The following is a 72,089-nucleotide window of genomic DNA, read 5'->3' on the forward strand; positions in this document are numbered from 1 at the left end:
TGTCCAATTCTCCTTTCATTAAATTGAGAACCAATTAGTCGCTCAAAACACCTTTTTAAGTTCTCAAGTTCAAATTGGCTGAAAACGTTTTAGTATTATTCCATACCTTTTTTAAAACATATGTAAGATGATTTAGGGTATGGTTTTAAAATATGAATGATCTAATACTCCATTCATTCTAATTCAAGCTATGGAAGATGGAAGACTACTCTTACATTGCTAGAGTTTTTGAGTTCTAGACTTTTATCTTAGACTCTAGTGTTCAATTTTTGTGCTCTTCTCTTATCAGTTATTTTTCTTAGCAATAACTCTTCAATGTCTTCAAGAGTTGGGTCTAGACTTGGCAACTTTTTTTTTTTTTAAATTTGTCTTGAAATTTTTCCATAGACCAGGTATATTTGTGTTGGAAGGCCTATGTATAACACACTAATAACACTATTAGTAGCACACTTTTAATCTACCAATTTTGTTAAATAATGGAAACCAACATAATTTTACTCGATCTAACAATGTCCCCTTTTTTATGAGGATAAAATCCCTAGCTTGAAATCTATAGAAATAAAAAATATGTTAATAATTTTGGAAGTGTAATAGTGTTACCAATCTATCTTATCTCTATCCATGTTCCAAAAACCATCAACCTCATGAAATAAAGTCTTAAAGTTCTAGCTTTACTACCCAAGGACCTAACTCGCCCTAAATGTCTTCCCCCTAAATGAAAGCTCTCTACTTTCTCCCCATTTTTGTTCTCATTAAAAAGAGTTTAGCCATTGAACAAGAGACTTGTCATATTTCTTTCGGATCTTTAACATGTATTTCTATAGGAAACTTTCCTAGCTTAAAATCTTCCCATAAATTAACTCTCTCCTTAATGTTATGTTTTCTCTTCAAAATTTCCTTCATCTCCCCCTCTACATCATTTATTTTAAAAAGGAATATTTTAATGGGACAAAATCTATGTGAAATTAATGTTATGGATGAGTTGATTCCAAGCAACTCATATTCATAATTTCAGTTGTTGCACAATAATGATACCTATCTTTCCCCATAAAACATGGGGATAAGTATTGAGAATTCTATGCAAAAATGAAGATAAGAGCATTTATTTCCCAATGACTCAAGTGAGAGGAGATTTTTTACTTCATCTTGCATAGATGTGGAGGTGATCTGAGCATGCACAAGGCAATTCAACATACCATTCTATGAACTCTCTAGGTCCTAAGGCTACATTTTCTAGAGCTTGGATTTTTTGAATCTTAAAGGTTCATCCTTTCAAAATTCAACTAAACATTGTCAATTGTTTGTGAGACCACATTATGGCATGTTTGGGTCATAAAAGATTGGTTTCAAGTGGGAAGCAAAACTAATCTTGTTGTGCGCAACGGCCTTGGTGTCCACATTTATGACATACATTAGTACGCAAGAACAATTTTGTGAATTTTGTGACACAAGTTCTACGAGCTCCAAGATATTCTTTCCATCTTTTTCTCATGTTTTTCAACTCCAAGCTCTTCATTTAATTTTATTATTTTGTAATTTGATTTTTCAATGGGGATGTTTTTCCTCGAGTTAATGTATCTTATGCATAAGACCAATCGGAGACTTACCAATCGACAAACCATTTGTGGGATTTTAATTTTTTATTTTCTTCTTTCAAGTTTAAAAATCCATACACAAAGACTATCATTTTCATTGGATAACTCTTTAATAGTTGTAGAACAATATTCAAGTGTATGTTAAGAGAATGCAAAGTAAAAGAGCAAAAAAAGCACACAACCACAAAGAGATCAAGAATTTTTGTTCTTGATGGTCCCCTAGTGGTAATTACCACTCAAGGACTCTAGGTCAGAAAAAAAAATGTACTAATTTCACTCTAGTGAAATTACAAAAGAACTCACAACTCCTTTTGTCCCAATTGGTGCAATCCCTAATGCACATCCAAAATCTCTTCCCAAGAGATTTTCTTCGAAAAAGCTTTTTATCTCTAGCAAGCAATCCCTCTAGACTATGGGTCTCACTCTAGATTCACAACTCTAGAAAGCCCAAGCTTTAGATTCTAGGTTCAAGAAACTTTTACAATGAACATCCAAAAGAAAAAGAAAAATACAACTTACAACTATGAAGAGAGCCAAACCATAGTTTGTGATGAATCCAACACTTTCAAATATTTAAGCACTAGTTCTAGTATGAATGAGAGGTTCAATCTAGAATGGGAATGATGAAAAACTAATGGAGAAGTTGAAATTATTTGAGAAAATGAGCTCAAAACTTCTCTCTTTCAAGGGTTAACTTAAAAAGTTTTGATTTCATGAATACAAAAGATTTTTAAGTGAGCTCATGCTTGGGGACATGCCTAAGACCCCCTATTTATAAGTTAGAAAGAAAAAATACATTTTAGATTTTTAGAGAAAAGTTATAAAAAACTACTCCACTACCATGATTGATTATTCAATTTCCAAAGCTCGATCATTGGCCTCCAACGACTCTATTTGTATGAATCCTGAAGGTCTAATGATCGATTAATCACCAATTTGTTAGGAATTAGATGCCCTAATTCAATATAGCAGAAGAAGAAATAATCAAGCATGAAAAATAAAAGATTTATACATGTTTGCCTCAAGGTGAGATTACGTCCTATCTTCCGCTGGTGCAATAATTCACTATGATGTTGAAGTAGTTTACAAGAGAAATCACACACTTCTCTCTACAACAACTGATCAGCCTCGATGATAAACCTAATAGCGGAACCCCCAAATATAAAGAGAAAACTAGGGCAACAGCAATACAAGTGTGAAATCTGTGTGCCAACTCTGTGTAAGGCATTAATTCGACTCCAAAACTTAACAATCTCCCACCTGGAGACTAATCCATCATCAACAGCTCCTCTGCAGCGGTAAAAACTTCTCGATCCTCATAGAGAAGACCAATTAAAGTTGCACACAACTTCAGTTTCTCAATCGTAATAGTCTCCTTTGTCGGATTCTGACTCCCTTGAATATTCTCAAGTGCTAAGACTCCATCTTGCATAGTTGATCTAATGAAGTGATAACACACTTGTATGTGGTTTGTTCTGGCATGATAAACAAGGTTCTTTGCTAAATGAATAACACTATGACTATCACAATACAACACATTTTTTCCATGCTTGAGACCTAATTCTTCCAAGAAGGACTGCAATACCATCTCTTTGCTAGCTTCGGTCACGATGACATATTCTGCCTAATTAGTAGAAAGAGCAACTATCTTCTGCAACTTAGATTCCCAACAAACCGTTGTACCACCCAATGTGTATACATATCCAATAGTACTCTTCCTGCCATCAATGTCTCCAGCCATGTTAGCATTTACATAACTCGGTAATCCCAAGTCTGACTTTCTAAAACATAAGGTTGAGTCTACAGTGCCTTTCAAATACCTGAGAATCCACTTCATTGCTTTCCAATGTTGTTTACCTGGATTACTCATATATCTACTCACTACTCCCACTACATGAGCTATGTCTGGTCTAGTGCACACCCTATCAAACATAAGACTGCCAATTACAAAAGCATAAGGCACATTGGCCATGTAGGCTCGCTCCTGCTTTGTAGAAGGTGACTACTCCTTAGCCTAAAGTGACTTGCCAAAGGATTACTCATTGATTTTGCATCATTCATGTTGAACCTACTCAACACCTTCTTCACATATTCTTTTTGTGACAGTTTTAAGACATTAGTATCCCTAGTAATCCTCATCCCAATAATTTATTTTGTAGCACCCAAATCCTTCATTGCAAACTTCTTGGACAACTCCCTTTTCAACTTATCTATTTCCAGTTTGCAAGCACTTGCAATCAACATGTCATCAACATATAGTAGTAGAATGATGTAGGAGTCATCAAGGTTCTTCACTTTACAACAATGATCTGCCTGGCACCTCATGAAACCAATAGTACTCATGAAGATGTTAAACTTTTTATACCACTATCTTGGAGCTTGTTTAAGACCATACAAGCTATTCTGAAGTTTTCACACCATTTTCTCCTTTCTTTGTGCTTTGAAACTATGTGGCTGCAACATGTAAATTTCTTCCTCCAAATCACCATAAAAAAAAGTTATCTTTACATTCAACTACTCTAAGTGCAAGTCTTCATTTTCCACTAGTCTAAGCACTAATCTAATAGTAGCCAATTTCACTACTAGAGAGAAAATCTCAGTGTAGTCAATGCCTTCTTTTTGTTGAAGGCCCTTTATAACTAGTCTTGCCTTGTACCGCTTGCTGCCATCATGTCTATCTTTTATTTGGTAAACCCATTTATTTTACAAAGCTTTCTTCCCTTTTGGTAACTCAGTCAACTTCCATGTCTGATTGGATAAGAGTGAGTCCATCTCTTCCCTCATGGCCTACTCCCACTTGGTTGATTCATCAACTAGCACGACTTCCTCATAACTCTTTGGTTCACCTTCATCAATCAATAGAATATAATTTAATGTAGGGGAGTATCTTTGTGGTGGTCTACTAGTTTTGGTAGATCTCTCGAGTTCAATCACATGAATGTTTTGATTTACTTCTAGGGCTATGTTTTCCTGGTCTTCCTGAATAATATTCTCCATCTCAATAAATGACATATCTCTCAACTGAATCACTTCATACTTCTTAGCTTCATTACTTGTGCTCTCAGAATCTGTTCTTAGCCTAACTTTATAAAGGGCACCTTCATTAAAGATCACATCCTTTCTCCTGATAACCTTACAACTTTGGTCATCCCAGAATGATAACCAAACTCGGTACCACCATAGCCAATAAAGAAACATATCTTGGATTTAGCATCAAGTTTACTTTTAACAACATAATCAATGTAAATATAAGAAACACAACCAAACACTTTCAAGAAAGAAAGGTTTACCTCTTTGCCGCTCCAAACCTCTTTTGGTATTTTGCAATCCAATAGTGTTGAAGGACCTCTATTGATCAAATAGACATCGATGTTAATAGCCTCAGACCAGAACATCTTTGGCAATCCCGCATTTGATCTCATGCTCCTAGCACACTTGTTCAAAGTCATGTTCATCCTCTCAGCTATACCATTGTATTGAGGTTTTTCAGGAATGGTCTTCTTCATCTTGATTCCATTATCAGCACAATACCGTCGATGTAATCTCCCCCCATTACCTGACTGCAAGCACTTCACCTTCAAATCTATCCCCTTCTCAACTATTGCCCTCCATCTCTTGAATGTATCAAAAACATCAGATTTTTTTTCCAGGAAATAAACCCAAACCTTTCTGCTTGCATCATCAATAAATGTCACGTAGTAATTAGAACTACCAAGGGAGGTAATAGTTGGAGGTCCCCACACATCTGTATGAACCAACTCCAATTTAGTTGTCTTTCGCTCCTTTTCAGCCTTAGAAAAGCTAACCCTTTTCTGCTTTATGAAAATACAGCCTTCTCAAAAAATATTGTTTACAAATTTCTACCCAGGTAGCTACCCATGGGGTTGAAGCACTTTCATTCCCTTCTCATTCATGTGACCGAGCCTATAATGCCACAAATCAGAACTAGTAACAACATCAACAATTGTGACCGTGTCTCTGCAACTGTAAGTGATGTAAAAAGTTCCAGTTTTAATTCCTCGTGCAACAACCATGGTTCTCTTAGTAACTTTCCAGCCAACACCATTAAAAGTCACATTATGTCCTTCATCATCAAGTTACCCTACTGAGATCAGATTATGCATCAGTTTAGGCACATGTCTCACCTTATCATTTTTTCACACTGACCCGTTTGACATCCTCAAACTGACATCATTGATACCGATAATATTCAAAGGTTTTCCATCAACAAGATACACCTTCCAAAGATTTCTAGCAATAAAATTCTCCATGAACTCGCGGTGCGCAATGGTGTGAAAAGAATTTCCTGAATCTAACACCCAAGAGTCAATAGAGCTATCAACTGACAAGAGTAAAACATCTTGTACTTCTTCAGTCACTGCATTGGTAGCATTATTTTTCTTTTCATCCTTCTTCGGTGCTCTGTAATTCTTCTTTATATGACCAGACTTACTACAATTCCAGCATTCCACATTCCTTTCAAATTTGAATTTGCTTCTTCCATTCCTTGACTTCCATCTACTGTTGCCCTTATTGGAATTCCTCTTGAAGTTCATGCCCCTAGTATCAACATTTAGGGCAAAATTAGATGTCGATGATTCTCTAGTGTCCTTTCTACAATCTTCCTCAATAAGAATAATATTCACCATTAAAGTTCATCTTCCTATCGCTTTGTTGACCGCAACCCTCATAGGCTCCCAAAATTTTAATAGAGATGCCAAAAGAATTAAGGCATGAATCTCATCATCAAATTTAATTTGAATGAAGGTCAATTGATTAACAATTGTGCTAAAATCATTCAGATGCATTGCCACTGGTATATTTTTAGTCATCTTTTGTTGAAGAGTAAATATGGAAGAGTCTAACATGACTCTCACAATAAGAAGTCTTATAGAGCCAAAATTATTATGGAGGGAGGTCTCATAGAAGAGTTTCAGTTTAAAGGTGTTTTAGTCATATTAGTCTTCTATTTATGTTGAATTATATAATTATGCTAGGACTTATCTTTAAGTGTTAGAGTTTGGGTGTAACTGGGACAAGGGTAGTTTAATTATAATTGAACTCTACTGCTTTCCTCTATTATAAATAGGGGTTTATGTACTCTGATTACAACAAGTCAATGAAGTATTTATCTTTTTCATAAATTTAAATGGTATCAAAGCAGGTTTTGTGAGTTGACTTGGTCAACCCACAAAGATAATGTGTTCCTTTTTTATCTATTGTATGTTAGAATTTTAGGAAAGATATTCGAGTCTACTTTCCAACAAAAAATGAATTTTGGCAATCAGAGTTTTCTACAAAGAGAAATCAATATTTGAAACAACAAAGGTCATATTGAAAGAGAGGTTCGAGCAGCAGCAGAAAACTTCAACTTCTAAGCTACTTTATGTTATCAAGAATGAGACTTTATATGAAAAATTATATATGAATATATATATATATATATATATATATATATATATATATATATATATGTCTATTTTCTTATCTATTGAACTAATTCTCAATCTAATTTTTTAATATGGAGATATTGATCTTGGAAGAGCCAATAGTCATGCTGGCAAAAGGAGAAAGAGTACTTAGTTTAGCCAGATTAAAGAGACAGAAATCTATCAGATTATTTATCTCAAAAGAAGTATATTTTATGAAGAAAATTTATACTTGGATGAAAGGTATTTAATTCTTGTTTCATAAGGAGAAAATTTCTTATCAATCTGATCTATATTTAAGGATATATTCGCATTGGAAGAATCAAAGGTCATGCTGGTATCATGTGGCATTGAAAAATTCGAATTTAAGACGAATTTTTTGCGTCACTTTTTTGGTTGCGGTTATTGATCAACAATATCAGAAAAATATCTCACTTACCCTTTTTGTTGTTTAGCTTTCTCCTACCATCCTTTTTTTACTATCACATACCCCTTTGGCCCAACCTCTTGTGTGTTCATTCGATAGGTTTACCTTTTTATATATATGAGTTTTTAAGTCCATTGAAACTTTTTTATTGAGACTTTTATTGCCATATTGTGAATGACATGCATTACCCACTTTAGTGATTATTATCACTATATTTTTTTGAAATCCTTTGAGTTTGGTTTCGACTTGTGTTTTATCACCCATTTTTACCTCTTGAGAGTCTCTGTGCAGTTTCGTACTTATCCTTGGGACACCGTGATGGTGGAGATTATAACTATATCTATTTTATTTGTTTCAAGCTGGTATCACTGCCATTACCTCCCAGCTTGAAGGGGAGAAGTAGAAGAAGAAGTACAAGAAATAGGTATTTTATTCCATATATTTTGGTAATTTTTATGTGACCAAAATATTCAAGAAAGGGGAAGCACAAAAGACGAAGTTTTTGCATCTATGAAGAATTGTATTTGAGAAGATTTTTTTTAGCAAAAGAAAATTGAAGACCAAGAATCATTTTCATTGCAAGCTGAAGTTATAAACTCTAGCTTGAGGGAGAATGTTGAAGAGCAGATAAGGAAGAGTTTTACATGACTCTCACAATAAGAAATCTTAAAGAGACAAAAATAATATGGAAGGAGGTCTCACATAAGATTTTCGGTTTAAAGGTGTTTTAGTTATGTTAGTCTTCTATTCATGTTGAGTTATTTAATTATTCTAGGACGTATCTTTAAGTGTTAGAGTTTGGGTGTAATTGGGACATAGTTTAATTGTACTTGGACTCTAGTACTTTCCTTTATTATAAATAGGGGTTCATGAACTCTGATTACAATAAGTCAATGAAGTATTTCTCTTTTTCATAAATTCAACATCTTTAAATTGAACATTTTTTTCATGAGATGTACCTTATTATATGCGAAAGGCTTCACATACATATTAGACATAATCTTCATCATTTCAACTATGGTTTTCTCTGATGCCACGTTATGAGCGACGATCTTCAACAATGTCAACCGGATCACTCCCAACACCTATCTATCAAAGAGATTTCACTCATCATCTTTCATGCCTTCTGGTTTTATATCTAGAAGTGGTGAGTGCAACTTTTTACTGTACAAATAATCTTTGATCTACATCCTCTAGAACGCAAAATCCATACCATCAAACTTGTTGATTCCAAGTGTCGATCCTTCTCCACCAGCCATTGCTCTTAATCACGGACCAAGCGCTGATACCACTTGTTAGAAATTAGATGCCCTAATTCAATACTAATGAAAACAATAATAATTACAGAAGAAGAAATAATCAAGCACGAAAAACACAAGATTTATACAGGTTCACCTCTAGGTGAGACTACGTCCTATCTTCTACTACTGCAATAATTCACTATGATGATGAAGTAGTTTACAAGATAAATCACACACCTCTCTCTATAGCAACTGATGATCCTCGATGATAACCCTAATAGCGGCCCCCATATATAAAGAGAAAACTATGGCAACCGCAATACATGTGTAAAATCCCCAAACTACCCTTAATGAAACAACAATCAACATATCAATCCACGTGCTGACTCTGCGTAAGGCGTTAATTAGACTCCACAACTTAACACAATCATGCATTTTATAGAGACCAACAATTTTTTATGATCGATTATGCTTTATAGCTGTTGGAAGATTGGCCCAAGCCCACACGACCAAGGAAAACCCACATATCTAAGAGTATTATAAGATGGGTCACACGACCAAGGAAGGCCCACAAGATGGGCCCAAGAACATAAGAAATAGGACCCACCATGATTCCCACTAGCTGGCATCCTTATCACATAAGTTGGAAGATCAAGAAGGACTCACAAATGCATTTTTATCTTATGGTCACGTCATAGAAGAGTTCTAGTTTGAGTTATGTTTGACTGTTATCTATATTGAGTTATTTAATAGTGCTAGGACTTATCTTTAAGTGTTAGAGTTTGGGTGTAATTGGGACAAATGTAGTTATATTGTAATTGGACTCTACTACCTTCCTCTATTATAAATAGAGATTCATGTACTCTGATTATAATAAGTCAATGAAGTATTTATTTTTTTCATAAATTCAAAAATAGCCAATGATCAATCATGTTTTATAGTCAATGGTCTATCAGACTTTATAAACCTATCTTGCTGCAATTTAAATGATCAATTAATTTAAGTGATTGATCGATTTTTTTTCAAAGTATGATTGATCATTGTAAGCAGTTGAACAATCATTGTAACTAGGTTATTCATATCACTTTAAGTTTATCCCTTTTCATGATTCAAATTGATTTGAAAATTAGTGAATTTTTTTGGGATTGTTCATAAGACATTTAAAACGTTGTTATGATGATTTTGAAGATGTTTTTTTTTATAATATATAATACCATATACTCCTTTCTTGAAATTGATAATTGATTAGTGGCTCAAAACACCTTTCAAGTTTCAACTTCGTACTCAATGAAACATTTTTGGTATAACTCTTTTTTGAATATATATATATATATATATATATATATATATGGTGATTTTAAGTAAGGTTTTAAACTATGAATGACCTGATGTTCCATTCATGCTAATTCAAGCTTTGGAAGATGGAAGGCGACTCGTATACTGCTAAAATTCTTGGGTTCTAATTTTTTATCTTATACTCTATTCTTCAATTTTTGAGTTCCTCTTTTGTAAGTTCTTCTTAGCAACTACTCTTCAATGTCTTCAAGCATTGGGTCTTGACTTGGAAACTTGATTTTTTGACATTTGAGTTGAGCTTTTGTCATAGACAATGTATGTTTCTACGGGAAGGCCTATGTTTAAATACTCTAATATTACTATTACTATCATATTTTCAAGGTACTCATTTTTTTATTATAAAAATAATAATGGAGACCAACATGATTTTACTCATTAGTCTAGCATGTCTTTTCTTAGCATCTTTTATTCTAGAATCTTTGTTCTCATGCTTCAAACCCATGTTATTCTAGCATATTGACTTGTTGGAGCTTTCGAAAAGGAGCTATTGCATTACATTGAATATGTGGGGGTTGTTTTTCAAGTCTAAGGGGGGGTTAGTCCACAATGAAGTGGAATGAATTCCCCCCGCATTACTTAGTTCATTAAATAACGTCGTTAGTGTAAAATGAATTGAACTGAAGTTAAATTACATCACTTCATTCTCTCAAGCAAAAATCGGGGAATTTGGTTTCCCACCTATTTTTCAAATCAACCAATTGAATCGCGCATTACTCTACCCCGCCCCCCCCTCCCCCGACGATCCTTCGGCCAAATTATTTTTTTTCCCTTCTCCATCCCTCCCTCCCGTCGGCCTTCCTCCTTCTCGGCCTCCCTCTCTTTCCCTCTCGTCCTCCATCACAGAGTACAGGAGACCGGGCCTCTGTCACAGAGCTTCTCGGCCTCCCTCTCCCTCTCGACCTCCGTCGCAGAGCATGGGAGGCCGGCTTCTCTTCTCTCTCGGCCTCCCGGCTTCTCTTCTCTCTCGACCTCCCGACTTCTCTTCTCTCTCGGCCTCCCTCTCTTCTCACTCTCGACGTACCGTCATAGCGCCGCCTCCGTCGTTGTGGCCTGTCGCCGTCGCCGTTGCCCGTTGGCCTGCCGCTGAGGAAGACGACGCGCGCCGTGAGGAAGACGACGCGCGCCGTGAGGAAGACGATGGTTTAATTTTTTTCTAAGTTAAGGAAAAATTAAACCATCGTAATAAGAATAATAATTTAAACTTTTTATTTATAAAATAATTATTTTTATTTATGTAATATATTTATTTTATAATTACTATATTAAATTAGTTATTTAATAGTCATAATTAAAATATTTTTAAAATAAATATTTGATAAATTGTTTTGGTTTAATTTTCCCATTGCTATAATTAATTAAACCAATGGTTTTAAATTTTGTGACAATATATTATTACTTATTAATAGATAAAAATATATATTATGTTATTGATAAATTTATTTATTATATTTTTTATTACTATATTAAATTATTGATTTTTAATGTTAAAATATTTCTTATGTTATTTTAAAATAATTTATTTATTTATTATATGTGCTTCTGTTATTTTTATTTTTTATTAATTTTTAATAATTTATTCTAGTCATACATAATTATTGTATTAATTTATAATAAACTATAATCATTAATTAATATAATATAGTTTTTCGTTAATTATGATATTAACATATTTTAATACTACACGTTAAATCACTTATAAGTGTAGTAACCATGTTTATTTTGGTTAATTATCTGTTTAAGTATATGTTCTATTTAAGTATATTATAAAAGGTTACTCATTCTATTGTGTATATCATACTTTTCATTCGGGGGTACTAACACTGGAATATGTTTTCCATTGCACTTGAACTCATCTACACTAATACCCAAGGATGAGTTGAAGTTGAATCAATTCATTTAAGTTCAATTCAATTCTTCACTTCAATTCAAGTTCATTGTGGACTAACCCCCCCTAAGTATGATTAAGCTCACACTTCGATGTATTTTGATTGATCTTGGTCTAGCAAATCTTAACTATAAGATTCAAATTCTTGGCTAGTATACTTGTATTATAAATAATTTTGAGTCAAGCTACTTATGATTTCCCCCATATAAAAACCAATTTGATTTTAAATTTGAATTTATTCATTGAAATCTGGTTATCTAAGGACTTTTGAGCTACTATTACATTAATTAGGTACTTAACATTACTGTACTTGTCTTATTGTGCATGCATTGTGAAATTTTGTCTATTTAGAAGTTGTATATTGGGCTGAAGTTAAAGCAAGTAATCTTTGTAAATAGGTCAAGCCTTGCCAACTCAAAACGAAGCTCACCTCAATTTGATTGGGAGTAACACACGTGGATATGGAAAGTTGTTGTAAACTTCATTGTGGATCTAAGTTGCTGCTTACCTAGCTATTGTATTCCTAAACAAAAAAAAAAAGGTTTAGAAACCTATGAACTTTGTAGGCTAGTTACTGGTGCAAATTCCTATGTAGGTCTAAGTAGTGTTGTCTAATTATCTACTAAAATCCCTTTGTGACTCTAAGTTTGATAATCTATTTTTTAATTTATGTGAAGGTGAACTTATATAGGTTGGTTTTTATGGTCAATTGAGTGGTTCAGTCCCTATTTAGGTAGCATTGTATTGGCCCTTGAGGAAATTTATTGTAAGTGTTGGTTGACTACCCAAAAATAGTAGAACTCCAAGATGTAAAACACCTTGAGAGTGAACTAATAATCCAAGATAGAGTTGTAACCTACTATAAATTTTTGTGTTCTCTTTCTAGAATTGTATGTGTCTACATGTGCCATTGATTGTCAAATTAATTTTGCATACTCAATTGTCATTAAGCTTGTGAATACACAAGAAAATAAAGTTAAAATTGAAAAGGGGTTGATTTAAGTAGTAATAGCAAATAAACCTATTCTCTCCCTCTAGGTTTGTTCCTCATCGAACATATCATTTCCTACTATTTCTCAAATGGTAACATGTACAACAATATATAGGCAAGACAAAAATATGCCTTTACATAGAGTTTAAACTTAATTTAAACTAACACTCCTAATTTAACTACAAACAACTAAAACTCGTTTTAAAAAAGGAAGTCTACTCTTGATTTGAACAAAACTCTATGTCGCTCGTGAGGGTACTTCGTCCATGACTCTTTCAGACTTTATCCACAACTAAGGGTGATGAATTGTTACCCAACCCGGTAACCCAGTCCTAGCCTAACAAATTTATTTTACCCGAGTTACAAATGTGTCTGGTATGGGTTAATTCACTTGACCTAATTTGTAAAACAAGCTAGGTTTGGGTTTGATACAAGGACCTAATAAGTCCTAGTTTAATATATAATTGAATCACACACTTTGTTCTTTAGTTTTTACTTAAAAAACAACTTTGTACCAATATAATTTTTAAACATTTATATTTTTTGAATTTATGAAAAAGAGAAAAACTTTATTGATTTGTTGTAATCAGAGTACATTAACCTCTATTTATAATAGAAGAAAGTAGTAGAGTCCAATTACAATTAAACTACTTTTGTCCCAATTACACCCAAACTCTAACACTTAAATATAAATCCTAGCATAATTAAATAACCCAATATAAATAGAAGACTAACATGGCTAAAACACATTTAAACTGAAACTCTTCTATGAGACCTGCTTCCATAATAATTTTGGCCCTATAAGACTTCTTATTATGTAAGACTCATCATGCCACCTCACGTGATCTTGGTGGGTCCCACCAACTCATGTGATCATGGTGGGTCCACATCTTATGGTCTTGGGCCCATCTTCCAACACACTTGGATATGTGGGCCTTCCTTGGGCGTATGGGCTTAGGCCCATCTTCCAACAATATCCTTTTAATTTTAATGATTTACATACTTTTTTTGTTATTTTTTTATTTTTAATATTTAAATGGGTTAACCCGACCCAAACGGACAAGTATTGAAGTATATTTTACACCCCATTTAACTAGGTTTAAGTTGGTCAAACCTAGGGGTGGCATCGAGTTGAGCTGAGCTCGAACCTGCATATGTTTGAGCAAGGTTGATTTAAGTACTTTGAACTCGAGCTCGAGCCCAGCCTAGGCTCAAGCCTAAAATTGGAATCGAGCTTGAGCCCAATAATTTATACCGATTTTGAGCACCAACCTACATTTAAAACTTTGCATAAAATACATATCATATAAACTTTACTTAAAATTATGTATAAAATTTACTTAAAATCAGACATGACCTCTATAAATAAACCCTATATAAAATTGTCTAGACACTCTGCATAATTTTTTTCATAAACACCGCATACTAGTAGCATAAACTTTATTCAATAATCAAGCACAAAAAATTTAATGACATATCAATATCAAATTTACAATCACCCAAACAAAAACTATCAATCCAATATACATTTATAAACTCCCTCTCTTCTTTTTCATGCTACAAAACAATATGCTAAGTCTTCGTTTGCATGAGCAAAATATCCACCTACGACAAAAATAAAAGAATAAAACTTATTATTATCTGATAAAAAACTATTCGTCTAAACTTATTATGCCAATGGGACGGACTTAAAAACATGACTTTAATACACATCATCCCCCTTATTGAAATATGTTGTTTATTGGGCAGGTTTTCGCTAGTATATGGTCTAGATAGAGCCCAAGGAGGGAGAAAGGCTCAAAGAGGCCTCACCCTTTCCTCAATGGACTTATGGCTATGATTGAATTGGTACTTTGACAATTAATTTAACTTTCATAGAGTTTATTAGGAACTTGGACAAAAGGCATAAAATTTTGCCCGAACCAAATGTTAAGTTACATATTTTTCTAACATGGTAAACACTAGGTAGGACTACAAAACCAAAAGTATGACCCAGACATGGCGAACCTTATTTGGACATGACGTTTCTATAACATAACGCAAACCAATCCGTCAGATAACATGCAAAAAATGTAACACTAGTGCCAAGCTCAAATGCAGATACTAACCAATTTTTCTAAGATAGAACAGAAACAGTTCAACTTTCATAAACTTTTGCTCACGCAAATGATCCTTCCTTTACAAATTTCATAGAACTTTGACAACATTAGGCACCTATGGAAAGAGAAATGTTACAGTTCTACATGATGCTAAATAATATAGACACTCAAAAAAAATGAACAAAAATAAAATAAGTGAATATCAAGAACCATGAATATCATGCTCCTTTTTTTGGATTGTTACATCTTAATTCTCTTAATTTTCATAATAGGAAATAAAATGACTTCTCATTGTAAACATATCAAAGATAATAGAAACTTCTAGACTTAACCAACCTATGACACATACCTGATGCCCTGCCCTCTTATAAATGTCAAGCGCTCTTAACAACATCATGCTGCTGCATCTCAAAAAACTGCCAAAAGGTTAACAAGTAAATCATTAACAATATCAGTAGAGCAGATTGTATATGTAAGGCAAACTATGAATTTCAATTCCACTCAATTGAACATCATTGGGTGGACTATTTCCAACTCAACTGGATGTATGCTCAAAAGCTCATAGTTTGATATTTGGTTTTTTAACTAAAGCTTTCATTAAAGTGGAAACCCAAAATCCATTTTTGGGTTTTGAATTTGTAACTCAATTCAAGAGGTTACCATGCCAACCCATCCTAACCTAAGAAAGCTAACATAGTACATATTCCACTATCCAACTATCTGTACTCCATATCCAAAATATGATATTTCATATGTATTCTTATCCTTGCCAGTATTAGGTTGAATTTTTAGTTGGACATAACATAAAAAAAAATTTTGTTAGATTATCACTTTCTGACTGGCTGGATATTAAGATGTTGATTACCATTCAGCCCTATAAAGATATGTTACAAAATAAAGCTATTACCAGACCTCATTCTCTAACTAGAAAGTGGAGTGCTCTACCTTGCCAACCAAATTAAGAGTACCATCATTAATGGAATTGAAAAGTTTGACACTTTCACTAGAAAATTGCAGGAAGATAATAACATTTTGGAGGGTTAGACACCTGAAAAGTATGCTTGATAAATAGAATAATTGAGAAAGATGTGCTCACAATTGAGAGTGCATATTGGATCACATTATTAGGTACAATTACTCCATTTCGTTGCAAAAAGGTAAGAAGTCAGAACAAGATAATAATTGCAGTCAGATTAGACCAATAAAATAATGATTCATGGTATGTTGGTGCTGCTAAGAATTTGGACAGAGAACTCTCCACCTCTATTTTTTATGAAAGCTAAAGTAATAACTTACTACCTTGCAAGCGAGAAGACAAAAAAGCAGTTGTTGCAAAGCAGGTAGTGTTGAGTCCCTTAGTTCACTACCAAGAATAGCTCATTACAGGTATAAATTGGCTGAATACGTAACTACTTGCCCCCTAAGCAACTTGATGTAGATAAGAAGTCATTCAATATCATTCAACACCTCTACAACTAGCTTGACAAAATGTAATCTCAACCAGATATTTAACAAATACAGTAGGCTGGCACATTCTGTTTGCCAATTGGAATAACAATTAGGTACTTGCCAAGCATGGAATAGGTTCCTGTGGAGATTTTCTCATTGCCTCTACGGTCTTTGATGTCAAAGGCCATAAAATCTTCTTATAGGAGAGCCTAAACTTTGATTTAGAAGATCAGACAAGAAAGAACTCAGGTGGCATTGGACTTATTAATGTAGGATTGCAATCCTAATCTCAAAATTTAAATTCTCAACCTGTTGGCCTGTAGTGTACTATTAATTTAAATGTGCCTACTAAATTTCAAAACTCACAATCTCAACCACTATGTTCACATTCGCAGCCAAAAAGATAATGGTCAAGATATTGATAGTTTTTATTCTGAACCATCCAGGTCAAATCTTCTCTTTTTTTGCCAAGGTCGAAAAGCGATACAAGTAATAGTGGAATACATTAAATATCTCGCAAATCACATTGTATATTAGGGCTAAAATTTTAGAAGAACTCAGATTGGCAGAATAAGGTTGAATGGAATCAAACTGGGAAAGATCAACTGACTAGTGGTCTATTTTGTGACCTCCATTGGCAACGCCCAAGCTAGAGCGACGAAGAAATTGATGATACTAAAGATGATCATGGTAGAATAGGTTGAGGAACATTTGAAATAGGAAAATCCCAAAAAAATAGGCAATATTGCTTTGATTCTTTTGTTCTTGTTGAGATAAGATTGCATTTCAGAGGGCGAGAGGTGGGGTTGTTTTCTTGACGAAATGCCTCTCCATGATTCGAACTCGAACTCAAAGCTCTCCCTCTCGTCGTAAACCGAACCATGACTCACTCGAGTTCAACTCGATTACTTAAAACGAGCAAGAACCGCTGCTCAAACTCATTTTGAAATACTTTAAAATAGAGTCAGATCCGAGAGGAGCTCAAGTTATTGTGCTCGATTCGATACCACTCCTAGTCAAACCCAATCCTAAATAATTATCACAAACATGACTCAAGTTCCAGATTTTGTCCGCCTCTATAAGTTTTCATTATAGACGTTTGGTAATAATATACATTTTGATGCTCCGGTAACTAGTCTTTGAAAAACAAACAAAACAAAAGACAGAAAAAGGCTGCACGCGGAAGATGCTTATGGCAAGAAAGCCAGTCCAATATTAATGAAGAGAAGGGGCGGAAGCGAAGCCACTTGCATGTATTTTAATCCAGACGACGAGAGATTAGTCGGCGGTGGCCGGTGGTGGAAGGAGACAGAAACGAAAAATAGGAATAATGGCAGCCGTTCCCCGTCTGGCTTGCATAAAAAGGGGGACGGCAGTGTGATTTCCACCTACAAAAGCCTACATCAGCCTCCGTCATCTTTCACCTAAACCAATAATCACGATTAAAGTTGATTTAAACTGGGATTAGCGAACGTAAGCCTCAGAAAAAAATTGTTGCCATGTTTGGAGATTCACTAATCAACGCTGCTTTCGTACTAAAATAAAATAATAGTAATAGGAAGAAAAGCCGCACTTTTGACAAAGAGCACATTAGCCACTTAACCATGGTTAAAATGGAGGGAATCAGATAGGGTTATTCCCACAGATTCCTTGGCTGACTGGAAGATTCCAGAGATAATTAGAGGCACGACCGGGAAGGACAGATTGCAAGTGACGTGTAATTAATTTGGTACTTATTAAAAAGGTTTTTTTTAAGTTAGGTTTAATTTGGGCATAGCCACGATCCGATGTCGTAGATTCGAGCATATCGTCTCAGATCTAACTGGAATAGTACGCGTCACCGGCCCCACTATCATAATAAAGAATAAAAAAGAAAAAGGTCGGTCTTAGTCCACGTGTCTCACGAACTGTTCAACGAAGCTCATTCTTGCCGTGAGAGAACAGGATTCATGTGACTTTACATCAATCGCCACATGAGTTGGGTGGCCGAAGCTCATGTATGAGTATTGGTTCTGAAATCATATAAGACAAAAAGGTTAGTTAATTTATAATTTTTTTAATAAATAAATTTAAAATATCTGACGTGGAAAGAAAAAGAAAAAAAAAAAAAGGCTAAAATTTGTGAACCACTTGGGGATTGGTGTAAAAAGTTAGTTGAGGATGTTGACTTGGGAGACGAGAGACGGATGCGAACCGACAGAGTATGCCATCATCCACATGGATCCATGCATAAAATAATACATCTCCCCGCACCTGTTTTCTCTTTTGTTCGCATTATTGCTACCGTTAATTTATTAAGGCATCGGAAATACAATCGCCAGTTTTTCTTCTTTGGGCTAATGTGAAATGACGTTAAACATCGTCATCTCAAAAGTTCGACTCCTTTTTTTTTTTTTTCTTATTTAATGTGTGTGAAACTCCAATGCAGAATCATGTTTTTTTTCTGTAATCCTCACTTGTCTTTGCCAAAGTCATCAGAAAAAAGGAAAAACAAAAAGGTTGAAATCTGTGAGCTCAGTCATTGCAAATTCCCAGTGATCCCTCCTTTCCATTCAATTCAAACACATTTAACGGAATTTTTAGCTTCTCCGATGCCCAAGAAAGCTTTCGTCTCCTTCTGGTCAGAAACAAAGCATCGGTTCGACCCAGCTGATTAAACTGAAACAGAAAAAAAAAAAAAAAAAAATACTGCTAGATACAGGGGAAGAAGGAAACGAAAATTTCTTTTTACACAAGGGAAAACCAATTAGCATCCTAAACTAAAAAAGTAAACATCAAGAGATCAGTAGGAGCAAGCCATCCTTTGCAGACGATCCTGGAGAATTCCATTATACAAGGCCAGCCGATTCGCCGGGATCCTGCGGGCGTGATCGTTCCGTGAAACATGTATTGGTTCGTATTCTATAGCCGGACCATCGTCATCTTCCTCTTCACTCTCATCTTCGTAGACGATCAGGTCAACCGCTTCGACCAAATGATCCGCGAAATGCACCTTTTTCTTCTTCTTTCTCAACTTCCTTTCTCCTGCTGGATCCAAGGAAAATTAAAGCAGTGTTCGATTGAGAAACCGGAGGATGGAGTTAAGTGAGAGAAGAAGAGAGTAAATAGAATAAAGATTAAATTTGCATACCGGAAGCTATACAAGATCTTAAATTTCGAACAGGGGGAGGGGAATTAGGATCGACAGCGAAAGGAGCGTCGAATAAAGGTTTCTGTCGACAGAGAGCAAAGATAATTACGGTGCCGGAGACGGCCATGGCGGTGGCAAGGGCCATTCCCTGAGAACTTAAGAGGGAAGACATGGGCGGGAAAGAGAAAGAGAAACGGTTGCCCAAGGGGCGGGCGCCGGCAGTCGGCGGAATTGTTTCGTCAGACAGGAGGAAGAGAGCGGAGATAAATTAGATAAATATAGAGGCGAGAGTAGAAACAGAGAAAGGGGAAGATGAAAAATGAATATAATAAGGAATTGTTTTAAGGGGGGTGATTTTTATAATGGCGTAAGCATCTGGATTTCTCGTTGCTTTCTAAATTGGTCGGCTTTGGCAAGTGCACCGCACGGAAACGCGCTCCAGCCTCCATGAAAACGAAGGCAGCAGCAGCACAGCCCTTTTTTTTATTTCTCATTTTTTACCTTTCACTCCTCCTCAACCACCCTGTGACTTTTTACGACCCTTGCATGGGACCTAGGGGCGGGTGGACCTCTCAATATTGAATAAATTGTTTCATACACCAGTTATTTATCTCATTTTCTGAATGAATAATCAGATACATAAATAAAATAATAATAAAATCTATTTATATATATTTATAAAATCATAAAAATTATATGAAGAACACTGTCATTCTAATATATAAAAATAATACACAATCTTTACAAAAAGAGACACATGAATCGTATTTTATCTCAAACATATATCTACTCAAATCAAAAGTTAGTGAATTACTATTATATGTAATCGGGTAATAAGATAATTGGGTACGAAATAACTCTTATTTTTTTTTTTTGTATTTAATATATGATAAATCAATAATCGGTTAAAACTATCTAAATGCCTAATCATATGAAGTTTTTTATTCTATTTTAGTTCCATGTCATAAGTGGTAAACGAAAAATCGAGTGAACCCAGTAAAATTGACACCCCTACTTTGGCTCTGCATCCTGTGTCTCTTTCTCAAATTCACTAACCCTCATAAGTTAACATTTGGATTTTCAACATTTCCTTCCTAGCATGTGAAGTATGAGGTCTTATTGTAATTACCCTAAAATCTACAACTCTTTAATAATAAAAGCTTAAACACATTAAGATGGTTGCCATTTTGGCCATTTGCCCTTTTTCTATGGTTGTAGAGTGACATAATTCTCATGAATTCTTTTTATTTATTCCCTTTGACAAATAACAACATTCACTCAAAATTGAAAGAGGCACAATTTTTTTTTCTTGATCGTTTTGGGACTTAATATAAATCTCAAGAACAACTAGGAAAAAAATGGATCAAAATAATGAAGTTGTTTTGTTAAGAAGGATGCTTTCTTTTGTGAATTCAGTCCCTTTAATCATTGAACTTTCCTTCATCCAAGGTTAAGTATTTAGTTTACTTTGGCTTTGTCTAATAGTACTTTCAAAGTGTTTTGCAGCTTTTTGGTTCATAGCAAATTAGGGTTTTCATGGGAACAATGACCTCGAATGTGCCTCCTCAACACATTGAATCGATGTTAGGTTTAGTGAGGAACAAACCTAGAGAGAAGTGAATAGGTTTGTTGACTTTTCTTCTAATTTTTTACTTTTTTCTTTGACTTGTGTGTTTTCACGCTTTTTGAGACTTTCTATGTGTAATATTGATTTCAAAGTAACAAACCATGAATAAACAACAAATTAAAAAATGAACATACAAAGATATATAGTGGTTCATAATCCCCTCTATAGATTGTTAATCCACTCCCATTGTGTTTACATGTTAGAGTTAATTCACTATGTTCTGGTTGTCTAATGGCATTAAAATCAATTACAATGTTGACTTACACCTCTCAATTGACCATAATGGTCACTTTATAGTACACACCCTAACATAGATTTATACCAGCCAACCCGACTCTCTAGCTTAGACCCACGAAAAGATTTTCCAATAGCTCACTAAGCACTTTGCCTACATCTATAAAGAGATTTTCTACTAGTACATTAGTCATTCTTGCCTAAACCCACAAATGGCTTTTTTTTCCAACAGCCACCGAAGTAACACAACTTAGACCTACAATGGTATTAGGTCGGGTGAGTAACAATTCTAGAGGAGAGATGGATGAAAGGGATTACTTACTTTTGCTATTAACTCTTACTCTTTTTTGTTGAAACTATTTGTGTGTATGTTTATACTCTCAAATAATTTAATATGCACAAAAAATATTATAATTGAAACACAAGCACAATCAAAGTAAGCAGGAAAGCAATCAACCACCATACACATATAGGATTTATAGTGGTTCAAAATCATATTTTGGATTGCTATTCCACTCCAAAGGTGTTTTGCAACTTGGAGTTCTACTACTATGTTTTTAGACCAATTATAATGCTACTCACATTGCAGCTTGCGCCATCCAATTGACCAACAATCAACCTACATAAAATCACCCTCACATTGATTTATTGCAACAAATTAAAGTATCCAATTTAGACCTACAAAGAGATTTTTCAGATTACATGGGGGTTTGCAATACCTCATTAGGTACACCAGGCCTAGACTCATAATTAAAAAATTCACAATAGTTACAGCTCGAATGGGTCATTGTTTGACTAGTGACTTCTATTTCAGTAAAAAAAAACTGTTGAACACTAATTTCTACTTTATCGATTTAACAAATTACAGTTCGTCAACTTAGTATCTCATAGTCCACATTGAATTCTTAATGGAAGCAAAAGGTGTAGTTGTCTTCTTGTATCCTTGTCTTTAGGCAATTGATTCTAACTTCTTCTTTAAATCTGGAAATTCCTTTTTGCTCTCAATGTTGAAAAGATTCTCTTTTTTTTTTGTTTCCTAATCACAGACAAACTCTAGCATTACTTATATTATTGGTGTCATTCCACTCCTAAGACTTCCTTACCTTACCATTGACATTAATTTAGACAAGTTGCATGTATTTGGTTCTTATTTTTTTTACTACAAAGGTGTTTTTTTATTCTACTCCCTCATGCAAATAATTCTTGCCATTCTCTCTTATTGATGTCTTTTATCATAATAATAGAGCTACTTCCAACACTTCCTATTTTATACACATAGTTCTTGCTATCACTACCCCATCTAGTGGCCATCCTATAATGAGAGAAATGCCCACATCTTATTCTTGCTATGTTCGCTACATCTGATCGAAGGAAGGGGTGAAAAGGTAGGGATGGACTGTCCAATATCAACAAGGAAAAAAACGAAGAGGATCCTACTGTCAATTTTGATGCAAGCCTCAGTTTTTTGTGGTGTCATTCTCAATAGCTAGTTATTGGCGCATGTAATGGACTCTTGTTGTGCCTTTAGAATGGTAACCTTTGGTTATACTTTAACTTAGCAATTCCTTGATGAAAATGAGGCCCGAGATATGCAAGCTCTTGCTGCAATTTGTTTTCCAGCATAAGTGAAGTTAGTTGGCCAAACATATGGCATATTTGGCTACTTAACTTGATGGAGGACTTGTGTGTTGGATTTTTTCTTTCTTTATTGGGGGATATTGGTGTGTTTCTTTCTTTGTGCCGGTGTGCTAGTTTGAAGGAAGCTTATTACAAGATCTTGGTCAAGTTCCGGTGATTTATTCCCATTATATGTTAATGGTTCTTGTCTATCTCTTTGCCTCACCATAAATTTTCCTGTGTTTGCTAATATGTTCTATCTATCTCCCTCCCATGACATCTCATATTGTCAAGTTGACTTCCCTTTATTTGCTAAAATCAAACTCACTTTTTTTATGGAACTCCATATTTTTGTTTGATTGGTTCTATATTCATCTATGGTTTGAAATCTTGAAAAACCGTCTCATGTTTTGGAAGTTGAGTGTGTCAAATTGCTTTTGTTTTAGTTCCTTGAGTTGATCTTCTTCTCATTTTATATAGGTGACTTTATTATATCTTTAGTGATTTGTTTCCTACGCTTTGACATGGGTAAGCTTTTCTTATTTGAAAGGTGTCTAGGAGGCTTCACGTGGTGCCTTAGCTTATTCAAGTTATTTTCAGAGTCCAAGTGTTTGCTTCAATTTTATCTATTGACCATCCTTCTTTTTGGCCCTTTTTTTTGTTCTGCCTTATCGGTTGGATTTTTTGAGAATCATTGTCTTAACTCACTATCTAGTTTGAAGGTAGTTTATTATTTGGAGGAAGATGCATGTGTTTATTTCTTTAGTCAAAATTTGGGCTCTAAGTACTTTTTCTCCCCAGCTTGAAGGAGATAAGTAGAGGAATATAGTGGTTATTGGTAGAAAGTTCTTTTGATCTAAAGATGTTATTTTTACCAAAACTATTAATACTCCAAATAAGGGGGAGAATAAAATATGAAAATTTTGCATATATGAAGAGTTTTTCAACAAAAGATGATTGAAGGCCAAAAATATTTTTCTTCGAAAGCTAAAGTTACATACACCAGTTTGAGGGAGAAAATTGAAGAATAAAAATGAAAGATTCTTACAGGACTTTGATGGAAAGATGTCTCATGGGAAGAAGTTGTAGCCAATGAGGAATTTTAGTATGATTAAACTTCTATTTATGTTATAGTTGTTTAATAATTTAAGGACTCATCTTTTAAAGTTTTACTATGGGTGTAATTGGGATAAAGAAGGTTTACTTCAACTTAGATTTATGTATTCTCTTTATTACAAACAGAGACTCAGTGTACTCAAATTAATAACCATCAATAAATTATTTTTCTTCTCCTGAAATCAACACCCTTCAATACCTACACGCTTGGTTCTAGCTATTTGTTCTTTGAAGGAGCTACCGGTGATCCTTCCTCCTCTTTTCCTCTACCTCGATTACTTCTATCATAGCTTCTATTGTTGGTACCTCCTCCTCTTCCTTGAGTGTCCATGGCAGATGTTTCGGTAAGCATTGTTGTAGCTTTAGTATCTTTGGCAAGTATAAGGAACAATGTGGCACAAAATATGTGGGTAGCACAATATAGCTGAGAATACGTGTTTTAGCCACATCAAAATACAACTTTAAGTTGGTAAGACATATAGCAGCAACAAGTGCCTTTCTCTACTTCTTCTGAATAACAATGTTAGTAGAATATGGCTAAGCTAGCTACAATTTTTGCATTAGTCCTTTCAATCGAGAAAAACATTCATGCAAGTTTTTCCCCTGTTTGATAGTATACATATTTTGAAAAACATCATATAGATTTTGTAGATTGTTAAAACTTGAATATAATTTAGCACATGTCTCGGTTTATGTTAAAGTATATCTTATGTTATTAATAAATTAATAGCTTAATTTATTATGTTTGTTTTTATTATTTTTAACTTTATTTATTTATTTTTATAATTAATCATGTGCATAGTTAATTGGTTCACGTAATTACTGTATTATTGTACAATAAACTACAATCATTAAATAATATAATATCTAATTTAATTAATTAGTATATTATTATATTTTAATTATATATTAAATTACTTATTAGTGTAATAATCATGTCTTTTAACTAATTTTGGGTTTAGGTATATGTTTTAATTAAGTATATTATAACAAGTTACTCATTCTCTTATTTTTTATATTTTTCTCATTTTGGGGTATTAACACTAGAAACTGTTTTCCAGTGCACATGAACTCGTCCACACTAACACTAAATTTGAAGTAGAAGTTCATGTAGATGATTCAAATGAATTTGAAATTGAAGTTTGTGTGCCAAGTTAGTCTACCAACCAACCACATCCACACCCCCCCCCCCCCCCCCCCCCCCCCCCCCCCCCCCCCCCCCTAGAGTATATTTTCTCTAATAACAACTCAAGAAGGGGGTGAATAGGTTTATAAAAAATTTAAAGGTCAATTCAAATTTTAAACATCAATAGCATGCATTTCAATCAATAGGTAATACACTAAGCTCTTTATAATGGTTCACAATTTGATGGATTGATAATCCACTCCCAAGTTCTTTTTGCCTAAGAGTTTTAAGTACCTACTAAGTGAAAGAAAATGACATCTGTAAAAACAGACCCAAAGGTCCAAATTATAGCACAAACCCAACAGCTGAGACTTACGGTCAATAAGAACTAGGTACAAGTAGGGGTGGCATCGAACTGAGACAATTCGTGAGCGGATCGAGCTCAAATCAATTCCGGCTCAGGCTTGAGAGTCGGGACCAAGAGCGAGAGCGAGAATGAGGGCGAAAATTCTTCCTCCCCTCGTCACCATTGAGCCCCTCTCGTCCGCTGCCGTGGCCGCCTCTGTCGCCGTCGACAGCTGCTCGTCGGCCGCCTTCGCCGTTGCTCGGTTTGATTTCTTCCTCCCCTCATCTGCCTTGGCCTCTGTTTTCGTCGTAGCTATCATCCCCGATGATAGTTTTTCATCGGTGCCGCTAGACCCCCTTCCCTCCACGATAAACCAGAGACCTAAGTTAAAGGGAGAAATAATCACCTTCTCCCCCCCCCCCCGTCATAGTAAAAAAAAAAAAACTCTTTCTTGAACACCGGTTGTCCCTTCCTCGTGGTTCTTGAAGAAATTAAAAAGACATTTATGTAGAAATACGTTTCTATAGACTATTAGTGATTTTTTAGAGAAATGTTAAAAACATTTTTAGTAGAAATACGTTTCTAGGGACTATTAGTGCCTCATATTTTTTGGAAACATTCTTCTAATTGGAAATTCTTATTAAAAAATATATAATTTTTTTATTAAGATTTTCCTTCCAAGATGGGCTAGAAAATCGTATACACATTTTTTGAATAAGTATTTGACAGTTGATGTTGTAATACTTTTAGCATGAGGTAATTTTCATATCAATTTTGTGTTTGAAATTTTATGTGATTAAAATTTTATTGATAAGTATAGTAATATATTAGATTGATTAATAATTTTTATTTATTTCCCTAGAATAGGCAATACGAGGTCCATTTAACTTTCCTAAGAAAATTTTAAAATATTTCTTGTAATTTTTTAGTAAGTCACTAATAGTAATATGATTTTATTTAAAGGGTTTTTTAGAAATATGTATCCTAGTTTTTCCTAGAATATAAATTTTCAACCAGGGCAGTAAGGATGCCATAGTAAATTTATGGCTAGATTAAAAAGTTACAAAATAAGCTAGACAATATTTGGGGTAAAAAAGATTAATATTGGTGCGTTCTAATATATTATCGAGATTCAATCTCGAACCTTCCCTATCATTCTTTTTTTCATATGTATGCATAATTTATATATAATTTATTTGACATATATTTTATATAGAGTATTAAATGTAGGTTAAGCTCGAACTCGAGCTCGAACTCGGTTAAAATTATTAGGCTCGAGCTCGATTACAATTTTATGCTCGAGGTTAGGGTCAGCTCGAGCGCGAGTTCAAAATATTTAAATCAAGCTTGGCTCGAATATAGGAAGGTTCAGGTTCAACTCGAATTGATGCCACCCTTATGCCCGATTTTATGTAGAGGTCATGCCCAAATTTATGTAAAATGTATGCCTAATTTTATGTAAATTTTATGCATAATTTTATATACAATTTATTTGACATGTATTTTTTGAAAAGTTTTAAATGAATGTTGAAGGTCGAGCTCGGCTCGAACTCAGTTAAAATTATTGGGCTCAAGCTCGATAACAATTTTAGGCTCGAGCCTCGGCATGGCTCAAGCTCGAGTTCGAAATATTTAAATCAAGCTCGACTCGAACATAGGTAGGTTCGGGCTTGACTTGGTTTGATGCCACCACTAGGTACAAGCATCTAAACCATTAAAAGGGATTTTTTGCAACAATTACTAATCCATTTATCCTAGTTTGGATTGACTTACAAAACAACAAGGATTACTTGCTTTACAATTAAGTTCATTACCTCTAATTTAGGAAAATCTTAAAATAACAAAGCACAATAAAAGTACACACTATCCTAGGTGATACTACCAAAATTGTGAGTACCTCAATTCAAATCTCAATTGAATTATCTCAAAATACAAGCTCAATGAGACTTCTAAAACTAAAAAAAAATAGAGTTTTAAAAAGTTGTGCAATGCTCTAAATGCAAGGTCATTGAACTCAAAACTACTTGATTTTAAATAAGCTCAATAAGAGTCGTTCTCCCAAAAAAGGACACTTTGTAATTTTACAAAAGTTGGCCAAATTTATTTCCAAATCCTCAAAAAAAGACAAATGTAACTTCATGATTTGAGCTACTAAGCACAATGGTGGTCACTTTAAACTTACAATGATTTGTATTGGCTGAATTGAATCAATGAAGCATCGTGCCATTTGATTGATTGGGCTTCGGTTGATCAACCTTTATACGTTGCTTCTATCTTTTTTTTCAAGTAGTTCGATAGATGCACCTATCAAGCACAAACAAAGACTTTTCTCTCTTATCTTGTCTAGTCGAGGCTAATCCCATCAGTTGACCTTTTTTCCTTCTTGGCTTGTTTACATGGCTCATCTAGTGGGGGAGAGTTTACATGATTTCACTCATTTCTACTAAATTGATACGTGATAGACCTAAGGGATTTTTCTATTTGTTGTTGTTTCAGCAAATTTTAGCTCTGCCAGTAGCTTGGATTACCTTACTATTGCTTCTACTTCTGACCGGAGAGCGGGGCCGAGGGGCCTGGTGTTTATAGGATTGTAGCAATATCGGAAGTGGCTGGATTTGGAAATTGCGTGAGAGGAAGATTTTTCCAACCCCACGCTGCTTCTTCGGCTCCCGATTTGGATTCGATTCTACCACTAAAACTAGTTTCGCTTTCACTCTCTTTTGTCACAATTGGGCTTTGATTGGACAAAATAGTCTCCATGTATTCGGATTTCATATCTACCTCTAGTTTTCAACAATCAAATGTCGATGTGCTTAGGGTGGCGCGCTTCGTAGTTCGCAATCGCCGACGAGATTTTTCCCTGTTAATCTGTTCCCTCCGCCGTGTCAGTAAGGGAAAGCAGAGAACAGTGGTTGCTGCTACTGCTATTATTATTATTTTCTTTCCATCAACAGAGTCAAAATCAATCAAATTTGCATGGGTCCAAATCAATTAGTCTTTTACAGGTGTCCAAGGTATCGTAGCTGAGAGACATCTTCAGTGGAAGACAAGACTGGTTTTCCCAAACTCGTCGGATTTGTTCTTCATCCTGTGAATGAAATCTGCGAGTGAGCCTTGCAAATACGCCTGGTAGTCTTCACTCGCTAAGGATTCCTCAATCTTGCTGGCTGTGCCGGGCTCAGTACTACTTAGACGCCCAGAAGTATCACGGGACCTCACTGGTGCTGGTGGTGGTCTCCGTGCTTCTGTAGGCATGTCTCCTTCAAGCATCCTCAATACCTAGTGAAAGTTTGAAAGACACGTTTAAAAAAAAAACTATTATTAAGGAAGTGGTTTCATAAGTTGTAGTGGAAAGTTGTAGTTGCCCAGCAACATTTACAACCCCTCATCTTTTGATGGGAAATGAGGAGTTTAAAGTTACGGGATCTGGTTAGCAGAGCGACTGCGTTTTTCATCAACAAACCTCTGAATAGATGAGCCAATCTCCTATCTCTGAAAATTGATCGGCATGACTGGAGGTAAGTTTTTCCGTTTTTAGTTTTTGAATTTCATTGTGTTTAGAAATTCATAGGATTCATCATGAAAAACATGGAGAATAGAAGATAAGGTGGTGACAAGCTTGAGATAGAAACAAGATAGAAAGGGTAGGAGAAACCTTGGATATCCGAGGCCTGTCTTTTGGGTCCTGCGAGATGCAGAAGCTGGCAGCATGCATCATGCTCAGCGCTTCATTTCTGACGTAATTGCCTTCTAGTCTAGGATCCATGATCTTGTTAATCATCTTCCTCGATAGCAATGGGCGACCCTGCAAGACTTCTTCTTAATATATGTTCTTCTTATTTGCCGGATTTAAACTCTGAAGGGCGATTTTTTAATAAAATTCAACAGACCCATTCAGGAAGATACTGTTGGCCTTGGCTCCTAGACAAATCGATGGCCCGTCGACCACTCAGGAGTTCCATCAATAATACTCCAAAAGCGTACACATCAGCTTTCTCAGTGATCTGACCAGTTCGCGTATACTCAGGTGCGAGATACCTGCACAAATAATCTCAGGTGTGACTGTGATTGCCATGATTAATTTCCTTTAGGAATTTAACAGTTTTGGAAACTCAGACAAGATCATCGATGACGCCGACGACCGGAAGTTGAATGAACTGATGAATTGAACCTTGAACATCGTAATCGCCTTTCAAACAGGGGTATCAATCACATACTGGCTTGCTCTTCACGGCTGTTGGTGGACGATGATCAAGTAAAAGTGGAAATTTTAACTGATCTTCAAAGAAAAGGAAGGAAGTTTACCCGAAAGTGCCGATAACACGGGTCTCCTCGGCAGATTGACCGTCTACTTGCCACCTAGCCAGCCCGAAATCTCCCACCTGCATCAATTGCACCATTTACCCGTTCAAGGGAGATATTTCCATGTCAACCTTGATCAAGATCTAGACGCGAAAGAGAAGCAAAGAGGTCTTTTTCTTCATCTCTTGATCATGACAGTGTTGAAACTTTAAAGTCGACACAAGTTGAGTTAAAATTTTTTAATTCTAAAGTCTTAAGAATCTTGTCTTGAAGAGTCTGAGAGTTGAAATTTAACGAACGCGAAGAGGTTTAGGCTCATTGTTTGTAAAGCGACGGCGAAAAAGTTTGAATCACTGACCATGGCTTCAAAGTCATGCGTGAGGAGGATGTTGTTCGGCCTCAGATCTCTATGCACGATACAGCCCACGCGGCAGTCCTCGTGAAGATATCTCAACCCCCTTGCAGCTCCAGTAGCCACCTTCAATCTACTTTGCCATGACATTACTTCCTGCGATTTGTTTCCTGCAGAAGAAAAACACACGATGGGCTCAGAGGATTCCTAATCAATCGTAAGCTCATAAAGAAGAAAGGAATCGAAGTCCTGTACCATATAGATGTTTGTCAAGGGATCCATTGCAAGCAAACTCATAAACCAAAAGCCATTCTTTCTCCACGCAGTAGCCCACAAGCATCACCAAATTTCTATGCTGCGCGCAGCTCAACACTTCAACCTCGGAGCAGAACTCCGATGCTCCTTGTGTACTCACCGTCCTATGCTGCTTCACAGCCACCACTTGACCATCTGGCAGAATCCCCTTGTAGACAGGCCCATACCCTCCCTCCGCCAGGAAATTCGCAGGCGAAAACCCGTCCGTCGCGATTTTCATTTCTCGGTAGTTGAACTTCCTCGGCGGCTTCCCGAAGATTGGAGCTTTGTGTTTGCAAGCAGAGCACAGAGGGGGCGGAGTTGGCGGCTGTTTGTTTGACAGTGACATCGTTTTTCTGATACTCGACATCCTATCAATTGTTTCTGCATTCCATCGAGATGGATTGGAAGTCACAATGGCGTTGCTTTGCTGCTCCCTATCTTTGCTATATCTGAAGCTCCTGCTGCTGCCAGCATTTTGGAGCGCGTCCACTGATCGTCTTGCTTGAGTCGCCACAGCTTTTGGAGGTAATTTTCCCTGTAGCAAGCCTGTGAGCCATGTCATGAGAACACCAACCAACGACTCCTTATCCTCATTTTTCTCCTTGACATTACAATTCACGAAGCTACGTAGACCATCTCTAATGGGAAACTACTACTCTTACCTGACTGTCTTCTACATCTGTCAATAGTTAGCCCCTCCTTTTCATCGTAACTGAATACGGAATTCAGTCTCTGGGATCTCGTACGAGGTCGGGGCATTGGAAGTGAACCCTTCTTTTCTTCTTGTCCAAAAAGATTAGATTTCAGTTGTAATAAAGATTTGGAGGACGGGGAATTTTCACCGAAGGCCATAGCTGGATTATCAACTTCTCTATCTGCACTAGACAAGGACCACGAGACGTCTGTGTTTAAGCTGTGACTGTCTAAACCCAGACTACTAGTTGGAGTTGCATTGTTTGATTCCCTGCGATAAACAGGATATATGCCTGAGATGTCTGTTCTGGAATCGGGATTCAAAGCATGTTGACCTCCTTGCGATCGGGAATTCAGTAATCGTAAAACTTTTGAGATGGCTTGGTCGATGAGGACGACATTACTGATCAGCTGCTTCAGACAAGCGTCGCCTTCCTTCTTCAGGCGCCTATAGTAACCAACAGACGTTAGATTACTGTACAAACTCTTCACTACCATTCGAATTGCTTAAGAGTATATTAGGGAAACAGAATTTGATCATTAAAATAACTAAGAGGACTTGTTTTGTAGGCGACATGCCTGTCGAGGATGATCCATGATGCTCCAAATTCATGGGCTTTTGCAGCGACTGCACCGGTTTGCGCATCGGCAACAATCTCCACATGGGTTTCTATCTGCGCCATCATAGGCATATAAGCACCTCAATAGACAGAAAGATAATGTGAAATGCATAGGTTTCCCAATTATTCATTTTCAAATGACAAAACCTGTGCGAGTTGGTTTGCTGAACAGAATTGCTTCATCATGTGGACACAAACAGCATTTATTTTCTGCAACTCCTCACAGTCTCCATCCTCGCATGTCGCCTGATCGACACTCTCTTTCTCCTGAAGAAGTCCCCATTTCTTCATCAGGCCTGAATCAATAAAACCCAAAAACCACTTGTTGATTACGAAGAAAACGGCTCAAATAAGATTCAGAACTTGTTCAAAATTCTCTTACCTGCTAAGAACTGATACACACTGTGCCTACTGCCATTAGGGGAGGCCGCCCGGGGTATAATTGCTATGAGGATTAACGTATCGGCTGGTTTGATGACATTACGAACTGCCCATTCCAGCGCATAGTCTGTGATTTCCTTGCTCCCATCGACGGCTACTACGACAACATCTCCCCGCTCGCCTTTCCGACGTGCTCCCATTTGAATCCCCTCACAGAAGATGGATGTCTTGTGAATTTAGACGGCTGGAAGCTTTGCACAGTATAAATATGTGAAAATAAGTAACGAGGAAGGAGACGATCAAGTATTTGAATATAAGGAGAAGAGGATGGAGACGGCTTCAGGGAATGAAACAATAGAAAGTACAGCTCGCATAGAGGATGACGGAGTCTTGAGGAAGCGGAAAAAATGCCACTCGGCAGCTGGGAAGGGGAGAGACCTATAGAGAAATATATTCGTCGTCTGTTTGTCTTTGGAAGGAATGCTAGAGCAAAGAAACCTTCCTATTTGAGTATTCAAAACTTCTCGAGCATGTCTTTTGCACGGTCTTCTTCCCAGAAGACCAGATAATTTTTCATATCAAGCTTGTTTACAGTTACCAGGCTCCTTCAATTTTCTCCCGAGGAAAGGGAAGAGCCCTGCTCACTCATTTGGCTCCGCTAGTTGAATTTAGAGCGGATCAAATCACCTCACCGAATTAGTAAACGAGATATTTTGAACGATTCAAAGGTGGACGCCGTCATGGGATTCGGTTTGTTTGATTACTGATGATAACAGGGCTGGCCGCCTCCATTTTTTAGCTTTGTACACCCGAGTGATGGTGATGGTGAGCCACAATTTAAAGAGGCCAGCATTAATTTTTAGGTGGGAAAATCACAATCCAATCCGAGACCCAAGGCTTAAGCTAAAGCACGAGTTAAAAAAATCACCTATGTTACAATGTGGGACCTACCATAGTGCACGAGCTGGTGGGACCCACCATAAGGATGTGGGACACCAAGAAGAGTCCTCACCCAAGCTAGCACGAGTTAAGGAGTTAAAAGCACAAGTTGAAATGAATTATAAGACTTGAAGATCAAGTAGGACCCACAAAGATACCATGAGCTGGCAGCCTTATCAATATGAGCTAGAAGATCATGTGGGACCCACAAAGATAAGTCCACGAGCTGGTCTCCTCCCTTATATTCACGTGATTGAAGAAAAAGTTCTAATTCAACTCATATTAGTTTTCTAGTAGATTGTGTTGATAGACTTATTTTAGAGAGTTAGAGTTGGAATGTAATTAGGAGATTAGAAGGCTAATTGTATAAAGACTCTATCTTTCCTCTACTATAAATAGAGGTGTTGTAATTCGGAATTAATCAAGTTACACATCTCCTTCTTGAGTTAATCTCTCTCTCTCTTTGCTTAGCACACACCTCTTTTTTCTCTTTTCTTTTTCTTCTCTCTACCCGAGAGTTCTTCTTCCATTTTCTTTCTTCTTTCTCTTGCTCAGAATATTGGAAAAGGGATCCTAAATTCAATATGGTATCAGAACATTAAATTTAGGATTCCTCGTCAAAAGGAATGCTCTAAAGAAGTAATGATCAATACCACACAAAGAATGCTCTTGTGTGAAAAAAAATCACAAACGTGAGATAAGTGCTTAATTTTTTTTCTTCAAGTTACTAGTTTCTAAATTTAGAAGATGATTTAAAGATGAGTATGCGAATGCTTTCATCTTATTATATTATGGATATGAATGCCCCTCCATCTAGAAGAAGCTATCAAAACAGTTTTGTCGGTTTGGAAATTCTGTTAACTGAGACCAGTCCATGATCAGATTCTTGGAATTTTTTTTCGTGGGAACAAGAGTCATCTGATATAGAAGATTGCTATTGAGTCTCTTATGAGTGGTATTAGAGAAAAAAAATCAGAATAATAATTTAGCATCAATGCTAAAGTTCCCCATACATCGAGTTGTTTGAAGAATACTACTTCGTGTTATTATTAGAATTTTTTTTTTGAAGAAGGGCCTATCATGGCTGAAGAGAATATGAATATCAAAAGTGATAAATTGAAAATTACTACCATACCCTTGGGGTATCAAATTTTATGAGTTGGTCCACATTGGTTCGGAGGTTCCTTATAACAAAAGACCTATTTGCTCACCTCACCACTCGAGGACCACCTATTTATGAAGATGATATTTTTATAACAAATAGTTGAAAAATGATACCTTACTGATTAGTAGGATAATCAACAACATGGAAGAACATGTCTCCAACAATGTCATTCATCTTGACACTGCTAAACAAAATTGGGAGACATGTGCTAAACTGTACTCTTGCCTGGATACTCTACATATGTTATGGACTCAATAAGACTGAGTCATCTACTTTACTTTTATTATTTATGTTGCTTTTAATTTCTAATTTTATTGATTTGTAATAAGACTTAAAGGTAGGGGTAGAATTGGGTTTAATAACCCTAACCTATGTTGATGTTAATTACCCTATTTAAGGGGTAAGGATGGAGAAATAAAGCAAGTTCGGAATTAGCATAAACTAGGGTAATTTTGGTTCCTTCTAGGCTCTCTATTCTAGGGTTCTTGGTGTGAACTCTCTTGGGGGTTTGCTGCATCCATTGGGGAGTCTTTGAGGTGATCTTGGAAGGAAAAGGAGGAGGAATCGGCCTTCTCTTCCATGCTGCAATAGTCATCCATCTCTTCCACGAACCAGTAGTGAGGGAAGGAGGATTTGGTTGAGTCTTAGCATCAAGAAAGGGATTTTCGAGTTGCTGAATTGAAGGAGGTCTTCAAGAGGTATTTTTATCTATCTTTTCTGAGTTTAGAAGAGCTAGAGACTGCCCTCTTTACATTCAGCATTGGTAGTTGCATGAATTCAGAAACCCTACTCATTGATGTGAGGTATAAAGTGGGGTTTCATAATTGGATCCTTAAAACAGTCTCTTGCTTGAATTGGTGCATTCATAATTAAGAAAAGGAAACTCCTTTTCAAGGGGAATGAATTCAGTAAAGGGAAAGGGGTTGTTCTTGAGTAATTACAGCAAGTAAAACCCTCTTCACATGAATCATAAAAGAGGGGTTTCATATCTGAGTGCTTAAACAGTCCTTTAACTTGCTGGTTGCATCTATAATTGAGAAAAGGAAACTCCTTTTCAATTATAACGTGTGAGGGAAGAAAAAGATAGTTTCTTTTCACAAAAAAAACGTGTTAAGAAACCCTCTAACAGTGCTGGATTCATATTCAACTCGCCGAGTTACTAGATCCATGGCTAGGGACCATAACAACTTGGTATCAGAGCAGGGTAACCCGGTAGAGAGAAGCACCAATGAATACTTTGAATTGCTTGAAAGAAAATTTGATATTGTCCTAGAGAGGTTCTCAAAAATTGATATCGATATGGAGACCTTGAAGGGAAGGATGGATAGCATGGAGAATGGTCTAACTACTGGCAAGAAATTTGCTGCATTGGAGGAGAAGTTCACTCTCAGTTTGGAAACTTTGAAAGGAAGGATGGATAGCATGGAGACTAGTCTGAGCACTGGCAAGAACCCAATTCCGGGAGACCATTCGCAGATCAGAGGGGGAGATGAGTTTACTAGACACACGAGTTTCTCGGGTCAACAAGGACCCTTCATTCCGGGGGGACACCTCAACCATGGGGGAGGTACTGTACCCCTCATTCCAGATCAGAGAGGAGGGGACCATTCGTATAACAGAGGGGGAGATGAATTTCCGAGGCGCACGAGTTTTTCAGGACAGCAAGGACCCCTCATTCTGGGGGGACACTTCTACCAGGGGGGAGGCACTGTTCCGAGGTATACTAAAATGGAATTCCCTACTTATAATGGGTCAGAAGACCCTTTGATATGGTTGTATCGATGTGAAAAAATTTTTAGCCATCAGCGAGTCCCAACCTATGACCGAGTCAACGTAGCTGTTTTCCACTTACTAGGGGAAGCACAACTTTGGTACTAGCTAGTTGAGGTTGATAGCGAGGTGGTAGATTGGGATGAATTTAAGCGACTGTGTTCTCTCCGTTTTGGTCCTCCGGCTTACAGTAACCCTTTGGGAGATTTGGTTTTACTATGCCAAACTGGGGCCGTGGAGCAATATCAAAAATTATTCCAGGAAAAATTAGCACGAGCCAGCAGTATGGTACAAGTGGATCAGCAAGTTGAGCTATTTACAGCAGGACTGACAGAGGCCTTAAAGCTTGAGGTGGAGCTCTATGCACCTGTTGACTTATCCAGCTCTATGAATATAGCTCGTGCTTTAGAATTGCGACAACAGGCACAACACAGGCGACCTCCAGGGTCAGGGGAGCGCATTCCTCCGAGAAACAACCAGGGTATTACTTTGACAGGGGATCTGAGATCTAGTCATCCTACAACTCCTTATATAAAAAAATTGACAAGTGCTGAGATGGCAGAACGGCGGGCTAAGAATCTATGTTACAACTGCGATGAACCATATCGGGTTGGGCATCAGTGCAAAAGATTGTTTTTGATCGATAAGGTTGAAGATGAGGATATCGAGGTGACAGAGGATATGATTGAGGAAGAACCACTGGACATCTCCCTGCATGCCATTACTGGGCAGCAATCGGCCACAACTACGCAAAATGGGAGCGGCTCGACAACTTTCACCAGGTCTACCCAGCTTCCGAGCTTGAGGTCAAGCTCGATCTCCAAGGGGGGGCAGATGTTATGGACTCAATAAGACTGAGTCATCTACTTTACTTTTATTATTTATGTTGCTTTTAATTTCGAATTTTATTGATTTGTAATAAGACTTAAAGGTAGGGGTAGAATTGGGTTTAATAACCCTAACCTATGTTGATGTTAATTACCCTATTTAAGGGGTAAGGATGGAGAAATAAAGCAAGTTCGGAATTAGCATAAACTAGGGTAATTTTGGTTCCTTCTAGGCTCTCTATTCTAGGGTTCTTGGTGTGAACTCTCTTGGGGGTTTGCTGCATCCATTGGAGAGTCTTTGAGGAGATCTTGGAAGGAAAAGGAGGAGGAATCGGCCTTCGCTTCCATGCTGCAATAGTCATCCATCTCTTCCACGAACCAGTAGTGAGGGAAGGAGGATTTGGTTGAGTCTTAGCATCAAGAAAGGGATTTTCGAGTTGCTGAATTGAAGGAGGTCTTCAAGAGGTATTTTTATCTATCTTTTCTGAGTTTAGAAGAGCTAGAGACTGCCCTCTTTACATTCAGCATTGGTAGTTGCATGAATTCAGAAACCCTACTCATTGACGTGAGGTATAAAGTGGGGTTTCATAATTGGATCCTTAAAACAGTCTCTTGCTTGAATTGGTGCATTCATAATTAAGAAAAGGAAACTCCTTTTCAAGGGGAATGAATTCAGTAAAGGGAAAGGGGTTGTTCTTGAGTAATTACAGCAAGTAAAACCCTCTTCACATGAATCATAAAAGAGGGGTTTCATATCTGAGTGCTTAAACAGTCCTTTAACTTGCTGGTTGCATCTATAATTGAGAAAAGGAAACTCCTTTTCAATTATAACGTGTGAGGGAAGAAAAAGATAGTTTCTTTTCACAAAAAAAACGTGTTAAGAAACCCTCTAACAGTGCTGGATTCATATTCAACTCGCCGAGTTACTAGATCCATGGCTAGGGACCATAACAACATAGACCATATGACAATCTCCAAAGGATGTTGAATTCTAAACAAGGAGAAAGTATCCATGAGTGCTTGGTCCGCTTTAGAGGTTTTTTTTCAAGAATGGAAGTTAACTCAGCCTTCAACCACATATATTTTTATCCAAGACAAGTAGAAAGAAGTCTTAATTACTGCTATTTGCCTTGCAGATATTAAACCTCATCTTGAGATTGCCAAGAGTCAACTTCTGAGTGCTTCGGCTGTCCCCAAGTTTGATGATGTATGTGCAACACTACTTCGTATTCTAGAGACTTCTTCCTCCACTATTGAAGTATCATCTGCTATGTATTCCGATCATAGAGGATCATCATCTGACTGCGACCGAGGCTGAGGCAGAGGAAGATGTGGAAGGACTGGTGCTGGCTGAGCAGATGGGAAAGAATATACTCATTGTAAGAAATTTGGACACACTATAGATCAATGCTATTACAAGGATTACAAGGCATGCAATTACTGTGGATAATATGGTCATTATAAAGAAATATACTATAAAGCCAATGGACAATTAGAATTGACAAAGGCTAATCAAGCCTTTGTAAGTGATACAAAAGAAGAAGAGACCACAAAATCAGCAGCACATAAATTTTTTACTGATGAAGAGTATGAGCTATTTCAGAAAATGAAGACAATGTTGGGTTCTTCTCCTAGTTGCTCCGCAACTACTGTTGCCACTACTGCTTCAAGTATGCTATCTGCCTCATCTTCATCCTGGATAATTGACTCAAGAGCCTTCGAGCATCTTACAGGTAACAAAAATTTATTATATTTTCTATCTCTGAGTCTTTCACACAAGTTTGTTACCATAGCTGACGATTTTCAAACCAAAGTCTAAAGGAAAGGTTCTACTTCTGTCACACCATCACTTCTGCTCACTAATATTCTTTTCATTCCTACTTTTCCTTTGAATCTATTATCTGTTAGTCAGCTGACAAAATATTTTAATTGCTCTGTCACCTTCTCACCCACTTCATGCGTCTTTAAGTACTTGTAACGAAGCAGGTGATTGGTGGAGGTCATGAACAAGGGGTGTTTTACTACTTGGACGTGCCAAAAATGAATATGGTTGCCACTACAAAAAATGAGACATGGTTATGGCACAATCGGTTGGGACATCCATCTTCACAGTCTCTTCATTATATGTTTCCTTCTCTTAAAGTAAGGTCAGAATTTCATTGTAAGGTTTGTCAATTGAGTAAATATCAAAGAACTACATACTCTCCTCGTCCAGAAGTCAAAAGTGTTACTCCATTTTCTTTAATTCACACTGATGTTTGGGGGCCCTTGAGTGTCTCCAACATTTCTCAAGCAAAATATTTTATTATATTTATTGATGATTTCACTCGCACAAATTGGTTGTTTATATTTAAGGACCATGCTGAGATACCATTTATTTTTAAGTCATTTCATGCCTTGGTACTCACACAATTAGGTCAGAAAAGAAAAATTCTCCAATCTGATAATGCCAAAGAATATGTTTCCAAAGACCTTAACTCTTTTTGTCAAGAAAATGACATTATCCATTAAACATCATACGTCTACACTCCTCAACAAAATAGTGTAGCCGAACGGAAAAATCGTCATATTCCTGAGGAAGCTCAATGTTTATTATATTCCATGAAAGTTCCATACTTTTATTGGCCTCATGTACTCCTTACGGCTTGCTTTCTTATAAATCATCTACTATCTTCCGTTCTTGGTAATAAATCTCCTTACTCAAGATTATTACCAAATGATGATCCATTTTCACTACCTTTGAAAGTCTTCGGATGTCAATGTTTTGTTCATAATTCATTTCCTAGATACATTAAACTTGATCCTAAATCTATTAAGTTTATCTTCTTGGAATACTCTCGCACACAAAAGGGTTATGTTTGTTATAGTCCCACTCTTCAACGTTTATTTGTGTCCAGGGATGTAACATTTTTTGAAGACTCCTCATTTTATTTTGATAGTGCTCCTCCTCGTCTGTCTTCAGTACCAGGTTCCGCTCGGCCGGTTGTGCCCCGTGATATAGAGATTATTCAACCCCCAGAGCAAGTAGCCGACACCACACATGCCGAGTTAACAGATCCAACAGAGGTAAGTCCTTCATCACTAGTTATTTTTTGCCCTCAATATGATACTCATCTTATTACTATAAGGAAAAAACCTATATCATGCACTAGACCTTCTACTTCTCATCCCATTTCAAATTTTGTGTCTCATCATCGTCTCTCATGTTTATGTAGTCAGTTTCTTTCTTCTGTTTCTTCCATATCTGTTCCATAGTCCCATCAGGAGGCTCTACAACATCCAGGGTGGAAGGTAGCAATGGATGAAGAAATGAAGACACTTAATGACAATCAGACATGGTCACTGGTTCCTCTTCCAACAGATAAAAAACTCGTTGGTTGCAAGTGGGTTTATACTGTCAAATATAATTCGGATGGGTCAATTGCACAACTGAAGGCTCGACTGGTTGCCAAAGGTTATACTCAGTGTTATGGAATTGATTATGAAGAAACCTTCTCTCCAATGGAAAAAAATTAACTCGGTACGTATATTATTATCTTTGGCGGCCAATTCATCATGGCCGATATATCAACTTGATGTGAAAAATGCATTTCTAAATGGGGATATTAAAGAAGAAATTTATATACAGCAACGACTTGGGTATGTGGTTGGGGGGGAGTCAGTATACCGCTTAAAAAAATTCTTTGTATGATCTAAAGTAGTCCCCTCGGGTATGGTTTGAGAAATTTAGTCAAACCCTCATAAGTCCGGCTTTTATAGATGCTCTCGAGATCACTCAGTATTTATTGAAAATACATCGAGAGGTAAGGTAATTCTGGCTATATATTTTGATGATATCATTTTAACTGGTGGTGATTCCGAGACATCTAGAAAACTAAGGAAAAAATATGTGTTGAATTCAAGACGAAGGATCTTGAACTACTCAAATATTTTTTGGGTATTGAAGTATTACAATCCAGACATGGGATTGTGCTATCCCAAAGGAAGTAAGCCCTTGATCTACTAGAGGAGACAAGAATGATGGGATGCAAACCAGCATGCACTCCTATGGACTCAAATACAAAATTATGTGGAGGCACTGGAGAAGATGTAGATATTTGGAAATATCAAAGACTAATGGGAAAACTTATTTACTTGTGTGTAACAAGGCTGGATATATTATATGCAGTAAGTGTGGTAAGTCAATACATGCACAAGCCACAACTTAGTCATTGGCAAGCACTTGAAAGGATACTACGATATCTGAAAGGAGCTCCAGGAACGGGGCTTCTCTATAAAAACCATGGTCACTTCAACATCGAAGAATTCTCAGATGCAGACTGGGCCGGATCCCCGAATGCTAGAAAATTGTTACGGTCATGGATCTAACACAAGGATTCTTTGGGAGGATCTGGGGTCTACCATGGGTTACGGGTCTGCCAGGCATTACCGTAGGGATAGTAGGAAGACATGGGGGAGACGAAGATCGAATGATCAAGCTTAAGGGAAGCTTGATAACCCTAGAGCACGTTGAGGAGAACTCTAAGCCGCTTTATGCTAGATTTAACCCAATTCTTAATACTTCAATACTTGTATTTCTCATTACTCTTACCCCATAAATAGGGTTCACCCTGTTAGGGTTTACAATCAAATATTCTAAAAATACTCCTATAAATATAATATTCCAAAAATACCCCTATAAATAAAATATTCCAAAAATACCCCTATGACCTAAAACTGAAATAAAATAAAGTAAATTAAAGAAAACACTAAAATAATAATATTATTGCGTGCATAACATTACACCCCCTTGGAAGATGAGCTTGTCCTCAAGCTCAGAAGTAGTGTCTGTATGCCGACGTCTCCACCGGTGCCGAGGTAGTGATCAAGCCTAAGGGAAGCTTGATAACCCTAGAGCTCATTGAGGAGAACTCTAAGCCGCTTTAGATTTAACCTAATTCTTAATACTTCAATTATGTTCCCGAACGCAATAACATTATTATTTTAGTGTTTTCTTTAATTTACTTTATTTTATTTAAGTTTTAGGTCATAGGGGTATTTTTGGAATATTTTAGTTATAGGGGTATTTTTGGAATATTTTATTTATAGGGGTATTTTTGGAATATTGTATTTATAGGGGTATTTTTAGAATATTTTATTGTAAACCCTAACAGGGTGAACCCTATTTAATGGGTAAGAGTAATGAGAAATACAAACATTGAAGTATTAAGAATTAGGTTAAATCTAGCGTAAAGCGGCTTAGAGTTCTCCTCAACGAGCTCTAGGGTTATCAAGCTTCCCTTAGGCTTGATCATTCGATCTTCGTCTCCCCCATGTCTTCCTACTATCCCTACGGTAATGCCTGGAAGACCCATAACCGGTGGCAGACCCCAGATCGTCCCAAAGAATCCTTGTCAGATCCGAGACCTTAACAACTGGTATCAGAGCGGGAACACAATGGGTTATTCTCTATCCCAAAAAGAAATTATTATTCTTGACAAGGTACACGATTCAATGGAAAAAGCATGCAAAGAACTGGGAGAAATTCGAGCATGGTATGAATATTCTATTGAACGTTCGACAAGGGAGCCACGTGCTCTCGCAGAAAAGGTCATACGACCTGAAATATCCGATTACGGCACATGCGTAGAAGATGCAGCAGAAGCTATCTCGGACGAGCAGAAAGGCCAAGGGCCAGGAACTCCGGTGGCGACGACATCGGAATTTGGGGATTCTGAAATTCCAAAAACGACGGCACTGGAAATTCTGACGACACTCGAAATCTCCGAGCAAGCGCAAAACTCCCGACATGTCTCAAGGGGCTATGATTCACCTCCAAGGGGTGTGATTCACCATCGGAGTAGCAGGCGACTCAGTCGTGTCCCTCGGGTCCTTCGGCAAACTTTTCGAGAGCCCTCTGTCTCGAAAAAATTCCAAGCGGCGACGCCTCAGTGGACTTCTCTTCGTCACCGGAGAAACAGGTGATCCTGTCGGCGTCGTAGGCGAAATTTCCGCAAGGCGTCTCTGTTCCGAGGGGCTGAGAAACAGAGGTCCTCTGTCTCGGCAATGCTCCAAGCGACGAAACCCCAAGGGATCTTCTGTTTCTCAGCCCCTCGGAAGAGAGACGCCTTGTGGAAATTTTGCCTACGGTGCCGACGGGATCTTCTGTTTCTCCAGTGACGAAGAGAAGTCCGCTGAGGCGTCGCCGCTTGGAATTTTTCTGAGATTGAGGGCTCTCAGAAAGTTCGCCGACGGACCCAAGGGACGCGAGTGAGTCGCTTGCTACTCCGGTGGCGAATCGCACCCCTTGGAGGTGAATAGTAACCCTTGGAGACATTTCGGGAGTTTTGCGCTTGCTCGAAGATTTCGAGTTTCGTCGGAATTTCCAGTGCCGCCGTTTTTGGAATTTCGGAATCCCCAAATTCCGATGTCATCGCCATCGGAGTTCCTGGCCCTCATCCAAGACAGCTTCTGCTGCCTCTTCTATGCATGTGCCGTAATCGGAGATTTCAGGTCGTATGACCTTTAATGCGGGAGCACGTGGCTCCCTTGCCGAACGTTCAATGAGTATTCATACCATGCTCGAATTTCTCCCAGTTCTTTGCATGCTTTTTCCATTGAATCGCGTACCTTGTCCAGAATAATAATTTCTTTTTGGGTTAGAGAATTACCCGTTGTGTTCCCGCTCTGATACCAGTTGTTACGGTCCCGGATCTGACACAAGGATTCTGAACTCCTCCTCAGCCCAGATTCGGAACTCCTTCTCAGCCCAAAATTCGGAACTCCTCTGCCCAGAATTCGGAACTCCTCCTCAGCCCAGATTCGAAACTCCTCCTCTGCCCAAAATTCGGAACTCCTCTGCCCAGAATTCGGAAATCCTCGTCAGCCCAGATTTGGAACTCCTCCTCTGCCCCTTTCCTCTTGAAGGACCTCCAATACAACAGCCTCTTTCCATTCTTCTTGGCTGAGAAAAAGGTTCCACACCACCGTTCTTCTCCACCCTTTTCTCCCTGATTTCCGTGAACAAAACCAGTCCTTCCCTTCACCACGTAGGTTAGGGTTTAATTCTCCTTTTCTCCTCCTTTCTCAGCCCTCAAGACACTCACGAAAACACCAAGATAGCAGTGAAGGTTCACGCCAAAATCCTTAGAAGAGGGAGCTCGAGGAGAACCTAGATTAACCTAATTTACTCTAGTTTGTGCTAATTCCGAACTTGCTTTATTTCTCCATCCTTACCCCTTAAATAGGGTAATTAACATCAACATAGGTTAGGGTTATAAAACCCAATTCTACCCCTACCTTTAAGTCTTATTACAAATCAATAAAATTCGAAATTAAAAGCAACATAAATAATAAAAGTAAAGTAGATGACTCAGTGTTATTGAGTCCATAACATCTGCCCCTCCCCCCGGAGATCGAGCTTGTCCTCAAGCTCAGAAGTTGGGTAGACTTGGTGGAAGTTGTTGAGCCGCTCCCATTTTGCGTAGTTGTGGCTGATTGCTGCCCAGAAATGGCATGCAGGGAGATGTCCGGTGGTTTTTCCTCAATCATATCCTCTGTCACCTCGATATCCTCATCTTCAACCTTATCGATCAAAAATAATCTTTTGCACTGATGCCCAACCCGATATGGTTCATCACAGTTGTAACACAGATTCTTAGCCCGCCGTTCCGCCATCTCAGCACTTGTCAATTTTTTTATATAAGGAGGTGTAGGATAACTAGACCTCGGATCCCCTTTCAAAGTAATACCCAGGTTGTTTCTCGGAGGAATGTGCTCCCCTGACGATGGAGGTCGTCTGTGTTGTGCCTGCTATCGCAGTTCTAAAGCACGAGCTATATTGATAGCGCTGGATAAGTCAACAGGTGCATAGAGCTCCACCTCAAGCTTTAACGCCTCAATTAGTCCTGCTGTAGATAGCGCAACTTGCTGATCCACTTGTAACATACTGCTGGCTCGTGCTAATTTTTCCTGGAACAATTTTTGATATTGCTCCACGGCCCCAGTTTGGCGTAATAAAACCAAATCTCCCAAAGGGTTATTGTAAGTAGGGGTGGCATCGAGCCAAGCCGAGCCCGAACCTGCCTATGTTCGAGTCGAGCTTGATTTAAATATTTTGAGCCGAGCTTCGAGCCGAGCCTCGTCTCGAACCTAAAATTGTTACTGAGCTCGAGCCCAAAAATTTTAACCGAGCTCGAGCCGAGCTTCGAGCCGAACTCGAGCCTCAACATACATTTAAAAATTTTCAAAAAATATATATCAAATAAATTATATGTAAAATTATACATACATTTTACATAAAATTGGGCATGACCTCTACATAAAATTAAGCATAACCTATATATATAATACATATATAAGATTGGGCATAAAGTTTTCTTAAAATTGGGCATAATCTATGTACATAATACCAGTATAAAATTCGGCATAACCTCTACTTAAAATTGGGCATAATCAATATACATACAACCTGAATAATACCTGCATAAACACTCCATAAACACTCCATAAACACTCCATCAAATTATCTATACATTCCATAAACACTCCATCAAATTATTTATATACTCCATAAACTAGTCTAAACACTTCATACATTGCATAACATTATAAATAAGCTCCATACAATAATCAAACACAACAAAATGAAATGAAATATCACTATCAATTTACAATCACCCAAATAAAAACTATAAATCCATTATAAAATTACAAACTATAGTTGTTTCTCTTAATGCTAGAAATTAATATGCGTCCCTGCATGAGCAAAGTCTCCACCTATGACAAAAACAAAAAAATAAAATTAGTTATTGTCAGATAAAAAAAAAAATACTCTTCCACTACTAGTTACTTAATGTCGTTAAAAATATTAAAATTACCATGATGAGTGGAACATGAAAAATCATGTAGCTGGTAGCATTATCTCTACACTCTTCTTCTCAGGCTGTAATCATAAAACAAAATTTTAATAAATAAAACTAAAAAATAAACTAAAAAATTTTATAATAAATAATTAATCAAAGAAATTCACCTTTTGATTTTTCTGTACACCGTGAAGAACCCGAACCCAATCACTGCCACAAATCAAAGCTTGAACTGTATTTGGTGCCAAGGAAGAACGATATGAGTCTATTACTCTACCACCAGCACTAAATGTAGACTTTGAAGCTACTATGGATATGGGAATTACAAGGATGTCTGCTGCCATCTTAGATAATACCCAAAATTTTATATGATTCACTTTCCACCATTCTAAAACATCAAAATCATATTGTGAAGTTTCCTCACAACTATATATACCTTCTTCAAGATAAATTTCCAATTCTGACCTTGGTGAATTAACTATATCCTTTTGTTTCATATAACTCATTAACTTTGACCAACCTGAACTTGATGAAGGCCTACGACTTGTGGAAACACCCATAGAGCTAGTACTTGAAACAATCTCTTCATTTCTAATATCCACATTATAAAAGGATACATATTCATCGTAGATCTCATATAAGGTGCGTCAAACTAAATTTATATTCATTGTAGCTTCCTCCTTAGAATATATCACTGGAAAACACATTTCGATCAACTTTAATTTGACCCTTGGATCCAAAACTGAAGCAACAACCATCAATAAATTGCATTCACCCCAGTATTTCTCAAATTTCTCTTTCATTCTACTAACCATTGTCCTAATGAAAATATTTTCATTTGTAGAATGAAAATCCAGAACTTTTTTTACCCTATATACCTCACTAAGGTACAAATTAGAAGTAGGGTAGTCACTCCCAGAAATTATATTAGTAACTGCATTAAAAACTTCTAGGATCTCACACACCATGTCAACCTTTTCCCATTCATCAAAACTTGGCAAACAATCATAAGTTGGTTCTCTAACTTTAAATCTAGAAAATGCATCTTTGAATTTTAATGCAGAAGACAACATGTCATAAGTGGAGTTCCAACGAGTTGGACAATCAATAACCAACCTCTTTTCACCAAGTTCTAATTGTTGTACAATTTCAGAAAAAGTGCGAAGTCTAGCCTCAGACAGGTTTATGAATTTGACACTTTCACGTACATTATCAATGATATCCTTAATCTGAACAAGACCATCTTGGACTAATAAGTTCAAAATATAAGCACAACAACGCATATGAAACAACTTTCCACCACACACCAAATTTTTTTTCCTTGAAAAATCTTATTTCAAAACTCTAATACAATCATCATTATATGCAGCATTATCAACTGAAATACTAAAAACTTTATTTTCGATCTCCCACTCTTTCAAACACTTGTAAATAGCATCTGCTATATCAACATCACGACGAGGAGGAGGAACATGCACAAAACTCAAGACTCGTTTTTTTAGCTTCCAATTATTGTCAATAAAATGCCCAATAATAACCATGTATTCAATCTTTTGATTTTGGGACTTCCAAAGATCCGTGGTAAGACTAATCTTGTTAATCTCTTTTAACAAAATTTTCAATTTCTTTTTTTCTGCCTCATACACCTCCATACACTCCTTCTTAATGGTCTTACGGGATATTTTCTCATAATTCATATTTGCCATCTTCATTACAAAATTAAATCCCTCCTCTTTTACTATCATGAATGGATGCTCATGCATAAGAATCCAATGAGCAATGTGTACTCTCATTTTAGCTTGATCATATTTTCCTCCAAAATCCATAAAAGGAAGTCCAAATGGACTCTGATCAACATTAAACCCCGCTCCCACTGGTTGAAAGTTTAAGGTTTTTTGTTTTCTCATTGCCACTTTTCTACTAGTGCAACGTTTCAAATGTCGATTCATATGTGTGGTCACTCCACTACTAATAACACTTAAATTGATTTTACAATGAACACACTGAGCCTTTTTTGTACCATTAAGTGATGCTTCTTTGAATTCCAACCACACATGAGACTTTTTTTGTTTTTTTGAAGTATGGGTAAAGTCACCTTCATCCTCATTTATGGTAATTTCATCTGGATCCACTTCTATGACAGAGGGTAGTGACTCTGGTGGAGTTGAGTCACTTTTTATAGTCACACTAGAACTAGTGTTAATTATTGATGTCAATTGTGGAGGTGTTGACATTCTTACTTCTACAAAAAAATAAAATTAAAAATTAAAAAATAGAGAAAAGGAAGCTATCCAAACAACAAAGATCCTACACATAATTTAAGATACTTGTCTATTCTTAGAGGAAGGTACGTGACGATGTGACAATCGGGAACGACCCTTGTCTTTCAATGCAGCGGGGTCTCTTTCAGCCTATAGCCCTGCACCCAATAGTTTCCAGTTCAATATATCGATCCTTTTTTATATATAAATTGAAAAACTTCTAAGAGAAGGAAATAAGCATGCCAACATTCTCTTCTAATATTCTGATGAAATACAACCTCAATAACAAGAAATTAATGATAAAAATGAAAAAAAAATTCAAACCTTATAGAAACAGAAAGTGTGTTCGCCGTTCAGGGATATCTCCAAAAGCCTTTCCAAGAATGAAGGAGCACTGCTAAAATGAAACGAGAGTTAGAAATTTTGTAGGGTAAGGTCGGCGACGAAAAAAACAGAACATTAAATAAAAATCTTACCTCCCGTCGGACCGTCGCTTTCGTCTCGTCAACGAGGAAGAACTTTGGATGAAGAAATTGAAGAGGAAGGATAAAAAACGATTGCAAAAAAGAGAGATAATTTACATCGGTCTGTATCTAACGTATCAATTCAACGAAATATTGGGTTTAAAAATAAAAATTATGTACTATATTCTGAAATGTTCTGATCTAATATGTATGATGAATACATACTTACTAGACTTGTTACTAGTCTAACATAACATAATTGGGTTGAGTTCCATATGCATAAAAAAATGTTTTGTTTTGGTGAACAACAATTTAATTATTATGGTTGTTTTATGGACCACAATATTATATTTAGGAAGAGGAAGAGTTCCATAGGAATAAGAAAAAGACACATGAAGAAAGAACAAGCTCTGATCACACCAGATAGGGTTTTTTTTTAAAAAATTTTGCAGTTAGGACATGATTTTTGTTTACACAATTGATTCAAAGAGCATGTTATCATAATTTTAATTCTCTCAAGTTATTGAAAAAAAAAAAAAAAAACAGAACCAAGTCACAATAGAAGCTGCAAAAAAAAGGTAAAGACTAATCATTGCATTTTGGATAAAAAAAAGTCCACTACCAGATAAAATATAATTAATATGGACACAATCTATATGAACGGAGATCAATATAAGTAGTGAACTAGCAAAAGTAGATGTGCATGGTACATTGAAAATGTTGATAAACCACATATTGTGACTAGAAGAAGGGTTTTGAGACTTTGTCCACAGGAAAATCATATAGGATACCAAATGTAGGACAACATATGAATGACGACTGTACAGAATGCAATGCCGAGCAAAGGATGAATGATCCTTTTTAGCTTAAAGAGATTCTTATGAGAGAACAGAAGTTTTATGCATTTAAAACCAATACCGCTGATAGCAATATAGATGGAAATTGGAAGGTCAAAGTTTAGGCCTGTGAGTGATAAAATAATAACCAACTACATGGTCTGCTAAATTCTCTTCGTGCTTAAAAAAAACCACATGATAGAAAACGATACGAGATAAACTTATTGATTGAGGAAAAAAGGTAAAAAATAATTAAAATGATGTATTTAACTTTATCTGGAACATATACAACGAACCCCAGAGTCCTGTCAACCAAAGGCTAACTAGACTTACAGAAGATAAAAATGAAAAAAAAAATCAACACTGAAATCACAGAGGAAAAAAACGTACAAAAGATAAAAATGAAAAAAAAAATCAACACCGAAATTGCAGAGGAAGAAAACGTACAGAAGATAAAAATGAAAAACAAAAATCAACTCCGAAATCGTTGAGGAAGAAAACATACAGAAGATAAAAATGAAAAAAAAAAAATCAACACTTACAAAAATAGAGAGTGTTCACCATTCGGGGATATCTCCAAAACCTTTCAAAGAATGAAGAATCAATGCTTAAACGAAGTGAGATTTAGAGATTTTGTAGGGTTAGGTCGGCGACGCAAAAAAAAAAAAAAACATTAAATAAAAATCTTACCTCCCGTCGGACCATGGCTTTCGTTCGTCGGCGAGGAAGAACTTCGGATGAAGAAATCGAAGAGGAAGAAGATAGAAGAGGAAGAAATCGCAGAGGAAGACGAAAAAATTGAAGTCTTTGACAGAGATTGAGGAATCGGAGAGGGAGAGGGAGAATGAGGGATTTGAAGACCAAAATCCCTTGTTTCCCATGAATACCCGCCGACGGACAATGAATTTTGTGAGAAAATCATGTTGAAATGGCAGAGAAGTATGGGTTCCAGACGGGTAGGACGAAAGGGAAGAGACGGGACTCTCTGTCCCAAATTTTTTTTAGAACTCCCCCGATTCCTGAATCGCCGCTCGATAAAATGAGCTAGTTCGCGAGTCGACGATCCGAACCTGGCTCTGCTCGGGTTCGGCTCGTTAATCTAAACGAACCTATTTTTGAGCTCGATCTCGGCTCGAGCTCGATATAAAACTAATCGAACCGAGCCGGAATCGAGCTGAACTCGAGCGGCTAGCGAACCGGCTCGGTTCGAAGCCACCCCTAACTGTAAGCCAGAGGACCAAAATGGAGAGAGCACAGTCCCTTAAATTCATCCCAATCTACCACCTCGCTATCAACCTCAACTAGCTAGTACCAAAGTTGTGCTTCCCCTAGTAAGTGGAAAATAGCTACGTTGACCTGGTCATAGGTTGGGACTCGCTGATGGATAAATTTTTTTTCACATCGATATAACCATATCAAAGGGTCTTCTGACCCATTATAAGTAGGGAATTCCATTTTAGTATACCTCAGAACAGTGCCTCCCCCCTGGTAGAAGTGTCCCCCCGGAATGAAGGGTCCTTCCTGTCCCGAGAAACTCATGCGCCTCAGAAATTCATCTCCCCCTCTGTTATACGAATGGTCCCCTCCTCTCTGATATGAAATGAGAGGTACAGTGCCTCCCCCCTGGTTGAGGTGTCCCCCTGGAATGAAGGGTCCTTGCTGACCCGAGAAACTCGTGTGTCTAGTAAACTTATCTCCCCCTCTGATCTGCGAATGGTCTCCTGGAATTGGGTTCTTGCCAGTGCTCAGACCAGTCTCCATGCTATCCATCCTTCCTTTCAAGGTTTCCAAACTGAGAGAGAACTTCTCCTCCAATGTAGCAAATTTTTTTCCAGTAGTTAGACCATTCTCCATGGTATCCATCCTTCCCTTCAAGGTCTCCATATCGATATCAATTTTTGAGAAGCTCTCTAGGACAATATCAAATTTTCTTTCAAGCAATTCAAAGTATTCATTGGTGCTTCTCTCTGTCGGGTTACCCTGCTCTGATACCAAGTTGTTACGGTCCCGGATCTGACACAAGGATTATTTGGGAGGATCTGGGGTCTGCCACGGGTTACGGGTCTTCCAGGCATTACCGTAGGGATAGTAGGAAGACATGGGAGAGACGAAGATCGAATGATCAAGCCTAAGGGAAGCTTGATAACCCTAGAGCTCGTTGAGGAGAACTCTAAGCCGCTTTACGCTAGATTTAACCTAATTCTTAATACTTCAATGCTTGTATTTCTCATTACTCTTACCCCTTAAATAGGGCTCACCCTGTTAGGGTTTACAATAAAATATTCTAAAAATACCCCTATAAATACAATATTCCAAAAATAGCCCTATAAATAAAATATTCCAAAAATACCCCTATGACCTAAAACTGTAATAAAATAAAGTAAATTAAAGAAAACACTAAAATAATAATGTTATTACGTGCATAACAAAAATCTACTTGGGGATTTTGTATGATGGTTGGAGGGAATTTGGTTACATGGAAAAGCAATAAGCAAAATGTAGTAATACGGTCTAGTGCAAAAGGAGAATACAAAGCCATGACACACACTGTTAGTGAACTCCTATGGATAATAAATCTTCTCACTGAATTGAGATTCTACAAAGAAGCTCCGATAGATCTATATTGTGATAATCAAGCAGCAATACACATTACAATGAATCCAGTCTTCCATGAAAGAACAAAGCATATGGAAGTGGATTGCCATTTTATACGAGAAAAATCCCAAGCAGGCTTTTTATCTCTAAGACATATATCATCATAAAGTCAAGTTGCAGATATTCTCACCAAGCCAATCACTCACAAGATTATGTCTAGCAAATTGGACGTTTATGATGTTTTCACACCCCTAGATTGAGGGGGAGTGTTACAATGTGGGATCCACCATGGTACACGAGCTGGTGGGACCCACCATGAGGACGTGGGACACCAAGAAGAGTCCTCACTCAAGCTAGTGAAATAAGGAGTTAAGAATCACAAGCTGAAATGAGTTAGAAGACTTGAAAATCAAGTGGGACCCACAAAGATACCACGAGCTGGCAACCTTATCAATATGAGCTGGAAGATCATGTGGGACCAAGGCCACGAGCTAGCCTCCTCCCTTATATTCACGTGATTGAAGAAAGAGTTCTAGTTCAACTCATATTAGTCTTCTAGTAGATTGAGTTGATAGACTTATCTTAGAGTGTTAGAGATGGAATGTAATTAGGAGATTGAAAGGCTAATTGTATAAGGACTCTATCTCTTCCTCTACTATAAATAGAGGTATTGTAATTCGGAATTAATCAAGTTAAACATCTCCTTCTTGATTTAATCTCTCTCTCTCTCTCTCTTTGCTTGGCACACAACTCTTTTTTCTCTTTTCTTTTTCTTCTCTCTACCCGAGAGTTCTTCTTCCCTTTTCTTCTTTTTCTTTCTTCTTTCTCTTGCTCGGAATATTGGACAAGGGATCCTAAATTCAACAACCTATTAGGTTAAAAAATTATATCTGTTGACTCCATCTTGGAATTAGAAGCAATATGACAATAGTATCAATTGTCGCTCCTATACTCTCACTACAACCTACTAGGTTAAAAAATTATATCTGTTGACTCCATCTTGGAATTAGAAGCAATATGACATTAGTATCAATTGTCGCTCCTATACTCTCACTACAAAAAATTAGATTTCTGCCAATGAATTTTTTTTATTGGTAGAAGTTAAGATTTCACTAGTACAACTTTCTCTAAGAGAAAAATTCACTAGGAAAATTTGTTAGCATGTTTTGACTGGGATAAACTTCTGCTAGCAAATTATGAAATTCATTGGCATAAGTCAAAACCCTGCCAAAGAAATTAAAAAAATTCATTGTCTGAGATTTTGAATCTCTACCAACGAATTTCTTTGTTTTTTTTTGTCAACAAAGGGGCCCTTATGATTTGCATACCTTGTCGGTGAGTCGGTAGAAAAAATGAAACCTCAACCAGTGAATTCTTAATTTAACTGTATAGGATAAATTATTTTAATATAATTTTTAATTATCTTATAAAATAATTTTTATTTTAAAATAAATAAAATTTTTAAATAAGGTAATTATTTAAATATAGAACTGAAAATATATAAAATATGTATTAAAAATCCCCTTAACAAATTATGCATACTCTTTTTCAAAATGTAACAATTTATAAATTATAAAAAAAAACAAATAAAAAACTATACACCATCAGCAAGAGGATTAGGGGTGGCTAGCTGATAGATGCCAGATTTTGACATGAGAACTAGGTTAATTGTAATAGAATAGCCCTTATAATTGTGTTATAGGTGGTTATTTATCGGTTTTCAAATGAAACGTGTATTTATTGAATTTGGCATTAATCATTGTCTATATTGCGTATTTTTCTCTCCTGAATTATATTTCATTACTTTTAGGGTTTATTTCTTCCTGAAATGATTTTTATGGATTCAATTATGGAATTTTAGGAGAGTTTTGGTGGAGAAGGATATATTTACCAAAATGCCATTAGTGAAAGAGAGAGATTTTTAGGGTAAGAGCATTTTGAAAGAAAGGTGGACCGAAAGGGGGCGCTCGAGGACCGAAAACAAGGGAGAAATAGGGGAGGCTGTCGACCGTTCGGAGGGAAGACCCGAGAGGGCTCCCTCCGAATGCCGTTTATCACCGTCGACCACCCCCATCCTGCAACCGAGAACAGACCCGAGGAGAGCTCGAGAGAGTCTCCGTCGCGGTGAGTTCGATGCTGCCATTTTCTGCTCACCAAGCCGAGAGGTGACCCGAGAGGGCTCCTCCGGCACCGATTCCGCATTCCGACCATCCTCCGGCATCGATTACCCATTTCCGAAGCTATTCCGACTCCGACCGAGACTTGAGAGAGCCGATCAGAGGATTTCGGCTCCATTCCATCGTCCGCCGCACCACCTCCATCTGTGGGTTTCTATCCTTCTTCACCGGTGTCATCTCTACCTCCAGCCACTCGCTCTTCCAACCTGAAGCCATCAATTTCGGGAAATTGCAGCATCCGTGAGAACGAATCTGTGTTGCCTGAGCGAGAGGAAGGAGAAGGAGAGTAATCCATCATTTTGTAATTTAATTTTCCTATAGTTTGAACTTAGGTTTTGAATGTTTATTAAATTTGATTTGATAATTAATGTTTAACGAATATTTTTTTTCCGAATATTTGATTAAATTAGCTAGTTAGGGTAGGATTGTAATTTAGGTTGGATTTTGATATTTTAATCTGATTCCTATCTTTCACTCTATGCGCCCGAGAGGGGCTAAACGCAAGGATTGAGAAATCGGATCCATGGTTACGTGGCGCTCGAGAGGCACGAATCATGATAAAATCTAGAGTTGATAATTTTAGCATCATCACAATGGGAAATTGATTCTCTGCATTCTATTGTAATCCGATCTCTGTCATTAACTCTAGGCGCTCAATAGAGGCTAGACGCAAGGATTGAGAATCTGGATTCGTGGTTACGTGGCGCTTGAGAGAGGCACGAATCACGGTAAAATCCAGAGTTGATAATTTTAGCATCATCACAATAGGAAATTGATTCTCTGCATTTTATTGTAATCCGATCTCTGTCATTAACTCTAGGCGCCCGAGAGGGGCTAGACGCAAGGATTGAGAATCCGGATTCGTGGTTACGTGGCGCTTGAGAGAAGCACGAATCACGATAAAATCCAGAGTTGACGTTTCCTATTGTGCAAGTAGTTAATTAGATTATTGCTTGATAATTTAGGGTATAATTAGTGTTTAGTTCAGATTAATTCATCATATTAAGTTAGGCTAGTTGACTGAAGAATACACAAAATCTAGTCCTCCCTGTGGATATGACCCTCGCTTCCCACTAGATTACATGAACGATTCGTACGCTTGCGAGGTATAAAAGCCGATGTAATTAAGTTTCACATCAAGTTTTTGGCGCCGTTGCTGGGGAGGCACGTATTAAGTGTATTTCTTTGTTCTCCATGGTCTTAGGTCAGAATTAAAAAAAAAAAAAATGCTTATGACTTCTATTGGGATGTCTCCATTTCGCCTAGTGTTCGGCAAAGCATGTCATCTACCTGTTGAGTTTGAACATAGAGCTTATTGGGCCATTAAGGCTTTAAATTTTGATTTGGCTCAAGTGGGTGAGGAGAGGAAATTGCAATTGAATGAGTTGGAGGAGATACGTCATGATGCTTATGAGAATGCCAAATTGTATAAGGAGCGAACAAAACTTTTACATGATAAATCTATTTTTCGCAAATCTTTTACTGTTGGACAGAATGTTTTACTTTGTAACTCACGATTGCATTTGTTTCCAGTGACGCTGAGATCCAGGTGGCCAACGGGTCGGTCTTCAACGTTAACGGTCAGCGACTCAAACCATATCTTGAGAATGTCCCCACACAGGAGGAGGTGATGGTGATTTTCTTGGAGGAACCTGTCCTTTCATCTTGACTGCGTTAGAGTCTTGCTTACGACTATAAACTTAGCACATTGTGGGCAATCCCCACGTTTCTATCCCTTTGTACATTACAGTTTTTATTTTTGGTTTATTCATTCTTATTGGTATAACCTTTGGTGTACTCTGGTCTTGTTTGATTGGAGGTCCCCCAGCGATGCCGGCCCCATCATGGGCTCGGGGTACTCTCTTACAGGCTGAGAGCATAAATGGTTCCGGTAGTCGATGACCAGACTTTTGGTCCCTAGTTTGAAAGGTATGTACTCAACAAACCGTTCTGGGATTGACCAGTTCGATCTTGAAGTATTGAATGAAAACTTTATGGTGAGTAACTCAAGGACTTGTGTTCAGCGCGTGATTCCTGCTGCCTTTAGTGGCCAGTCACATGGAGGTTTCTTCAAAGTGTGATGTGGGATAGCAGTTTCATCTACGAATGATTATCTACGGGTACAACTGATATGAGTAAACCTTCTTCGAGGGAGACTATATATCATTCCTGGGGGTCTTTATTGACTCTTCGGTATTATTGTTGATGACCAAACACATGTGGTCCCACCTATGGATTTAGGAACCTGAGGGAGCTTAACCCTTACTCTACTGGAGTATAACTAGCTAAGCTGTGAGTCAATTGGAGTAGTAGCTACTAGACGAGAAGACTGGCACCAGAACCGACATTAAGGCCAGCAATAAATCGTCTAGTAAATAAGATATTTTAGTGATTGTTAGTTGGTTTGCTTGATGATGTGTCATGCTCTAGGTTTGGGGGTATTTGCTGATATCTCTTTTCCTTGCACTGTTTTGGCTTTGCTTTACTTCTTGTGTGCCAATGGAGCATGTGGTTTCCATGAGTTTTATTATTCTTTAGCTATTATTCCTTTTTGTACTCGTTCTGGTGTTTTAATTTTTCCCCATTGAGGACAATGTTAGGTTTAGGTTTGGGGGGGGAAACGACTCTTTTATGTCTTAGCAATGATTTTCTTTTGATTTTTGTTCGTGGTTTTCAAATTACTCCTCTTAGTACGTGGTTAACTTTAGTAGAGTTAAAATAAGTTGCTCAAATGTGTTTCAAATTTTTTCGTAAAACTGTGTATAATATGCCTATTAGAAATCTAATATCATTTGTTGTGATCCATGAGAATTCAGTGGGATAACTTACTATTGCATTAGACTTGGAACTTAGTTGCAAAAGAGAACATGTAAATCTAGTGTTGATCTATGTTAGTCTGAATAGTCTTGTATGCCTGTTTGAACTTATTCCTTTTTATATCTCAGTGAAATTCCTTGTTGTAATGTATGAATGCAAATGAAAATGCTCTTGCTTGCAAAAGACAAATAACTTCAGAAACAGCCTGGGCAAACCCAGGGACATGCACCAGAACAATCGGTTACTTAAAAATAAGTGCATGTCCAGTGAAGACGAATACAAAATGATGGTAATATCAAAAGTATTCAGTGAAACAAAAATTATGCTCGTAATAGCAAAAATGCGCTGGTAATAGCGTAAAATGGGTTTAAATCTGGAAGAAATGAGTTTCCTTAACTTTGATGATGAATTGTAAGTTGAAAGAAGTTGCAGGTCAAGATTGAAATTGATATACTTCTTTTGTGAGATTGTCAGACAACATGCTTACTCTACTATTTTCTCTTAATTGTGAAGTGACCAGGATTTTATTGTTATTTGTTGCCTCTTTGTTCTGTTGAAGTAATTGCTTATGGGTCACATTGGTTCCGGTGGAGTAACAATGAGTGTATTTGGATTGATAATGTGCTATATTTTACACAGGTTTTCAAATTGAGTAGGGTTTGAAATGATTTTAAGATATTTTACGATACTAAGTGTTAGTCATATGCTAATGAGGAGTAAATTTTCTTAAGTTTTATTTTTATATTGTTTATTTAGATGAATTTTGTGGGTAAATTCCATGCAAACCCTAACGAGACACAACTCAGCCACTACCGTCAAGTAAGGTTTTAACGGCTTGTTGCATACGCTAAATGCAATCGTGTTCCCTACGAAAGTGGTATTTTGTTTTCCTAAGCTTAATTTTGGTTCTATTGTTGTTTTGCTAGGAACTAGCAAAGATTTAGGTTTGGGGGTGTGATAGATGCCAGATTCTAATATGAGAACTAGGTTAATTATAATAGAATAGCTCTTATAATTGTGTTATACGTGGTTATTTATCGGTTTTCAAATGAAATGTGCATTTATTGAATTTGGCATTAATCACTGTCTATATTGTGTATTTTTCTCTCCTGAATTATATTTCATTGCTTTTAGGGTTTATTTCTTCCTGAAATGATTTTTATGGATTCAATTATGGAATTTCAGGAGAATTTTGGTGGAGAAGGATATATTTACCAAAATGCCATTAGTGAAAGAGAGAGATTTTTAGGGTAAGAGCGTTTTGAAAGAAAGGTGGACCGGAAGGGGGAGCTCAAGGACCGAAAACAGGGGACAAACAGGGGAGGCTGCCGACCGTTCGGAGGGAAGACTCGAGAGGGCTCCCTCCAAACACCGTTCATCATTGTCGACCACCCCCTTCCTGCAACAGAGAACATACCCGAGGAGAGCTCGAGAGAGTCTCCGTCACGGCGAGTTCGACGCTACCATTTTCTGCTCGCCAGGCCGAGAGGTGACCCGAGAGGGCTCCTCCGATGCCAATTCTGCATTACGACCATCCTCCGACGTCGATTACCCATTTCCGAAGCTATTTCGACTCCGACCGAGACTCGAGAGAGCTGGTCAGAGGATTTTGGCTCCATTCCATCTTCCGCCGCACCACCTCCATCCGTGGGTTTCTATCCTTCTTCATCGACGTCGTCTCTACCTCTGGCCGTTTTTTCTTGCAACCCGAAGCCATCAATTTCGGGAAATTGCAGCACCCGTGAGAATGAGCCTGTGCTGCCCGAGCGAGAGGAAGGAGAAGGGGAGTAATCCGTCATTTTGTAATTTAATTTCCCTATAGTTTGAACTTAGGTTTTGAATGTTTATTAAATTTGATTTGATAATTAATGTTTAACGAATATTTTTTTTTCCGGATATTTGATTAAATTAGCTAGTTAGGGTAGAATTGTAATTTAGGTTGGATTTTGGTATTTTAATCCGATTTCTGTCTTTCACTCTATGCGCCTGAGAGGGGCTAGACGCAATAATTGAGAAATCGGATCCGTGGTTACGTGGCGCTCGAGGGAGGCACAAATCACGGTAAAATCCAGAGTTGATAATTTTAGCTTCATCACAATAGGAAATTGATTCTCTACATTCTATTGTAATCCGATCTCTGTCATTAACTCTAGGCGCCTGATGCAAAATTTAATTACATCGGCTTTTATACCTCGCAAGAGTATGAATCGTTCATGTAATCTAGCGGGAAGCGAGGGTCATATCCACAAGGAGGACTGAATTTTGTGTATTCTTTAGTCAACTAGCCTAACCAAATATGATGAATTAATCTAAACTAAACACTAATTATATCCTAAATTATCAAACCATCATCTGGTTAACTACTTCCACAACAGGAAACGTCAACTCTGGATTTTACTATGATACGTGCCTCTCTCGAGCGCCACGTAACCACGGATCCGATTTCTCAATCCTTGCGTCTAGCCCCTCTCGGGCGCATAGAGTGAAAGACAGAAATCAGATTAAAATACCAAAATCCAACCTAAATTAAAATCCTACTCTAACTATTTAATTTAATCAAATATCAGGAAAAGAAATATTCAATAAACATTAATTATCAAATCACATTTAATAAACATTCAAAACCTAAGTTCAAACTATAGAAAAAATAAATTCAAAAATGATGGATTACTCCCCTTCTCCTTCCTCTCGCTCAGGCAGCAGACTCGTTCTCACGGGTGCTGCAATTTCCCGAAATCAATGGCTTCGGGTTGGCAAGAGTGAGTGGCCGGAGGTAGAAACGACGTCGGCGACGAAGGTTGGAAGCCGACGGACGGAGCTAACGTCCGACGAAGAACGAAACAGAGCTGACATTCTCTAACCGGCTCTCTCGAGTCTTGGTCGGAGTCGGAATAGCTCCGGGAATGGTCGGAAATATGTGATAGACGCCAGAGGATGGTTGGAAAGCGGAATTGGCACCGGAGAAGCCCTATCGGATCCCCTCTCAGCCTGGTGAGCGACGACTGTCGAACTCACCTCGACGGAGACTCTCTCGAGCTCTCCTCGGGTTTGTTCTCGATTTCTGGACGGCGGTGGACGGCGGTGGCATGGTGAAAGGCAGTGGCCCGGCGAGCGACGGTGGGGAACTCCTCTCGGATCCTCCCCTGTTTCCGGCCCAAGGTCCTCTGTTTTGGTCTCTGTTTTCTCTTGACGCTCCTCTCTCGGGTCTCCCCCCGTCTTCCGTTCGACGCTCCCCTCTCTCCTTTAATACCATCTTATTTATTTTAAAATGATTTGACCTAAAAATCACCTCCATTTTACTAAGGGCATTTTGGTAAATATCTCCTTTTCCACCAAAATTCTCCTGAAATTCCATAATTAAATCTATAAAAAGCATTTAAAGAAGAAATAAGCCTTAAAAATAATGAAATATAATTTAGGAGAGAAAAATATGCAATATCGACAGTGATTAATGCCAAATTCAATAAATGCTCATTTCATTTGAAAATCGAAAAATAACCACCTATAACACAATTATAAAGGTTATTCTATTATAATTAACTTAGTTCTCATGTCAGAATATGGCATCTATCAGCGCCCGAGAGGGGCTAGACGCAATGATTGAGAATCCAGATTCGTGGTTACGTGGTGCTCGAGAGGCACGAATCACGATAAAATCCAGAGTTGATAATTTTAGCATCATCGCAATAGGAAATTGATTCTCTGCATTTTATTGTAATCTGATCTCTATCATTAACTCTAGGCGCCCGAGAGGGGCTAGACGCAAGGATTGAGAATCCGGATTCGTGGTTACGTGGCACTCAAGAGAGGCACGAATCACGGTAAATCCAGAGTTGACGTTTCCTGTTGTGCAAGTAGTTAATTAGATTATTGCTTGATAATTTAGGATATAATTAGTGTTTAGTTCAGATTAATTCATCATATTTGGTTAGGCTAGTTGACTGAAGAATACACAAAATCTCCTCCCTATGGATATGACCCTCGCTTCCCGCTAGATTACATGAACGATTCGTACGCTTACGAGGTATAAAAGCTGATGTAATTAAATTTCACATCACTAGGTTTGAGTCTGCATTTGCTAAAAGAACCATTACATCTTCATCTTATGATCCTACTCTTCAGTACAACAGTAAGACTCTTCAACAACACAACATTGTTTCACAACTACTCTTGAGTTTGGGACAATGGCTCTTTAGTTTCCCGCAATTCCTTCTCTATATATGTCGACGACTGAGAGGAAGATGGTTGGGCCATCCTGGGTAGAAGCGGTTGAGACAAATCTAACCCATTAACGTAGCCAAACCTATCTCCACAAGTCTTGACGCACAATGACACTCTCATCAACAAGCTCATTAGCCTCTTGTGTCCTTGTACCAACTGTTACATCTCTTCCTTGAAAAATAACACAAGTCAGTTATAATTATTATTTTTAAATAAAATATACTATTCATAAGAAAGTTATACTTACATATTATTGTTTAGTACTATCAATCCACTGGTACTCTAACTGATGAGTAATCCGAAATTGCTCAATATCAGAGCAATTTTTACCCTACACATTTAGAAGGACACTTGCGTGTAAATATATTACATTTGTATTAAATTTGAAATAAAATATATCCAAATCAAATACATACCATCTCCTCTCTGATACGGATAAAAGACTTTGATCATGTAGTATGTCAAACATTTTGTTTGCTAACATTTTCAATATTTACTCAGGAATGCCTTTGCAAAGGGAAATTAGACCTGTGTAAAAGAAAAAATAATTGAGATTTTTTAAACTAAAATCCCTAGAAATCTAATCAATTGGAACCTCTCCCTCAGAAACATGTTCACACACAATCGTTGCTGCTCCTTGAGGGAAACCCCTTTATAAAGAGTGGATAGTGTTGTAGGGTAACCTCCACGATCTCTATACTAGGCGTGATAGCAGTCCGATGCTATCAAAATGCAACACCTAATATAAAATGCACGAGTTCGTGCCGTTGTATTACTATTCATATCAACATCAAATTTCTCCTTTAACACAGAACATTATTAAACTTAACATTATAAGCTAGAAAAAAATAAAAAGGAACATTTAATTGAGTAATTTGTAGCACCACAATATAAGGACAAGAACAAGCTATCTAATCTTCGGTGTATGCTTTGAACTTTCCACCTTTACCTCCATATGAGCCCTCAAGACATGGCTACCCAATGAGTGAAAAGTGGACTAAAGGGTCCCTTTCCCTCCTATGCAAATCTCTAAAATCCACCGAGATCCTCTTGTCGAGGTCTCTCATTAGATCATCGACTCTATTGCCCTAGCTAGGGCATTGTGATCGCCTCTTTTGTGAGGAAATGGTTGGAGACGATGTGGATAGAGATGATGTGGAAGGCAATGGTGTGAATATATCTATATATACAAAATATAAATTATTGTAGGAAAACTATACTTTAACAAAAAAGAGTGATAATAATCAGTTGAAATTCATTTTCTATGTCTCAAGGACACGATTGTCCCTCCCAAGTAACACACTATCATGTATCTCAGATGGTGGCTCTATTGAATCCATCGCCTAAGATGTGGCATGACACGAGACTGGTGGTAGCCTAGGTGGTCGAGGAGGTATGCTATCTATTACAATGTGGGACCCACCATGGCCCCACAATCTGGTGGGACCCACCATGAGCTCGAGAGGTATCAACAAGAGTCCTCATACAAAGTGGCTCTAGCTAAGAGATAAGGAACATGTGCTAGAATTAAATAGAAGATTTGAAGATCAAGTGGGACCCAAAAAAATACTATGAGCTTGTATCTCTATGAGCTAGAAGATCATGTGGGACCCACAAGATAAGACCAAGAGTTGGCTCTCTAGCTTGATTCACATCATTAAAGAAAATGTTTGTAGTTGAGTTAAATTAGTCTCTTAAATAGATAATGTAATCTTATCATGATAGGCTTATCTTGGAGAGTTCTAGTTGGAGTGTAATTAAGAGTCCTAAAATTACTTGTACATGGACTCTATCACCTCCTCAACTATAAATAGAGGTGATTGTAACTCGGAATTCATCAAACAAGTTTCTTTTTTTTCTTCTCTCTCTTGTGAGGTGTTCTCTCTCTACTCTCTTTTATTTTCTTTCTCTTCTCTCTCTACCCGAGAGCTCTTCTCTTTTTCCTTTTTCTCTCTCCCCTTGCTCGAGGTATTATTCATGGTATCCTAAATTCAACATGGTATCAGAACTACCAATTTAGGATCGCCATTATGCTCTATGAAGATTGTGGGAAGATGGGCTCAAGCCCACGAGCTCAAGACAAGAAGCCCACACGTCAAAGGAGTGGCATATGTGTAAAATATGGTACTTTCCATAAAGATGGCATAGGTGTAAATATGTGTTCCTTTTATGTCTTTTATTTTATCAAGTTGTAGCCCTAAGGGTATTGTAAAACTATAAATGAAGGCATTGGCTAAGAGGTAGGGCATTGAAGCACTCTCCTCTCTTTCCAAAAATTCGTCCAACCCTCATTTTTCTTTTTGACGCAACCCTCTTCTCCCTTAATCCAAACTCTCTTCTTCCACGTTCTTCTTCTTCTCTTCTCCTTCTCTCTTCTTCTTCTTCTTCTTTCTTATTGATCTAAAGTTCCTTTCATGAGATCCTAAATTCTACATGGTATCAGAGCAAGGAGTTTAGGATCTCTTCATGGAGTTATTATGAAATCTGTTCAAGAAGTTGTAAAAGGAGTTCAGTCATAAAGAGATAAGTTCATCATCTTCTTATTTACGTTTTTTTTTTGTTTCCTTTTCTTATTTACATACTCCTTTTTACTGTTTTTCTTTACTTATTGAATTTTGAGTCATGTCCAGTCAAGATCAATCTTTATATGTTGTAAAGATTTATTTCTATGACTAAATTGATGTTATAATCTTGACTCCTTGTAAATCAATTACAAGAGTGATCAAGATCATTTGCTGTTTGCATCTTATTAAGATTGATGGGTGAAATTCAATTACCTTTATGTAATTTGAATCCATCTCATTTGAAGTAGAATTCCAACACATGTTGTTGTATCTTCTCCTACTTTAGGTTACTCATGGGTTAGGGTTATGTTGTTGGATGCCCATTATATGTTTGATGAAATGCCAACAGCCATTTACCCTTTGTAGTTCCGTTTGTTTTAACTTCAACAATTGAATTTTTTCTTACGTTGAAATCTCCCATGAGCTGAAGATAAATCTCTTCCAAGTGTCTTGGTTTGTCGTTAAATCTTCTCTAAATTTTTTACTATTGTTCGTTTGTGTTGGAGTTTGGATTAAGGCCTAATCGGTTGCATCTACTTTCTTCTCTTTGTTCTTATGAATACAAGAGAAGTTGAGTGATGGCTGGATGTTATTATCACTTTCTAAAGGCACTAATTTATTGATAATTTGGTGCTTGCCCTTGTGAAAGAAATTGGTTCTTGTTCTCTTTTGTTGGTGATTGATTTGGTCTACGGGTTCTTCAAATTACATAGAGTAATTGTTCTTTGTAGAAGGCCTTTACCCTTGACCTCCATATTTTACTTACCTCATCATGGAGATTGGATACAATAGTAATAAGAGTGATATACTCCATATTACTACAATTCCACTTAGAGGTCTCTCCAATTACATGAGCTGGTCACAATCGGTTCGGAGGGTTCTTCTTACTCGTGACCTCTTGAGCCATGTTGTTAACTTTCCTCCTCCGATTGATGAAGAAGATGCGTCCTACCACAAGTGGGTTAAGGATGATAACATGGTGATAAGTTGGCTCATTAATAGCATGGAAGAGCAGGTGGCCAACAATGTGGTCCACTTGGAAACCGCCAAGAACATATGGGACACTTGTGCCAAGCTTTACTCAAGCACTGCTTCATTACAAAAGATATATGATGTCTTACAAAACATACTGCATACGAAACATAGAGATAATATTCACGAATTTTTGGCACGGTTTCACGATCTTCTTCAAGAATGGAAACTAGTTCAGCCATATTTCATTGATATTGCCATTCAAGAACGACAAAGAGAAGCTTCGGCAGCTGCCATTTGCTTATCGAATATTAAACCATACCTTGAGGTGGCCAAAACTCAACTTCTAAGTTCTTCTGCTCTTCCATCCTTCGATGATATTAGTGCTACATTGCTTAGGATACCGGATTCATCTCCTCCTTCTCCTATTGATGCTCCATCGGTGATGTTCTCTGGCAATCGGGAAACATCTTCCTCATCCCGAGGACGGGGCAGAAATATGAGAGGGGATCGAACTATGAGAGGAGCTGAAAATAGAGGTGGTAGAACGGGTCAGAATTCTTTCTGTAATGAGCCTCAACTTTACACTTATTGTGGCCGTCAGAACCACCTTGCGGCATCATGCTGGAAACTTCATGGCAAACCTGATTGGGCCACAACTAACCCAGTCTCAGTTAACGTTGAGAAAAATGAAGATAATGCTGAATCATCATTCGGAAATGTGACTCTTATGACTGAGGACTATGCTGCATTTCAGAAAATAAAGTCCTTCATGGAATCATCTATTCCCTCATCATCTACTGCTGCCACTACTATTGCCTCAGGTATGCTTTTTTCCTCTTCTTCCTCTTCCTCTTGGATCATTGACTCCGGGGCCTCCGAACATCTATCAGGTAACAAACACTTGTTGCAGTCTTTATCTCCTTGCTATCCTCATAAATTCATTACTATTGCTGATGGTACCCAAACCAAGGTCCTTGGCAAAGGTTCCTTCTCTCTTATTTCATCTATTCCCCTTCAAGATGTTTTGTTTGTTCCTCAATTTCCTTTAAATTTGCTCTCGGTTAGCCAATTGACCAAACAATTAAATTGATCTATCACCTGCTCACCATCTTCTTGTGTCTTTCAGGATCTCACTATGAAGCGGGTGATTGGTGGCGGCCATGAAAAGGGGGGTTTGTACTACTTCACTCTTCCACCATTAGCTGCATTATCATCCACTACATCTAAGGCCCAACTTTGGCACAACCGACTTGGTCATCCATCTACCCCTTCACTTCGTTCTTTGGTTCCATCATTAAAAGGACTTTCTAATATCAGTTGTGAGGTTTGTCAATTAAGTAAACATGACAGGAGTACATATTCTCATCGTCTTACAACTACAAGTGCTGCTCCATTTGAGCTAATACATTCTGATGTATGGGGCCCTTTATGTGTCTCAAATATTTTCCAAGTTAAATATTTTGTCATTTTTGTTGATGATTTTACTCGAGTGACTTGGTTATATCTATTTAAAGAGTGTTCCGAAATTCTTCCTTTGTTTAAAAATTTTCATGTTATGGTCTTGACACAATTTGGGAAGAAAATTCAAACCCTTAGATCTGATAATGCTAAGGAATACATGTCTCATGACTTCAAATCATTTTGTGAGAGTAATGGGCTTATTCATCAAACATCATGTGCCTATACTCCTCAACAAAATGGTGTTGCTGAAAGGAAGAATCATCATCTTCTTGAAGTTGCTCAGGGCCTCCTCTACTCCATGAAGGTACGCTATTTCTATTGGCCTCATGCTATACTTACAACATGTTTTCTCATTAATAGGTTACCTTCATCAGTCCTTCATCATAAAACTCCTTACTCTGTGTTATTTAATGGTGAAGATCCTTTTTCTCTTCCTTTGAAAGTGTTTGGATGTACATGTTTTGTTCATGTTACATCTCCACATAAAAATAAACTTGATCCTCGGTCTATGAAGTGCATTCTTTTGGGATACTCTCGCACCCAAAAAGGTTATGTCTGTTAAAATCCTACCCTTCGGAGGATTTTTATCTCTAGGGATGTGACTTTCTTTGAGGACACTCCCTTCTACTCCTCCCATGATGCTCCTCCAGGATGGACTTGTCCTTCTACTACTCCTTGTCCGCTTGTGCCATTCAATCTTGAAGTGGATCCATCCCCTGATGCACCGGCCGTACCTTCACGTGTGGAGTTGTCGAATCACCCGAGGTAAGTCCTTCTCCTCCTATATATGGACCTGAATTTGATACTCGGCCTATTGCTTTAAGAAAAGAACGTCGCTCCTGTACTACTTCGCATCCTATCTCAAATTTTATGTCTCACCATCTCTTGTCTTCCTAGTGTTTTCAGTTTCTTGTGTCCCTTTCTTCTACTTCTATTCGGCAGTAGTATCAGGAGGCCCTGAGACATCCAGGATGGAAGGCGGCTATGGATGAAGAAATGCACGCCTTATACGAAAACCAAACCTGGTACTTAACATCACTCCCGAAAGGTAAAAGACCAGATGGTTGTCGATGGGTTTTTTAGGTGAAACATAATCCAGATGGATCGGTTGCTCGTCTTAAAGCTCGACTGGTTTCTAAGGGCTATACGCAGTGCTATGGGATAGATTATGAGGAGACCTTCTCTCCTGTTGCAAAATTGAATTCGGTATGCATCATCTTTTCTATTGCTGCTTACTCCTCATGGCCCGTCTGTCAGTTGGATGTTAAAAATATTTTTTTAAATGGTGATATCAGTGAGGAAATTTATATGGTTCAACCATCTGGTTATGTGGTTGAGGGGGAGTCAATATGCTGGTTAAAAAAGTCTTTATATGGGCTTAAGCAGTCCCCTCGGGCTTGGTTTGATAAATTTAGTCAAACACTCCTACGATTTGGTTTTCATCGGTGCTCAGTTGATCATTCTGTATATTATAAAGATACGGTCAAAGGGAAAATATTATTGGCCGTATACGTGGATGATATTATCTTTACCGGTGATGATGCTTTGAGCATACAAGAGGTGAAACAAATGATATGTCAGGAATTCAAGACTAAAGACCTTGGTATGCTTAAATATTTTTTGGGTATAGAAGTTCTTCAATCCAAACATGGGATAATATTGTCTCAAAGGAAATATGTCTTGGATCTCCTTGAAGAAATAGGAATGAAGGGTTGTAGACCAGTTGACACACCTATGGATACAAATGTAAAATTATGTGCCACAAATGAAGAAGATATTGATATTGGCAAATATCAAAGACTCATGGGAAAACTGATTTATCTCACGGTAACTAGGCCAGACATATCATATGTTATAAGTGTGGTGAGTCAATTCATGCACAAACCACAAATTACCCACCGGCAGGCTTTAGAGAGAATATTACGTTATCTAAAAGGAGCTCCAGGAAGAGGATTGTTGTATAAAAAACATGGGCACTTCAACATAGAAGGTTTCTCAGATGCAGATTGGGCTGGATCTCTTGATGATAGAAAATCTACATCAAGATATTGTACTCTAGTTGGGGGAAACTTGGTTACATGGAAAAGTAAGAAGCAAAATGTGGTTGCAAGATCTAGCGCCGAAGCAGAATACAGAACTATGGCCCATACCCTTAGTGAACTTTTATGGATTAGGACCCTTCTTACCGAACTAGGTTTTTATAAAAAGGGGTCCATGAATCTGCATTGTGATAATCAAGCAGCCATTCATATCACTTCAAATCCAGTTTTTCATAAAAGAACTAAACATATTGAGGTGGATTGTCATTTTATACAGGAGAAGTTTCAAGCAGGAATAATGTCTCTCAAACATGTGTCATCTCAAGAGCAAGTAACTGATATTCTCACTAAACCTGTTACATCTAAAATCGTATCGTTTATATGTGGCAAGCTGGGTATTTATGATGTCTTTTCTCCTCCAGCTTGAGGGCGATTGTTGGAAGATGGGCTCAAGCTCATGAGCTCAAGACAAGAAGCCCACACGTAAAAGGAGTGGCGTATGTGTAAAATATGGTACTTTCCATAAAGATGGCATAGAAGTGTAAATATGTGTTCCTTTTATGTCTTTTATTTTATCAATTTGTAGCCCTAAGGGTATTGTAAAACTATAAATAAAGGCATTGGCTAAGAGGTAGGGCATTGAAGCACTCTTCTCTCTTTCCACAAATTTGTCCAGCCCTCATTTTTCTTTTTGACGCAACCCTCTTCTCCCTTAATCCAAACTCTCTTCTTCCACGTTCTTCTTCTTCTCTTTTCCTTCTCTCTTCTTCTTCTTCTTCTTTCTTTTTGATCTAAAGTTTCTTTCATGAGATCCTAAATTCTACAAAGATATGATTAAAAGCTGCTCATAGAAGGCTCCTTATGAAGCAAGATTGAAGCTCAAGAGATAAGTATTTATTTTTTATATTATTAATTTTATGCTATTGGTTTTAGGTATTAAGAGGTTGTTTAGAGATTTCCTTATGCATGTTTTCATCTTATGAAATTATGAGAATATATGCATCTTTGATTATCTTTGATTAGAAGAGATTATCAAGGTAGTTTTTGTCGGTTTGCACAATACTTTGACCGAGACCAGTGCATATTGGATTTTTTTTATAAATTTATGGGAACAAGATTCTAGGATAAAGAAGGATGATTTTGAGCCTTTTATGAGTCATTATCCATTAAAATTAGTTATTTAGCATTTATGCTAAGCATCTCCATTAACCGAGTTGGTTAAAGCCTTTCACTTGGTCATATTTTGATTACTTGATTAGAGAACTATTTTACTTAATTTGCCTACTATGGTTGAAGATAATATGAGCCACAAGAGGGACATACTCAGAATCACCACTGTACCCTTAGGGGGGGGGGGGGGGGGGGGATCAAATTTTATGAACTGGCCCACATTGGTTCATCGGTTTCTTATCACAAAGGACCTAGTTGGTCATCTTTCCAACCGTGGACCACATATTGATAAAGATGATATATTCTACACGAAATGGTTAAAGGAGGATACATTGGTTATTAGTTGGCTTATCAATAGTATGGAATAACATGTCTCCAAAAATGTCATTCATTTAGATATGGCTAAACAAATTTGGGAGACATGGTCCAAGTTGTATTCAAGCTCCGACAACTTACATAGGCCATATGATATTTTACAATGGATGCTTACCACCAAACAAGGAGAGAATATAAATGAATTTCTGGCCTGCTTTCGAGGCTTTCTTCAAGAATGGAAACTTGCCCAACCAACCTCTACAAATATCCCTATCCAAGATAAACAAAAGGCCTTGATAACTGTCATATGTCTTGCAAACATTAAACTGCATCTTGACGTTGCTAAGACTCACCTTCTTAGCTTTTCCACAGTTCCCACTTTTGATGATGTATGTGCTACACTTTTTTGTATTTCAGATGTTTCTCCCTCTACTACTGAAACGTCATCCGCTATGTACTCTAGACATAGGGGAACACCATCTGACCAAGGCCGAGGCTGAGGCAAATTTTATAGAGGATTAAGAGGAAGAGGTTGAAGGACTGGTTTTGACCGAATAGATGGGAAGGAATGCACCAATTGTAAGGGATATGGCCACACTAGAGACACATGCTTTCACCTGAAAGAATTCTCTATATGTGGTAGATTGGGCCACTCTCGTGAAAGATGTTATAAAGCTAATGAGAATAAGGCTAACCAAGCCTTAGTGAGTGATACAAATGTAGAGAAGTCTTCCACAACAACTCCAAAGCATACTTATACTAATGAAGACTATGAACTATTTCAGAAAATGAAGACTATGAACTATTTCAGAAAATGAAGACCATGATGGGGTCCTCCCCAAGTACTTCTTCACCAACCGCTGCTACCACCGCTTCAGGTATGTTTTATGCCTCCTTTTCATCCTAGATAATTGACTCAAGAGCCTCTGAGCATCTTACAGGTAACAAACATCCTCTATACTCAGTTTTGCCATGTCTTTCACATAAATTTGTTACCATTGTTGATGGTTCACAAACTAATGTTCAAGGGAAAGGATCCACTTCTGTTACATCATCACTTCCGCTCATTGATATCCTTTTCGTTCCTACTTTCCTTTTGAATCTTTTATCGGTTAGTCAGCTCACCAAACATTTTAATTGCTCTATCACTTTCTCACCCACTTCATGTGTGTTTCAGGATCTTACAATGAAGCGGGTGATTGGTGGAGGCCATGAACAAGGGGGGTTCTACTACCTGGATGTGCCACAAATAAATATTGCATCCACCTATGACACTAAAACTAGGTTATGGCACAACTGGTTGGGACATCCGTCCACCCAATCTCTTCATCTTTTTTTTCCTCAACCACGATCGGACCTTCATTGTGAGTATGTCAAATGAGTAAACATCAGAGGTCTACATACTCACCTCGTCTAGAAATTAAAAGTGTCTCTCCTTTTTCTTTAATTCATACTGATGTATGGGGACCTTTGAGTGTCTCCAACATTTCTCACATGAAATATTTTATTACATTCATTGATGACTTCACTCGTACCACTTGGTTATTTTTGTTTAAAAAGTGTTTTGAAATACCATTGACATTTAAATCTTTTCATGCAATGGTACTCACTCAGCTTGGGAAAAAAATTAAAGTCCTTCGATGGGATAATGCCAAAGAATACACTTCCAAAGATCTTGACTCGTATTGTCAAGAAAAATGGCATTATTCATCAGACATCATGTGCTTAAACCCTTCAACAAAATGGTTTAGCTGAACAGAAGAACCGTCATATTCTTGATGTAGCTCGTGGTTTACTATATGCCATGAAAGTTTCATATTTTTATTGGCTGCATGCAGTTCTTACAACATGTTTTCTTATAAACCGGTTACCCTCTTCCATTTTTGGTAAAAAATCTACGTACTCTCTATTATTACTTGATGATGATCCTTTTTCACTGCCTTTGAGAGTCTTCGGCTGTCAATATTTTATCCATATTTCCTCCCCTAAACACAGTAAACTTGATCCCTAATCTGTGAAGTGTATCTTCTTAAGATACTCTCATACACAAAAGGGTTATGTTTGCTATAATCCCTCTCTTCAACGTTTACTTGTGTCTCGGGATGTCACATTTTTTGAAGACTCTCTATATTATTCTGATAATGCTCTTCCAGGTTCTCCTCGAACGGTTGTGCCTCGTGCAGCAGAAACTACTCAGCCCCCAGAAACATTGGCTGACACCACACCTGCTGAGTTGTCGAATACTACCTAGGTAAGTCCATCTTCTACAATTATTTTTGTCCTAGAATATGATACTCCGTCTATTTCTGTTAGGAAAGAGCCCAGATCATGCACCAT

The 72,089-nt window shown here is 37.4% G+C and overlaps 2 protein-coding genes across 3 annotated transcripts; both read right to left on the reverse strand.

The window, feature by feature from the left end:
• Window positions 1–19,000: 19,000 nt before the first annotated feature.
• Window positions 19,001–19,973, reverse strand: LOC137942076 (uncharacterized). Of its 2 annotated transcripts, none has more exons than XM_068787756.1 (2): window positions 19,603–19,973; window positions 19,001–19,496 (listed from the first exon to the last, which is right to left on the reverse strand). In XM_068787756.1, exons 1-2 carry the CDS (start codon window positions 19,772–19,774, stop codon window positions 19,255–19,257), a joined length of 414 nt encoding a protein of 137 aa, XP_068643857.1. In that variant the 5' UTR covers window positions 19,775–19,973; the 3' UTR covers window positions 19,001–19,254. The 2 variants fall into 2 exon arrangements, with proteins under 2 accessions (XP_068643857.1, XP_068643856.1); XM_068787755.1 differs by having other exon boundaries at window positions 19,001–19,499; window positions 19,603–19,972.
• An 8,731-nt stretch (window positions 19,974–28,704) lies between these two features.
• LOC137940704 (inactive protein kinase SELMODRAFT_444075-like) lies at window positions 28,705–32,513 on the reverse strand. The gene is made up of 10 exons (XM_068785840.1): window positions 32,315–32,513; window positions 32,080–32,228; window positions 31,892–31,986; window positions 31,282–31,760; window positions 30,578–31,165; window positions 30,329–30,492; window positions 29,974–30,050; window positions 29,559–29,706; window positions 29,324–29,473; window positions 28,705–28,947 (listed from the first exon to the last, which is right to left on the reverse strand). The coding sequence occupies exons 1-10, from the start codon at window positions 32,511–32,513 to the stop codon at window positions 28,705–28,707; spliced, it is 2,292 nt and encodes a 763-aa protein (XP_068641941.1).
• Between the last annotated feature and the right edge of the window lie 39,576 nt (window positions 32,514–72,089).

This window comes from Aristolochia californica, unplaced genomic scaffold, assembly GCF_029961685.1.
Source record: "Aristolochia californica isolate CCGP_79_NKW_82.1479 unplaced genomic scaffold, dmAriCali1.0.hap1 SCAF_9, whole genome shotgun sequence".
In the NCBI taxonomy this organism is placed as follows: Eukaryota; Viridiplantae; Streptophyta; class Magnoliopsida; order Piperales; family Aristolochiaceae; genus Aristolochia; species Aristolochia californica.

Coding starts and splice junctions, on each gene's coding strand:
- LOC137942076 (XM_068787755.1), bottom strand. CDS start 19,774: ATGTCTTCCCTCTTAAGTTCTCAGGGAATGGCCCTTGCCACCGCCATG. Junction 19,500..19,602: donor AAGATCTTGTATAGCTTCCG/GTATGCAAATTT, acceptor CCTTGGATCCAG/CAGGAGAAAGGAAGTTGAGA.
- LOC137940704 (XM_068785840.1), bottom strand. CDS start 32,513: ATGGGAGCACGTCGGAAAGGCGAGCGGGGAGATGTTGTCGTAGTAGCC. Junction 32,229..32,314: donor TGTGTATCAGTTCTTAGCAG/GTAAGAGAATTT, acceptor TTATTGATTCAG/GCCTGATGAAGAAATGGGGA. Junction 30,493..30,577: donor CCTTGACAAACATCTATATG/GTACAGGACTTC, acceptor TTTCTTCTGCAG/GAAACAAATCGCAGGAAGTA.